The sequence below is a fragment of the Archocentrus centrarchus genome, chromosome 12, assembly GCF_007364275.1.
Source record: "Archocentrus centrarchus isolate MPI-CPG fArcCen1 chromosome 12, fArcCen1, whole genome shotgun sequence".
NCBI lineage: Eukaryota > Metazoa > Chordata > Actinopteri > Cichliformes > Cichlidae > Archocentrus > Archocentrus centrarchus.
The window spans coordinates 15,146,707-15,209,203 of NC_044357.1; the positions used below are offsets into that span (position 1 = coordinate 15,146,707).

Here is a 62,497-nt window from a genome sequence, read left to right on the forward strand (position 1 = left end):
CACTGCAGACCGCTGGGGACTTGTCTAAATAAATGCGTTAAATAAATCTGTAAATAATTAAATGTCAATTAAATAGCGTTGGAAAGATCTAATTTTATCGGACACATTTCTCTTCCTGAAACATTTATTTATTTATTGCCTACTTATTTATTTTTTCCTCTTCTTCAAAGAGGAAAACAGAAGTGACGACGGTATGGCCGGACGTGACGTTTGGATCCCACCTCAAATTAAATGGCAGCGTACACATTGGCCACGCTTTCACTGTAAAAAATAGTGCTATTTTTCATTATTCTCCATTATATACAGTACAATACAATCTTAAACCATGTCCGGGCGACAAAACAACAAACTCCCAAACAATCTGCCTCAACTTCAGAACCTCATAAAAAGAGATCCGCAGTCGTACGTAGAGGAGGTGAGTGTTGTTAGCCAACACTGCTAAACGCATTAGCCGCTAGACTTGTTATGGGGATTGGAAGCTTTTACTCATCTAATGCTCTTGTGTTCGTCCACAGTTTCTGCAGCAGTATCGACACTATCAGTCCAATGTGCAGATCTTCAAGCTTCAGCCTGACAAACCGAACAAGGAGCTGGCGGACCTCGTCATGTTTCTTGCTCAGGTATAACCAGGTGTTTTTTGGTTTTTGGTTTTTGGGGTAGTGGACAGTCCTGGCTCTTAAGAGTTGTCTCAATAAAAGTATTCTTTGCCCGTCAGGTTGGCCACTGCTACTCCCAGCAGCTCTCCACGTTTCCTAAAGAGCTGTCTGAGTTATTATTGAGTTACCACACAGTCCTGGAGCCAGACCTGCGAATGGTGAGACTATGTCACTACTAGGGTACAAAATTACACGGTTCATTTACAGATATAAAATTGTTATTTCTGGATCAAATGATATGGTTTACGTGAATAAAACAAACAAGTTATTTAGAACTTCCTTGAAAACAATAACAAAATAACTTTCAATGAACATAAAAGCCACATGTAACTAGAGAACACAAGTAAAAATAACTGATGATCAGTTGATCAGTTTACAGACAGTTGATAGGAGGTGGCTAAGCAACATTGTGCCAGCTAATTTTAGACTCAATGTCCTCAATGTCCTAAAAAAAAAATCACAATTTCCCTTTGATAAAAAGTTTCATTACATTCTTACGTCATATGAAAGTTTATTTGCTAAGTATCCGACACAACTGACACAGACACAACTTGAATTTATTTAGATCCTTTAAATTTTTGGTACCATAACCATGGCTTCTAACCGCAGTCACACCTCTAGTCACTACACCAATATCCACATTCAACCCGCCACTTTAGTTTTGCTAAATGGTTTATGTGTGTTTCTGCTGTCCTTTTCAGACCTTCTGCAAAGCGTTGATCCTTCTGAGGAATAAAGATTTGATCGATCCCTCAGGCCTCCTGGAGCTCTTCTTTGAGCTGCTACGATGTCATGACAAGCTGCTCAGGAAGGTAAGACTCAGCTCTTTCCCATGCTTACATATTTCTCAGTCTTTTGAGAGAGCAATCTGTGAAGCTGTTGTCAGCTTACATAGATAGTTTTATTTATAGTGATTAGAGAAAAATTGTGTCTGGGTGAAAATGTGGACATTTTGCCCTAGAGCTAGACTGATATTGAGTGTGCGAACCATTAGTGATGTATTCATACAGTATGCTAGAGCAGCAATAAAAAGAGAAAATGATGGGGTCATATTTTTTGCCCCTTCTCTTTACAAGGTTTCGGCTTTCCACAGACTGCTATTGTAAATATGAATGTGATTTTAATGACTTGTCTGGTTGAGTCACCACACCACCTTGTGGTACCAGTAGGAACTGAAAGAATGGCTCAGCATGTACATAGCTGTTCTGAATTTTAAAAAGTTACAGTAGCTGCTTGATTGTGTTCTGTTGATAGATTTAGTTGGTTTTAAAGGTTTTTAAACTATTTTTAAACTCAGGAATTTGAAATAAGTAACCTTATAGAAAAAGTCATGGTTAACACTCCACCACAGTTTGCTAATTTGTGATGGTACAATACTCTCTGCATGTGCTGCAATTTCCATATTAGTGTATATTGGCCAACATACACTCACCAGGCACTTTATTAGATACATCTTGCTATTGCTTCTGGTAGTTTAAACCATGTATACGTGCTTAAATGCATTTAGCTTGGCAGATTAGATTTTGTATTAACAAGCATTTCAACAGGTGTACCTAACAAAGCGGCTGGTGAGTTTCTAACTTTGATTTGTGGACTTGCCCTTCTGGTGTTAGCATTTCTGTAGACCTACTAATGGGATGTTCTTCCAGTTGCTTCTGTTTGTTTTGTTCCTTTCAGATCCACGTGTAAATGTGTGTGTTTCTCTCTCCACAGACGCTGTACACACACATTGTAGCAGATATCAAAAACATCAATGCGAAACACAAAAACAACAAGATCAACACAGTAAGCACACAGCTGCTGGGCACTTTACTATTGTTTGATAAAACATCTGTAAAATGCTATCCACTGACTATTGTGCTGTCATTTGTTACAGATGTTACAGAACTTCATGTACACCATGCTGAGAGACAGTAATCCAATAGCAGCAAAGATCTCATTAGATGTGATGGTGGAGCTGTACAAAAGGAACATATGGTGGGTTTGAAGTGAAACAAAAATGTTGAAGCTGTTATTTTATGGCTACTGATAATTACGTAATTGTTTTTATGTTGCAGGAATGATGCCAAAACAGTTAATGTTATCACAACAGCGTGCTTCTCCAAAGTGACAAAGGTATATTTTTTGGGGGTATGAAAGCAATACTTTGCTTATGATCCTGAGTAAGTGGAAACATCATAGATCATGACCAGCTGCTCTTCTTGTTTAGATCCTCGTGGCAGGCCTTAAATTCTTTCTGGGAACAGATGATGGCGAGAAAAATGACAGCGATTCAGAATCAGAGGTAAGTAGTAAAGATAAAGTTAGTAGATTTAGATGATGATTCTTTTGATGCACTCTAGAGGAGCTTTTTAAAATTTTCATTCTAAGGCAGAATGCGTTGGAAACAGACAAATGTGGTTTAGCTTCGTTGTGCAATATTGAGTAATATTTGGTCTGGTTTTCAGAATGAGGGAGTGTCGGCGAGAGATTTGATGGTGAGATTCTCCACAGGCAAGAAAACCACCAAGAACAAGAAGAAGCTGGAAAAGGCTATGAAAGTCCTCAAGGTGCCACTGTTTTCTCTTCTAAGATAAGATAAGAATACATGAGACACATATAAGGCAGTATTGAGAGAAATACTTATGTAATGCTGTGTTAGGACGAATGGTTGGTTACCTCTTTTCCCTCATGTTTTCTCTCAGAAACACAAAAAGAAGAAGAAAGCAGAAGTTTTTAATTTCTCTGCAATTCACCTAATTCACGATCCTCAAGGTAGCTCATTCTACAACATCACAACAAATGCAACACTCAGAATTTCTCTCAAGGTCTTTTGGGCTTCCATTTACAGAACTGTATCATACAAATATATTTTTGACTTAAGATTTCTCCGAGAAGCTTTTAAAGCAGCTGGAAGACTCAAAAGAACGCTTTGAGGTGAAGATCATGATGATGGAGCTCATATCCCGACTGGTTGGAATTCACGAGGTTGGTGACTCTTCTGGTTTTGTAAATGAGTTTATTCAAATCAGATTAACCTGTTTAAATGCACCATTCAGTCCTGATAAAACGTACTGGTTCTAACTAACACCACTTTTAAATAGCAGCTATTGAAGCATCAATGAGGTATCTGGTGTTTTTCTAGTGAGTAAACACTTGGTGTTCTTTTCCTTCTGCAGCTCTTCCTCTTTAATTTCTATCCCTTCATGCAGAGATTCCTTCAGCCCCATCAGAGAGGTAAAAATAACCTACAGTTAAAGGAACAGATGTTTTTTTTTTTTTCTCTCTGCCCTGGTACTGGCTTTCCATCTGGAGATACCTGCTGCCTTCTCTTGAGTAAAATGTAAATAATTGCCTCTTGTTTTATAGTGATCAAAGGGGCAAAAAAAAAAAACTCACTAGCAATGTCTCTTTGTACTGGAGTGTCTACCAGGTAGACGAGACATAAACATTGATGTCCTCTTTCAGATGAGTAAACTTAGGTTCACACTGACTTTAGTTGGGTGGTGTAATTTAGTAGAAACATTTCCTTTCATTTCTGAGGTCATGATTATTTGAGCAGAAGTTTTCAAATGCATTTCTTTAGTACGTTAAGCGGTCCAAGGTGAGTGCGATCTGCTTCCATTATTTTCAACAGAAGGCAGACATCTCTGCAGCCAATATATCCACAACTGGGCAACCCACCTCAAAACAATCTAGATCAATACATGGCACTACTAGCTAGGAAAATATTTAAATTTGAATTTTCATGTGAAACGATTTGTCCATGAGACTTTTCTAACTACCTGCTATCTTTGCAGAGGTGACAAAGATTCTCCTGTGTGCTGCTCAGGCCTCCCACCAGCTTGTTCCCCCTGAGGTACCGCTCACATTTACTCAGTAGTAAAAGCAGATTTAATATAGTAGTTTAACACTGTCCATCCTTTGACACCTGCAGATCATTGAACCTGTGATCATGACCATTGCCAACAACTTTGTGACAGATAGAAACTCTGGGGAGGTCATGACTGTGGGGTAAGTGTAGATCTTTGTAATGTTTTCAGCAGGAAATTTGTTTCCAGCAGGAAACCATTTGTTTCCTGCTGGAAACAAATGGTTTTACTGTGGTCATAAAGGGATGGACATGGCCAGCAACAATACTCACGTCGGCTGTTGCATATACGGACGCTCGGTTGGTACTAAGGGGCCCAAAGTGTTCCAAGAAAATATCCCCCACAGAATGACACCAGCACCAGCAGCCTGAACTGTTGATAAAAAGCAGGATGGATCCATGCTTTCTGTTGTGCCCAGTTCTGGCCCTACCATCAGAATGTCGCAGCAGAAATGGAGACTGGGCAACATTTTTCTGATCTTCTATTGTCCAATTTTGGTGACCTTGTGTGAACTGTACCCTCAGTTTCCTGTGCTGACAGGAGTGGCACCCAGTGTGGTCTTCTTCTGTGCTGTGCAGCCAGAGATGCTCTTCTGCATACCTTGGTTGTAACAACTGTATGTAGTGTTCATGTAGCTACCACTTCCGTATCACTCTAGAGTTTTATAATAAATTTGGCTTTTTTATGTGTGCTTCAGTCTCAATGCCATCAGGGAGGTGGCAGCACGCTGTCCACTCGCCATCAATGAAGACCTTCTGCAGGATCTGTCCCAATACAAGACCCACAAAGACAAAAGTAAGTAATTGCTCAATTTGTTTAGATGTATCATCATCAAATTATTGTGTTTTGAGCCTTTTATTTATGTTTACACAATGTGCTCTGCCTTTATTTTCAGATGTTATGATGTCTGCCAGAGGGCTGATCCAGCTGTTCAGGAGTCTTAATCCACAGATGCTGCACAAAAAGGACAGGGTGAGCTTAATATGAACGCTACATGACCTTAAAAACGTTTTCAAAAACGAGGCGTTTCCTTCCAATTTGATGTTATGTAACAAAGTGAGGAAAAATATATTTTAGATGAGTAAATCATGTCAGCATATGAACATATGAGTGAGTTATGGTTCATCATGCGTGTTTTTGTATAAAAAGTGTGAGATGGTGTGTTTTCTTGACTACCTAAGGGTCGAGTAGAATTAATATTGGTAAACTTTGCTAGTATAACATTGATCTTAATATAGTACTTTACAGAAGTACAAAGGAGAGAAACTGGTGAACAGCCAGTTCTTGCGAATAGGATGTTAAATATTCATAAATGTTTTCCAGTTCCTAGAATAGTTCAAGCGACATGTCTGTAAGTATAAACCCTACTTGTTGTCTAGGGGAGACCGACTGCGGCATCAGCAGAGGCCAAAATCAAAGACTACGGGGAGCTCGAGGCTAAAGACTACATCCCTGGAGCTGAAGTCCTGGAGGTGGAGGAGGAGAACAAAGAGGGAGAGGAGGACGAAGGTTAGCTGCTGTTGTAACATCCCCCTGCACTCGCTCTATGTATGTATGTCGCGAGAATGTATGAATAATATATTTGCCTTGTTTTATATAACTAGACGGCTGGGAGAGTGCCAGTATCAGTGATGATGATGAAGACGGGGAGTGGGTGGATGTTCATCACTCATCTGATGAAGATACAGGAGAAGTGGTGAGATTAAAGAGAAAAAAAAAGCTTGATAGAAACCTCATTATTCATAGTAGGACTGTTTTTAATTTAAAACTGCTGGGTTTTTTTTTTTGTTTTTTTTTTAAATCAGGTGGAGAAGATTCAAAGTATGACAGCTGAAGAAAGAAAAGCCAAGGCAGCGGCGGTCAGCGCCAGCAGGCTCCTGACCCAAGATGACTTCAAGAAGATCAGTCTGGTCCAGATGGCCAAAGAGGTCAATGCTGCACCAGGGAAGAAGAGGAAGAATATTGACAGTGATGATGAGAAAGAAAAGTGAGAACATGATATGAACCATGAACACGAGGAAGTGCATGATTTACATAAAAAAAGTGTATCATCATTAGATCATTCCTAAGAATATTTTTACCCTCAGGTTTGCAGTCTCTTGAATTTAGTGTGTGGCCCTTTGTGCTGATTAGTTTGTTGATAATGACAGCCATCTTATTGTGTCTTTTTTTTTCCAGAAGGGAGCTGCTGACATTGAGAGATATTGAGAGACTCCATAAGAAACCAAAAACAGACAAGGAAACACGACTGGCAACAGCAATGGTAAATAAATTGTGATTCTAAAGTGGGGGGGTGATCCGAACAGTTCTGGGAAGCAATGAGAAGGTATTTTATATATTTAAAAAATGTATAAAAAAAATGCTTTTTTTTGTTTTTTTTTTAAACAAAAAACTGTGCCAGGCAACCAGTTGACAAACGGGCCAGTCGTTTCCCCTCTGATGATGTGTTTGATTTCCTAGGCGGGACGGACAGACCGGAAGGAGTTTATCAAGAAGCGGACCAAGCTAAACCCACACGCCAGCACCAGCAACAAGGAGAAGAGGAGAAATAAGAACTTCATGATGATGAGGCACAGTCAGAACGTCAGAACTAAAGGCAAACGCTCCTTCAGAGAGAAACAGGCGAGTCACACCTATTTCATTTTTATTGACTATAAACAGGAAACAACGTTGGCATTTCAACTAAAAATATTTTGTGTGTGGTTTTAAATCTAGATTGCTCTACGAGAGGCCCTCCTAAAGAAGAGGAAGCAGCACAAGTAGGACGAAAAGGACATTGTGTTGTATTAACTGGCTGCTGCTGGCTGAACTTTGGCTGTGTAAAAAATAAAAAAATTGTACATCCTTTAAGTGGACTGTAAAACTTATATAGTATGTTGATGTATTTTTTCAGTGGATAAACAGCATAATTAACACAATTTTGAATAAATGAGCTTTGATAATTGTGTAAATGTTTTTATATGAGTTGTGTGTCATTTTTATTCACCATATATTTTTAATGTTATACATTAAATTAAAAGGTTGCTCGAAAAAATAGGATACTACAATACTACAATACTGTGACTTACCTGCTTTAGTACAAGATCTGATCTAAACCCATCCACAGTAAAGTATTAACTGCATTAAATTCAGTGTTCTTAATATTTATACTATGTGTTAGACTGGGTCTTATAAATGATTTTTTAAATGTTGTGTATATAAAATGTTTTGTGTATGAAACATTCATGACCCGTTTACAGGGTGTTGTGTAAATATGCAGACGCAACACTGGTGTATAGTAAAGAGAACTCTTCAGGGTGCAAAGGTGTTGATGCGTGATTTTATGTAAGATTTTATTGGCCCATATAGTTATATAATAATAATTACAATCTTAAATTTCCTTACTTTGCATATTGCTCCCCACTTTAGGGCCTTATTTTGAACATGTGTTAACTGCTGGAATGTGTGTTCAAGCAGACAAAGATGGTGTTTCGCTTCTTATGTTACGCTGTTATATCGATGTAACGTTTTTGTGTGCTGCTTTTTAGATGCTTTCACAACCGTTAAACTGGTACAGTAAAGCTGTAAATGATTTGACACTGATATTTTTAGCTATCAGTGTCAAATTGAATGTCTTATATATCAGACATCAAAGTTAATGTCTCAGTATCTCAGAGACAAGAGGCAGGTCTGTGTGGGAAATTTAAGGCACACAGCACTACATTAAGTCCTGCTGCTTTTGGAGTCCTCCTTTGAAACTACAATACCCATGAAGCACCTGGAATCACAACAAATGTGCCAGTGCAAAGCAGCAAAGCGTTCCCCTCAATGAAGCCGGTATATTAACTTTTGCTACGACATGAGGTATTTCTTTCAAATTTATCGTACCTTACTGTCGTTTATTTATTGTAATTAGTACCGTTCTGCATTTTTTTTTTTAAATGGCTAAATTTGTGCTTTCGTCCTGTCCGTTTCCTGTCAGGTAACATTAGCTGTCATGCTGATGCTAATCTGCCTAGTAGCTGCTTTTAGCTTTAACAAGCTAACTACTAATCTGCTGCTCGCCTTGTTTAAATTTGTCGTGTTCAGCAGAGTCGTTTCATTTTGTCTGGTTTCTAAGACGCAAATGAGCATGTGTTGTGTAACAAGTGATGCTAATACTGTGGCGACTAGCCCATAACGATGCCTGCCTCGCTTCACTAATTGTTGACCTTTGGTTGAATGTGTGGCGACAGTTCACTTTTTGTCGGCTGTTTTGCTCGAGTTTAACAGTTTAGCTGTGGTAATTTCCAAGTCCACACCTCAAAACACTTAGATGAATTCTGAAAGTCCTTCACACGGAACAGCTAGGATTATTATTTAAGTTAGTTTAGGCTTCAACCTTTATGTCAAATATTAGCTGACAAAAAAATCTTCATTACATATTGATTAATACTTTGCGTGCCCTAGTCTGTATACTTTAACGCCAGCGTTAATTCAGTGTTTCCTTTATTTGGTGCAGCAGGTTAAAGAGTGGGACTTGTACAAGATGTAATATCTGATAAATGTAGACAGTAATTTATAGGTGTTGATGAGGTGTGATAAATGATATTCATGGTTATTGAGAAGACGATAAATGCAGATTCAGTGCAGATGACACTGTACAGGGCACATGGACCCTATGACATTTATTAGGCATTTTCAAGAGCTGGTTGAGCCTCAGTCTCTTAAAATATGAACTCAGTGTGCTGCTATCAGCTTTATTAGATAGGTAATGACAAGGAGAGCACAACATTTGGCATCATTAAGGACAGTTGCAGTGTTCCCTTGGAGGTAGAATTCAAGGATCTTGTTCTTTGCCTCACATTTACAGGCAGTGGAATGAAATTCTGTCTTCAGGCCTCAGTGTTGCCCATTAAATATTTATAAAGACAGTTTATAAAGAAGAATAAAGCAGGTGAAATCATTTAAAATGACAACTTTAGGTCTTTGGAAGAGCATGACGGTCTTTTGTGTACTTCTGTACCATAACTGGGTGGGCTAGTTCCTCAGTTGGCATCTCAATTTTTCTGTTGGGACACCTGCAGTTGTGTGGAAAAATGTGGTTTGTTACTGTCCTTCAGTGTGCACTCTGAGCAGTAGTTCTGCGCTGCATCTGTTGTTAAATTATTGACTCTCACACTCCACTTCCTTTTTATAAATAATTGAGCGCAGTCTGATGATCTTAGCATCTTAAGACTTCCCAAAGTGCTTAGGCCGACCGAGCTTTTGCTCTTAAATAAAGCGGCTATTACGGAATCTCTACATGTGTTGACTCCTATTCACGAGCCTAAAAAGTAGAACAAGAAGTGGGGGATTGCCTTTGATCACCAGTGCATATGATGGGACTTGATGTTTTCTGCTCTTTTAGCTGAGAGGACTAGTGATGAGGGGGCGATACACTGAGGCTATTCAGTGTCAGAGGCATAGCTTAAAAAAAGAGAGACAGTGCATCATCTGTAAGGCGTAGGTGGAGCTTTAGGCTCCGGCTGTCTACTCTCACTTTCTGTTCTTAAATAGAGACATATCGATTGTGGAAATTGTTCATCAGATTCAGCAATAGGTAGGTTTTTTTGTGGGTTTTCTTTTTTAAAGCATGGCCTATGTGTTTTAGGAAACTGGTTTTCCTATATTTTACTGAAATAGTAAAGAAGTACCACTAAAAAGGGGGAGGAATATTGAAAACTTGCTTAGTTGGCAGGCCATGTCTCTCATCCCCAACTTCCCCTTTGCTGCCTCCATTGATGCTTGCTGAATGTTATTTGTGATGAGTTGCAGTTGTTGCCTGCTAATTGTTCTTGTATGAGTCAGTGGAATTTAAAATTTGCCCTTCTTATTATTGTTGAGTATGGGCTATAATTAGACCCAACAATACTGACACTGCAGTGCGACCGAGAAAAGATGAACACGTCCACAATGATGAAACCTTAGATTGATAAACGCTTCAAAAGACTCATTGAAAAGAGAGGAGATTCTCTGTTTTGCAGTTCTCTTAATAGTAGTGACAGCATCATTTAGCATCATTTCATTGATGTATTATTTAAACATTTGCAGTTATTTTAGAATAAAATGATCTGAAATCAAGTTAAAATGTGTGTTTTGTTAAAACACACACAAAAAAATTGGGCCAAATGGGGTGAATATGATTGTGTTTACCTGCTGCTGCTTTTACTTGTAGGTGTTGTTTCCTGTAGCCTGTTATGGCACCAGGGGATGTGGTGCCAGACCATGCCAAACAGCTGAAGTCCAAGGAGAAGCGGCCTGCAAACAGGACATCGAAAGCAGAATGTGAGCCTGACGGGTCCTTTGTCTTTGAGGCTCACGAAGCCTGGAGGGACTTCCATAACTCCCTCCGGCATTTTTATGAAGTGGGGGAGCTCTGTGATGTCACATTGAAGGTGGGCCTCTATGTCTGGATTCAAGAAAGATTCTTTTTTTTTTTTTTTTTTTTAACTTGTTTTAGCTGAGATTTTTGTGTCTCGTAATGTCAGCTCGAAGGCAGGTTTATAAAGATAACTTTTTTTAGATTGGCCTATTCTACATTTCTGAAAAAATGCCAATAACACAGCTCAAGGTAAGCATTATTGTATAGCATATTTAGGTTAGTGCTATACAATTGTTTTGATCAGTATTGAGATCATGATTTGTAACTATTATACATTGATTTTAGTGACAAAAAAGTTTTTATTGCACTTTCACATAAACATAGAACTACTTTAACATCCATGTTACATTCCTGCTAATGTACAAATCTTTGCATCAAAATAAAAGAACTTCAACTTCTGCTGTGCCAGACGCTTGATTTTTGTTGTCTGTATTTTAAAGTAGTCTCACTCATCCACACTAGTCCAGGAAATTTCAAGCTGCACAGTAAAGAGAACAACTGTGATTCTCACATGCAGGCATCGATTTAGGGAACGCTTGAGTTTTTTTTGTTTGTTTGCTTTGTGTTCAATTGGTGGAGCACAGATTTTTAGTATTTTTACTAACTGGGAAGCTAAAATCTTGATTGAGATTATAATTTTATTAGTTTTGTGGCCCTAATTTATTCAATATCAAAGTGTGCCCTATATTTTGTTTCTGACATTTTTTTTTTTCAATTTATTTATTTATTTTTTTTAGGTTGGCAGTAGGTTGATACCATGCCACAAGCTGGTGCTGGCCTGTGTTATTCCTTACTTCAGGTATGTTCACCCAAAGGAAACTTCTGGTGATTTATTGGATTGATGAAAAGAAATCTGGCTATATAGAATTTATGACAAAAGGACAATATTTCACTATTTGTGTGTGTGTGTATAAGGGATGAACCAGTGTTGTGTCTACACATAAGACAACTTGGCATTCATTCAATTTTTTTTTTAAGCGTCAAATCAAAGCAGACTCATCTCAAGGCGAATTAACCAATTTTAAATTGTATCTTTAGTCACTTTGTTATTAGCAGCCTGTTAAAAAAAATTGTTCCCAGTTCTTTAGTTGAATCTACAAAAATGCCAAAGATAACAGTTTGACAGGCTTAAAATTTTATTTTTCGACCAGCAAGGGGCTTCCCAAAGAGCTATTAGCAAAAAACTTGGTATCTCTGCATGGTGTGGTGTGTCCTTAAAAAACAAACAAACTGAGGAGTCTCAGTGAGTGGAAGGCAAATAAATATACAACAGGCCTAATAGATTATCAGCAGCACATAAACAGTATCTGAAAGTCATGTCCTTAAGAAATAGAAAAAAATTCTAGCAAATACCTGACACAGGACCTGAGAGATGCATCTAGCTCTTCAGTTGATCCATCTACTGTTCACTGAAGCCTCATCAGAAATGGTCTCAGAAGGGTGGCTGTCATGAAGCCATTCCAGGGACAAAAGGTTGAGGTTCACCAGATTACACAAGAATTGGAATGAAAGTGTACTGTTTTCAAAGTATGTTTCTGCATGGTTACATCATTGTTTTTCTTTTTGTTAAATATTACCTGGTGCTTTGTTTTCATCTAAGTGACTGTTTTATTTCTTCAGGGCCATGTTCCTGTCAGAGATGTCTGAAGCCAAGCAGGAACTGATAGAGATTAAGGACTTTGATGGAGATGCCATCCAGGACCTGGTGCATTTTGCTTACTCCTCCAAGCTCACCTTAACTGTGGACAATGTCCAGCCATTGCTTTATGCTGCTTGTATCCTTCAGGTAAACGAACACAATGAGCATTAACAGTTTATTATAACATAGACTGAGTTGTCCTGCAGTTCAAGTGTAGTTATGCCTAAACCTTGATTTAGCATATTAATGCATAATGACAATTTATAACCAGGAAGACACCGAATTGTGTAATACAAATCATAATGTGTCGCGGTGCTTTATTGCCTGCTTCTGTTAGGTTGAGTTGGTGGCGAGAGCCTGCTGTGAATACATGAAGGCTCACTTTCACCCCACCAACTGCCTGGCAGTTCGAACATTCGCTGAGAGCCACAATCGCGTGGACCTGATGGACATGGCTGACCGCTACGCCTGCGAGCATTTCACAGAGGTAGTGGAGTGTGAGGACTTCACATGTGTATCACCCCAACACTTGCGTACGTTACTATCCTCCAGCGACCTCAATATCCACTCCGAGACACAGGTGTACAATGCAGCAGTGAAATGGCTGAAAGCGAACCCACAGCATCACGAGGCCTGGCTGGACCAGATCATGTCTCAGGTTCGAGAATGCACACGGAGAGTTTTTTTTTTTGTTTTTGTTTTTTTTTTAGTATTGTATTTCATGAATATATGTCAGAGGTCAGACTTTATGACATGGTTTACTGATTACCTGAATGTTTAGCTGCATGAATGTGAGTGAAATTAGTGTTACATATATGTTCACAGCTTTATGTAATCACTTTAAAACCCGCATGTATATTTGTCTCTCCTTTAGGTGCGCCTACCCCTACTACCAGTAGAGTTTCTGACTGGAACCGTGGCAAAAGACGAGATGATCAAAGGTAACCTGAGCTGTCGTGACTTGATGGATGAAGCCAGGAACTACCACCTGCACCTCAGCAATAAGGTGGTTCCAGACTTTGAATATTCAGTCCGCACCATACCCCGGAAGCACACTGCAGGTAGTTCTTGTATGGTGGTGTTCTGCTGTGATGTAGCAAGTTTTTGTTTTATGGCATTTAGAACAATATTCAACACATTTCCTTATTATTGTAAAAGCACACTTATATAAAATCAAGTGTTTTTTGCAATTTCACATGATGTTACAGATCCAGGGTCCCATTTAAATTGCAAAGTGAAATGTCATGTGTGGCCCTCTCAAACTGCAGTTAATACTTTGGTTTATGTAAATCAAATACATATGTAATATAATTCAGAGACTTAGCCAGTTGCACAAAAGAGCTGGGCCAATCACAGTGATGCATGGTGGCATCAGCTCAACATACTGTATGGAAAGAGAATTTTTCTGGACATAGCTCCTCAAATCTGCAGTTGTAGGCAGGTGTTTTTTTTTTTGTTTGTTTTTTTTATTCAAGTCAAGATAGAAATCTTTCTATCAATTGTCCAACATCACCTCAGGTGTCCATAAATCAACTCTGTACAGTGCATCAGTGCACAAAGATGCACTGAAATCACCATCAATCCTATTCCATACGGCCAAAGATGTGTGTCTGCAAAACGATAAGTAACAAAGGCTTCAGGAAAATGACAAACCTGCTGGACAATAGATATATTATCCCCTCACCCAGTTATTTTCGTGAAGTGGCAAAACCTGAACTGTATGCAAAATGTTGTAGGGGAAATAGAGAGGAGTTTCATGGCTGCTGAGTACTTTGCTAGTCACGAGTCACAAGTTCTAGTCACGGCCATCATGCAGGTACAATGAATGGAGCAAAAAACTTTATATTTTGCTTCTAGGAGATATGCTTTGGTCAGGCAAATAAACGTCTTATTTGTCTGCAAACATGTTTTAATAACAGGAATGTAACAGTGTAAAAGTGAAAGCAGTGTTCTGTTGATGGTTTTTTTTCTTCTAAGAGGTTTCGAGAATTCTCTTGGTATAAAGTAACAAATGCCTTCTTCTGCTTCGTGTGTGTGTGTGTGTGTGTGTGTGTGTGTGTGTGTGTGTGTGTGTGTGTGTGTGTGTGTGTGTGTGTGTGTGTTACTCCTCCACACAGATGTGGATGGTAAATTTAATAGTTGCTGCCATGAAAAATAACAGCCCTGAATCTCACACTCAAATACATTTTTCAAAACTTTAACAGCTTCTCATTTATATTAAGTTTTCCATATTGGCTGAAGTGTTTTTCATCCTCTTCCTGAAGTTCTCAGAGTGCCAACCATTTGTTCTATCTAATCGTTTCCTCAGGAGTTTTGTTCTGTGTGGGTGGCCGGGGGGGTTCTGGTGACCCATTTCGCAGCATCGAGTGCTACTCCATCACCAAAAACAGCTGGTTCTTTGGCCCTGAAATGAACAGCAGACGGCGTCACGTGGGTGTAATATCTGTAGGAGGTAAGAAGGGTTTCATATAATAACACTACAGGAACACAGAGCAGTGAAATGTTGGGCATAAAAGCAGAAAGAATAGAGTACAAAATACTCACCAAACCTGGGCCATGTGAGCAAAATTTGTTCTGATTGCTCATACATGTACCAGTCTCAGACCAATATTGTGATCTGTTGGATGCTCCTGGTTAGTGGTGGTGGTGAGCTTTGGATAAAAGTGTTCTGAGGAGGAACAAACCATGAACAGATGAACCTTGAACAAGTCTGATCCAGGGCAGCGCCACCTTCCAGTTAACTGGACATTAAGGATCTGTTGCTAGTGCTTGATACTAACAGCACATTAGGCATGGCTAATCAGTGATTGGCTAATCAGTGTGCAGCATATCAGCGTAAAATTTCTCACATATACACACACACACACACACACACACACACACACAAAAAGAAGGTATCATTCCCCATTGCTGGTTTGATCACATGAACGTAACTCCCTGTCTATTTACTGTTTGTTTTTCTTAGGCAAGGTTTACGCTGTTGGGGGTCATGATGGTAATGAACACTTGGGAAACATGGAGATGTTTGACCCCCTCACCAACAAGTGGATGATGAAAGCCTCCATGAACACCAAAAGGTACAAATGGAAAAATTGCCCCAGTGCAGCTGCTGAAGAAAAGTTGGAGTGATTTAGAAATTGTCCCCTTAGAATTATAAGGTTCTATCTGCATTCTGACCAGTTTTGAGATATTAAATAATAGAACCTTATAATACCAAGTTAAAGCTTGATTTTGCAGATAAAACCTTTTTGTTTTGTGAATAAAATGGCCAAAGTTGTATATAATTGAAAAAAAATATCTTACATATTGTTGATTAGTGGTCAACGAATAAGTCAGTTTATTCAAAAATGTCAGATCTTTTGTGATTGTATAATTTTCCTGATACATGGAAAGGAATTGTTTTTTTTCTTACTGTGAACCATCTGCTGTATGGCATATTTCATGAATGCATGTTTTTCAGGAGGGGCATAGCCCTGGCAGCCCTTGGTGGTCCTATATATGCTATTGGAGGTCTGGACGACAACTCCTGTTTCAATGACGTGGAGCGCTATGACATCGAAAGTGACTGCTGGAGTGCCGTGGCTCCGATGAACACCCCCAGAGGAGGAGTTGGATCTGTGGCATTGGGGGTAAGAGAGAAGTCAATAAATGAAAATTGTCATCCTACAGAGGGCTGAATTTACAGATGCCTCAAAAATCTAAGTGAAAAAGTTATGCGTCAGGCTAGTCCGTTTTGGCGAAGTTTCATTGCAGCCCCCATGTGCTTGTACGCATGCCTGACAATATCAGGACATGCTCCTAATGAGACACTGGATGGTGTCCTGGGGGATATCCTCCCAGATCTGGACCAGGGCATCACTGAGCTCCTGGAAGTCTGAGGAGCAACCTGGCATCCTCAGATGGACTGAAACATAATGTCCCAGAGGTGTTTTATTGGATTTAGGTCAGGCGAGCATGTCAATAGCATCAATTCCTTCATCCTCCAGGAACTGCTTGCATGCTCTGGGTCTGATAATGGGTCCAAGGATTTCATCCTGATACCTAATGGCAGTCAGGGTACCGCTGATGTTACAGGCAGCATAACATTCTCCACTGCTTCTCCAGACCCTTTCATGACTGTCACATGTGCTCAGGGTGAATCTGCTCTGAAAAGCACAGACCTCTAGGACCTGACAATTCTGGTATTCTATGGCAAATGCCAGTTGGACTCAATGATGCTAGGCAGTGAGCCCAATAGAGGGTGTTGGGCCCTCAAGCTGCCCTTGTGAAAATCTGTTTCTGATTGTTTGGTCTGAGACATTCACACCAGTGGCCTGCTGGAGGAAATTTTGTAGGGCTCATCCTGTTCCTCCTTGCAGAAAAGAGCAGATATTGGTCCTGCTGATGGGTGAAGGACCTTCTACGGCCCTGTCCAGCTTACTAGAGTAACTGCCTATATCCTGAAATCTTCTCCATGCTCTTCAGAATGTGCTGGGAGACACAGCAAACCATCTGGCAGTGGCACACATTGATGTGCCATCCTGGAAGAGTTGGACTGCCTGTGCAACCTCCGTAGGGTCCAGGTATCACTTCATGCTACCAGTAGTGACACTGACCCTAGTCAAAAGCAAAACTAGTGAGGAAAAAAAAACAGTCAGGAAAAAATGTCAGTGGCTTCCTCCTGTAAAACTATTCCTGATTTTGGAGTTGTCTCATTGTTGCCCATCTAGTGGACCTGTTGCTAATTTAATTAACACCAAAGCAGCTGAAACTGAAACTGCTACTTACCTGACCAGATCGATATTCCAGAAGTTTAACTGACTTGATGCTACACTCTGATTTTAAAAGTGTCCCTTTAATCTTTTTGAGCAGTGGTATGTGATATGTACTTAGCAACCTAACTACTTTGTACTCTCTGCTTGTCAGAATTTTGTGTATGCTGTTGGGGGCAATGATGGTGTGGCGTCACTCTCCAGTGTGGAACGGTTTAATCCTCATCTCAACAAGTGGACGGAGGTCTGTGAGATGGGTCAGCGTCGGGCTGGAAATGGAGTCAGCAAACTCAATGGCTGCCTCTATGTAGTGGGTAAGAGGAATTGGATTAGATTTCTCTCCTGGATTCAAAACACCTGTAAAGAGGAATATGACAGGTTGATCCCTTGGACGTTCTGATAATGTCTGTTGGAATTTACTGCACTGACAGCAACTACACTGACTTTATATGACGCAGTTTGTCAGTGTTTTCTTCCTCTTACTTGGGCGCTTCTTTGGTGAACCCAGGTCACATGTCTGATGTACACACCCTTCAGTTTTATGCACAAAAACTGAATCAGGACAGACAAAAGTTCATGTTTTGTAAAGCTGTTTGGTAACTGATTTGCAAAGTGTAAGGAAAAGATTTGTACCTAACCACCTCAGTTTAAAGAGTTGTGTGAGGTTCATTAAAGCGTCTGCTGTGACATTTTGCCCAGTAAATAGTTTGTGAATACGTGAAATACTGTTGTATAACTGCCCAGTTAATAGCAGGTAATTATTTAAAGCAACAGTTGTTATGCCTGAGTGTGATGTTTTGAATTCTCAGCATTTCATGCAGGCTTACAGCACACATGGCACTTTGTGAGATTTTTAGGGTTTTTGTGATAAAATGTAAATTTTCTGAAGGTGGTTTTGATGACAACTCGCCCCTGAGCTCCGTAGAGCGCTTTGACCCACGAATGCACCGCTGGGAGTACGTGTCAGAGCTCACCACCCCACGTGGAGGGGTCGGGGTCGCCACTGTGATGGGAAGAGTGTTTGCAGTTGGGGGACACAATGGAAACATTTACCTGAACACAGTGGAGGCCTTTGAGCCACGAATGAACAGGTCAGTAGGAGAAGAATGAGGACTGTGTTTTAAAATGTTCTAGTAAATGCTCTTGATGTGTATCTGACCCCCCCCCCATGTGTCTATGCCTAAAAAGCAAAACATAAACAAATACAAGGTGTAAGGTCTCTTAGATAATTGCTTTTTACATACATTACAGTAGATATTCAATCCAGAACACTTCATTATTTTCTAACTGGCAGGTTTGATGCATTTAAGTCTTTCGATACAAATACACCCACCTATCCATTCATTCATTCATTCATTTAACCTATTCATTCAAACACATTAAAGTAATCAAATACAAAGTATTATCAAGAGAATATGAAGAAAGTAGTGTTAATTTAGCCTTGCAAAATTATCCAACATCATGAATCATGTCACAAGGGCACATGATGTAAATTTTTTGTTTACAATTCAAAATTTTAAAACAGTAAATTAATGAAAAAGTTTAAATACTATTGATAATTTAGGATTTTTTTCTGTTAAGGTTATAGTGAGGAAAGTGACAAACATTAATATGCTATCATATTATATATACACGCACCATATAAGCAGTTTAATAATGTTTGTACACTGATCTCTGACCAAATGACCAATACTTAAGAGAACACAAACAGCTTAAACAGCGTACAACACCAGGTGCCACACAGCGCTATTCTTGAAAAAAGAAAAAGAAAAGAAACCTTGCAAGAGTTCACACCACTGCGTTACATGTCATTCTGTGCCATTAAGAAAGATACACTACATAAATATGAGCATTTCTGAAATTTATATTGGGGCAAATCAGAGAGAACAACATCATAAATTTTGGATATAATATTAACAGAAATTTGCTCTTTAAAAAAAGCTGATTTGGTTTATAGTATCATATGGGGATATGGCCCATAATCCATTAACCTGATTTGGACTGTTTTAAAGAATATTATGTCCCTGTAAATAAAATGTCAGTCCCCTACCTGCAAAATAGTGGTTTCCACAGGCCTCCAAATCTACTGTCAGTCAATCGAAATATTTTAGGGACTTCAAGCATCCATCATTCTATATGATCCTAAACTACACTCAAGAATATCTGTATTCATACAGCAGTAGTACCAGATATTTAGCCTAAAACATTTGAATGCCCTAGCTCAAGTAGTTTTCTACGAACCAATACTACAGGCACAGTTAGGTTATCTAAAAATCGTACCTTGAATAACAGTCCACGGTGGTCTTCCAGATGTGATTTGTTTTCATAATAGTAAAGAGTGGCCAACCTGTGTCGAATTCTGCACTTGCTGTTCTACAAACTTGTCGTTTTTTTTTTTTTTTTCCTCATTGTCTTGTGATTTGTGTATCTTTGGCATTCAGATGGGAGCTGGTGGGCTCAGTGTCCCACTGCCGTGCCGGAGCTGGAGTCGCTGTCTGTTCATCTCACGTCAGCCAGATCAGAGATGTCGGACAAGGTTCCAGCAACGTGGTCAACTGCATGTGACGGTCCACTTCATGCACTATAAGGCTGGGTCACCCTCAGATCCGATCACTGCACAAGCACACAAAGCACACAGGCAGAGATATTTCACCTGATGCTGAGTTTGTTCGGTGAGATTTTAATGACTTGAAGTGCACATTTGACAAATCGGAAGTCTTCTCTGACAAAATGACACTTTGAAAAAGTTTTTTTTTTCCTTTTTTTACTTCTGCAGGTGTTCTGTACAATCATTGATGTTGTATTTTGTACTGTACTCTCTTTTGTTGGTCTGCTTTGACTGAGTTTTGACTGTTTAAGGGAAAATAGTAGCTGAGCCATGTATATAAACAAACCACATGAGAATGAGAGGGGGCTTTGATTCAGATTATAAACAAGGACTTTTTAGTTGGCCAGTATGAAAGCATTTTACATGTTACACTCTATACTCCATTATCATTATTCAGAAAGATGCAATTTAAAGCTATTCTTACTGGATTCGATACTAGCTTGTGCACCAGTTCATTTAAACCATTTCAATTAATCTGAAATGAGATGTCAGGATGCAAATACGTTTCCAACACTCTTGCCCTCGCAAGATGAGATCTAGATGAGATTTAGAATAAGTTCTAACAGCTGAAGCAAGGTGGATCTTATTTGAGTATTTCTAGCTGGTTTTTGCCATTATTGTGTTTGGATAATCATTTAGAGCTCACCAAATAAATCAATGATTTGTGATTGACTGGTGAATTACTCTGCTGCAAGTGTCAAACACAGAAAAGCTGTAAATGCTGATCCGATTTAACCACCTCCTGAAAGTCGACTCGTTTACCTCGACCTCAGAGCTGAGAAAGGTGTGACAACTATTCCTGAGAGACGAGGAGTGATCAGAGCAATAAGGTGCGCCTCTAAAGCTCTTTTTCAGTTTTACACTGTTGCGTTGAGATCTGCTCAAAACTGTCAGGCGCTAACTTTCAAAGATTTGTGTTTGACAGTAGCTGGACTGTCAGTGTTTTTAGTTGTATAAGAGATTCAGCTGAGGTTTGTGTTTGTGGATGGTTGTTCCGTTATATTTTAATATATGAACACTTTTGTATAACAGTATAGCCGTATCTTTGGCATTATTCTTTACTAACTAATCCATTTGCTGTGCACTATTTTCCTAGAATAGATGTGAAGTCTTGAGTATATTTTTGTCCGAAATTGAGAGTTTATTAAGTTTCAAGTTGTTCATCAATACGTGCTTATTTCTGCCATATGAAGAAAGAAAATATTATTTCTGATAATGTAAAATACATATTATTGCAGAGTTTGTGTCCCTCTGGTGTTACCATTTTTACACTAAAATTGAAGCTGAATTTATCAGTGAGTGTTTTGTAAACTTTGCTGTGTAAACTTTCTTGACCTTTTGACTGCTTCCATTTTGTGGTTTATTTAGATGTATCAGTTGGCACAATAAAACCGTGTGTGATGTTCTTTGGTGAGATTCCTCTTTATTTCTGGATAATCTGATGTTTATCTTCTGGCTGAAACTGTTAACTGTTAAGTTAATATAATACATTAATCTCATAAACAACACTTCTGCAAGACAATCGCTTTTGATAGATCACAACATCTGTTTTTCTGAAGATGCAAAAATATGAAAAGCTGGAGTTTATTCACTGTATTGTGCTGTTTTCATGACCATTATCCATTTTAATGACGTGTTGATTTAGTTAATCGGCTCTCTGATTTGATCTTCCCCTCTGTAAGCCATTATCCTACTGCAAGGCTCTTCTTCTGTTCACTTTACTCTTATTTGATAAGCTCTACCACAGGAAGTCATGATACTGACTTGGGTAGGATGGAGAGTGTGTTAATGGGGCTGCATGTTGGCATTTGGTAGCAGTATACCTTACAAGAGGAAGTGACACATGATGCTTGTTGTGTCCTCTTGTGTACCTTTAAATTTTGGGGTTCCCCAAGGGTCTATCTTGGGTCCCCTCTTAATTACTGTATGTAATCCTATATCAGACAAGAATGAGACAAGATTCCTCTTCCAATAAGCCATCAACAGATCTCAGAGGTTTAGGGACTGTTGTTACACAGTGATAAACATGGCCTCCCAACTTTTTTGAGACATGTCATCAAATTCAAAATCATCTATTTTTTTTTTTTGTCTTGAAATGGTGCATTTTCTCAGTTTAGACATTTGATGTTTTCTGTGTTCTGTTGTGAATAAAATATGGGTTTATGAGAGTTGCAAACCATTGCATTATGCTTTAATTTACTTTTTATACATCATCATCTATAGTCACGGCATGGATTTTCATTATTTTTCTACAAACCCTGGAACCAACATACATGCATACATGATGTCCAGCTTCACTGAATAAAAGGTGGACATCCATAAAGTTATTACAGCTGAATGAATCAAAATCAAAACAACTATACCCCCAACACAGCAGCATTAGGAGTCTCCTCTGTTGTAGGTGCTTTATCTAACAATGTTTGACATGAGGACCGCAGACATTTGCATTTGATTTTGTTGTTTCAAAATGTTCTTTGATGCTCAGGTTGGTGCAGTCATGCCTTACCTGATTGAGACAGCTACATGGGTTTCAGGTTATTTCTTTCCCCTGTTGACATAGAAAAGATTATTTATGATTTTATGTCCTCCAAACTTGTCTATTGCAATGCAGTTTATTCTGGTTTCTGATGGGCAAAATGATCAGTGGCTGCAGATCATTCATAATGTTGATGCCAGGCTTTTAACTAATAATAGAAACTAACACATTACTCTCATCGCTTATGCCCTAATTTACTGGCTACTAGTGAATGTTTGATTCATTTTAAGATCTTACTCCTTGTTTTTAAAATAAATAAGTGGCCTGGCTTCAACCTTTATTTGTTATCTCCTAACTGTGTGAGATTTTCTGGCAGAGTACTAATGTTCTAAAGATTCAATATAGCAGTGTCTTTGGTTTAAAATTCCTACCTTAAATTAACTTTAATTATGTAACTTTTCACAATTGATTTTGTATTTTTTGTGTTTACATTAGAAGTTTAGATTTATTTTTTAATTTGTTGTGGCTTTTGGGTTTCTTTAAGCACTTTGTAACACTTTGAAATATGATCCATAAATGTAGAAGTAAAAGAATAAATGTGAATTTGATTGCAAATTTGAGTTTATTGTTTTGTAACATCCCATTAAACCATGTTAAAAAGTAACAGTTCAAGGCAGAGGTTTGGGAGTACATATAAGTTTATTGACAGTTAACATGTGGTTGTTTATAACCTATGTATTCTGGACTGGTTTAAGATGTCAAATGTGAGGTGTGTTCTCTTTCCCAAAGCTCCAAATAGTTGCATGAAGCATTTTGTCTGAAATCTGGCGTGTTTTCATTTTTATATATGAGAAACCAATTTCACACCATAATTTTACCCATTTTTGGCATTTTGTGAAAATAAATGGCACAAATCAGTTTAATCAATTTAAAAGTGTATACATTTGAAATACATTTTATTCATACTGGAGTAATCGGTTATTTTTCATAAATAAAGGTTTTAGCTAATCGTCTTAACTGAAATATTAATATAGAAATTACCTTAGAAAATAATAGATTTTTAATTGTAAAAACAGTGTTTATTACTGGTAACTGTTATTTAGGATAATACTGTACCACTATTGTTTTGGTGAAATCAAATTATTGTTGATAAATAAAAGAAGATAAATAAAACCTGTGTTTTATTGACCTACAGTAGCCGACTACTGCAGTTTTTCATTGTAGAAAATGAGTGAAAAGGTGAAGTGGTTGTCAACTCTGTTTTACTGCTTTCAGTCTTTGGACCCTACGAGACTGTTGAAAAGAGGCAAACCAAAGAGAAGATGCTCAGAGATCACAACACTTGGAGCCAGAGAGCATCACTCACACATTGCCAGGCTCAGGAGAGGTTAGAGAAAAACTTTACACTTGTAGGATGTGCAGAAGCGCTCCTTAAGGCACCAAAACATTTTTAAAAAATGAACAGACAAAGAATGCTTCTGAAACTGCTGAGCTTTGCTGCTGTCCTTGCTGGGGGTAAGTCAGGCTTTTACATTTTAATAATTTTTTTTTTTTTTTTTATTGTGTGTTTGACAATTTTGTTTTTATTTTTTTCTCTTCATTAAAAAATGTGCCAATCAAAGAAAGTAATGATGTTATGTTTCTATTCATCAGAAATATGGACTGCGAAGTTTTAATCCATAAGCTCTTCTGATGTAAGGTAGCTGTAGGGCATAATAATTACGTGACATGTTTTGTGCAATTTCAGAGAAAAAAAAATTTTATGACGTGCAGGCACGAGAGGTCCTGTGACAAGTCTCATGAAGAGATTTCCAAATTCAAATTTGAACACTTATAGTGGTATATTTAACCACAAATATTGCAGAAGAAGCTGCACTTATATCTTTAATCTTCATTGTTATTCTTTATTAGTTCATGGTTAGGATTAGTTTAGCATCTGATATCTTCTTATGGTCACTAGATTTGTGCAAATCATGTGATTCAGTAGTGTCTGCATAGCTGATAAAGTGAAACATTTACTCAAAGATTTTTGTGAACTGACTGAAATGGCTGGACTGCAGCTCTGTCATGGGACTTTTATGACTGAATAGTATTCAGCTCATCAACTGGGCCAGTTATGTATTTAACAACATAGTAAAGTAATCATATAGTATCTATAGCATGAGCTCTTATAATAATTCACCTGGATTCCTGGTTTCAGCAGGGGTGAGTAGAAAAAAAGAAAAGATGAAAAGTAAAAACTGGAACATCAAAGTGTGTCTTGTGTGGAGCTGAGTTGACAGTAAGATGACAGTGATTTTTCAGTCACTGCAGTCATGCACCAAAACTTCTCTATTGTATTTTTTGCACATTAGAAAATGTGTTTCAAACCATTTTAAAACCTCACTTTATTGTGACTAGCACCTAGTGGTCTGAAAATAAAAACTGCAGCTCATTCTTCAAAGCATCCTTGATTAGCGTTCTGGCCAAGTGCAGAGATCACTGATGTCTCATAAACAGTATTACAACACGACAAAATAGGAGGATAGTGTATCGATGTTTCCATGGCTGGATATGTGCTGGATCACATTCTAACTTTCCTGTGTTGTTGTTGTGTTCTTTCATATTTTCAGCTCATAGCCAGTGCCAGTCAGGCTGGAGGGAGTATGAGAGCAAATGTTACTTCTTTTCAACTGATAAAAAGTCATGGTTGGAGGCCAACGCATTTTGTCTGGGGCAGAGCAGCAACCTGATGAGCATTCAGGACATTCATGAGCGGGTGAGAAACAAACACAGAGGATATACAAATTACAATACAGAGATTCAGTAAATGTTCTGGTATCATTTCTCACACTGTGTTTTTGCATTTTCATGTCCTATTTCCAGTTATGGGTGAGGACACAAATCAACTCAGAGATCTACTGGATTGGCCTAAATGATCGCACCGTGGAAAATGTCTGGGAATGGAGTGATGGGAGTCCTTTTATAGAATACCTATCGTATGTAATACATTTAATACTTAAATAAAGTTCAATTTATCTTATCGTGTTTCTCTTTTCAGTTAACACAACTCCTGTTTCTCATCCTGTAGGAGCAAGGCCTCCTTATGGTGCTATTCCTTATGCGAATGGAGGCTCAAGGCCCCCCTTTTTCATAGTTCCTGATAATTAAAAGGGAGGACGTATAAATAAAAAGGTTAATAATAATCTTCTCACTCCTGTTTCAGATTCTGGATGTCAGGCCAGCCTGATGACTGGAATAATGATGAGGACTGTGGTCAGGTGGTAGGATCTAACTCTGGACACTGGAATGATGAAAACTGCAATACTAAAAGGAAATACATCTGCAAGTACATCAACTGTAAGTAAGAGAGTACAATGAGGAAAATTAGTTTGAGTGTAGCACCCAAACAGGTCTTACCACAGAACTTAGTCTGTGACATCCACACTTGTCAAATTATTCTTCACTATAGCACCTTGAACATATTTTCTCTCCTGCTCCTCAGCAAATCCTACCCCACAGTGTGACTTAGCTAATGGATGGATGCAGTCTGGCTCAAACTGCTACAAGTTTAAGTCAGACACACGGAAGAGCTGGACATCAGCTAGGCACGACTGTGTGGTGGATGGAGGAGATCTAGTGTCCATTACCTCAGCAGAAGAAAACCAGTTTGTCACATCAAACCTGGGCCAAACACATCTTGACCTCTGGATTGGACTTTCTACACTGGTAAGAGAGACGAAATGTGGCATTAGTAAACAGACTTCCTTCTTTCTGAATTTATATTGACTCATGAGCTTTGTTTCTCTAGAAATGCAATAAGATTTCATGTCAAGTGGAAGAGGGAAACAGTCAGCTTGCCTGGTCTGATACTACACAAGTGGGCTACACAAACTGGGCTGATGGTCAACCTGAAATGTAAGGTGTCATAATATTGACAGCGACCTTTAAAGTCAATATTACTTGAAAGGATCTTGGTTAAAACTTGCCTTTTCCAACAGTGACTCACAGGTTGGCAGCTGTACTGCAATAATCAAGGATACATCAGAATCATTCGGAGACTGGAGGTCCCACGTGTGCAGATATGAGCGTCCTTACATGTGTAAACGTCCACTGAACAGTAAGATTGATTGCTTTGGAAATATAATCTTTATCTTTATGGAATTATTTTTATTTGCCTTCTGCTTTTCTCTCTTACCATTTCCCATTCTTTTTTCCTTTCCCACCCACAGCCATCTGCCCTCCGGGCTGGCAGAGCTTTGGTGGCAGTTGTTACTGGATTGTCAGTAACATCAATCTCTTGACCACCTGGTACGAGGCTGTTACCAAGTGCTCTGATATGGCGGGTCACCTGCTGGTTATAAACAGGTAAGGGAAAAGAAGTTCCTAATCAAAGTGAGACTATTACACTTTGGAATAAGAATAGCTAAATCATCGTCTGACCAATGAAAATATTACTAATTTCATAACCACTAATAAGTTCAGCATGCCCCTTGTGGCCACTGATGTGCATAGTTTTACCTGAAGAATTTAGTTTTCATGATTTCAGGCATTTAGTCACACAGTACTGATTCTGCCATGTTTGTCCTGTTCTTCATGCATAGTCAAGAGGAACAGTTTTTCATTAATGGGAAACTCCCAGACTTTCATCAAGTGGACATACCTGACATCTGGATTGGTTTATCAGGTACTCTATGATTTCATCATCAGCCCGGTCATGGAAATGTGATAAACAAAACCCCCCATTGTTGTCTTATAAATGATATAATTAATGAGACTATTCTCTAAGGTTTTTTTTCTGATTTGTAATATTACCAGATATGGACCAGGACGGAAACTTCAAATGGGTGGATAAAACTGAAATTACCTTCTCAAACTATGGTGATGGTTGGCCTAGAAACACTGAGAATTTCTGGGACTGTGGACAGATCTTTACAGGTAGGGATCTGCACTCATGTTAATAGAACAAGGCTACCATTGTGAGACCAACTGCCACATCAATGTAAGTTAATGTTCTCGTCCAGGAAATTATGACGGCAAATGGGAAACTACCAACTGCTTTAAGAACCTGGGTTACATCTGCGAGCTGACGGGTGGTCAGAACCCGAAACCAACTTCAGCTCCTGGTCAGTCAAACTTCCCATTCTCTCTTTCCTTACTGTCAGACCACAGATTTGTTGATAACTATTTGTTTGCTTTAGATTCCCACTGTGACCCTGGATATTTGTTGTATGGAGACTTCTGCTATCACTTTGAGACCGAGACAGTGAAAAACTGGCAGGATGCTGAAGCTCGCTGTGTCAATGAGCAGGGTCACCTGGTCAGCTTCCGCTCAGAGAAAGAACTTAGTTTCCTGATTGGTGAGCGACTAAGAAAACATATCAACCTATGCTAAAGTGTTTCATTAACACATTTTATCAATTCTGATATGTTTTTGTCTAATATTTTGATAAGATATATTGTCTTTATGCAGCTCACATGCCGGGGGATGCCTGGGTGGGTTTGAATGATATCGATAACGAAAACCAGTTTGTGTACACCGATGGAACAACTGCAGTAAGTGCTAAAGCCGGAACACCCTGTTTGTCACCAACAAATTAATTTCCAAATTATTTTGTTGTATTGTGTAAAAGTTTTAAAAAATCTATAAATAGTTATCTTGGGATGATCCTCTATCCTTATAATATTTTATGGTGCCAAAATTCTTCTTTTTGACTATGAAAATTCCCATTATGATGTGAAAATCCTCACGGTTTTACTCAATCTCAGGATTTGCTTCCATGGGCACCGCACCAGCCAGACAACTTTCAGAATGAGGACTGTGTGCACATCACAGGAACGAATCACCTCAATCCCGGAAAACTCAACGATGATTTCTGTACTACCACGAGGGATTATATCTGCAAAAAAGGTGGGAGACGCTCATTTGTCTTGCTTAATCTTTTATTTATGTACCTCTTGCTGAATCATTGTTATACTTTTAGTTATTCCTTGTCTTGTATCTCCGTAGCCAAGGGACAAGGGCCTCCTCCACAGCCTCCAACATCTGGACCAGGTCAGATGACAAGACCGACCTGATGATGAAATGCATTTATCTGCATATGCAAATATGTGAATGACTGTGTTTATTACAGGATGGAATGATAAATGTGGTTCTTGGACGGCTGATCCTTTTAACGACTACTGCTACCTGTTTAACTACCTGTCAATGAGGACATGGGCGGAGGCTCGAGCTGACTGCGTCAACCAGGGGGGAGACCTCGTCAGTATCACAGATCCCTCTGAACAGGCCTTTATACAGGGTATGACCTTTACTTCTATGTTCATATATAGATTTTTTTTTTTTCTCACTGATTTTGAGTCCAGTCCTTGTACTTGACCATCTTTAGAAGAATGATTGTTAAGGCACTTAGCACAGACATACAAATCAAGCATAAAAGGAAGGATGATGATGATGATGATGATGTGTCTACACATAAACATTTGCCAAAGATAACAGTTTGATGGGCATAAAATTGTATTTTTGCACCAAAAAGGTGATTCCCAAAGAACTATTAACTGAAAACTTGGCAGATCTCGGCATGGTGTGCAGTGTCCTTAAAAAATATGAGGAATCTCAACAAGTGGAGAACAGAAGTGTCAGGCTTGAAAGTCATGGCCTTAAGAAATAGGAACAAAGGGAGATGCCTCTGGCCCTTCACTTCGTCCATATAGTGTTCAACTAGTTAGCCTCATCAGAAATGGTCTCAGTGGAAGGATGGCTGTCAAGAAGCTATTCTTAAGAAAGGAAAACAGGGAGGAAAAGCTGAGGTATGCCATATTACACAAGAACTGGACAGAAAATCAGTGGCAACAGGTCTGTCCAAATCTGAAATTTCTGGTTCAAATTATCATTTATATATGGAGGAGGTCAAGAGAACAGTGAGTGTCTCCATCTGTACACGGTGGAGGCTCAGTGATGGTTTCAGGCAGTGATGTTGGAGATCGTGTCAAAATTGATGGAATTATGAACTCAGAAAAGAACAATTAGATTTTGATCCACCATGCAATACCATCTGGAAAGCATCTGATTGGCAGTGGCTTCATTTTGCAGCATAGCAATGATAGCAAATGCACTGTCAATGCCATGAAAGCATACCTGGACAGAAAAAGGTATTACAACAGTGTCCCTAGCAGTGTCTTTTGCGATGGTACCACTAGTGGGCACCAAATACATTTTTTTCAAATCTTGCATAACATCTTCAAAGAGTGACTGGGTATGGTACACTCCAAGACACAGTAACACCATCTGGGTGTGGCTGGTGCAACAAAACACACATAACGGCAACCAAGGAGTAAAAAAGGCTTAAAACTTTGCTTGTGCGGCTGGTGTTTTTATCTTTGCTCTCATACATTTAGAAAGAAATCTGTTATTAATCTTAACTCACTGCAATTTGTCGTTTTGTTGTGTCCTCTCAGCTTTAATCCAGCAGAGTCCCACCGGGATCTCTATGTGGATGGGGGGTCATGACTCTGTCACTGAAGGTGGCTGGGAGTGGACAGACGGTTCTCCATTCAGATACATCCGCTGGAATGCAGGTTAATTAGAGGCAGAATTTGAGGCTTTCTAAATATTTGCAGCTTGCAGATTACCGTCTTGCAAAGAAAATGAAACGTAAAGTGCAAAATATTATTGTCCGTCCTCACAGGAAACCCAGACGACTATTACGGTGAAGACTGCCTGACTATGCTTATTAACAGTGGCTACTGGAATGACGACAACTGTGAGAACAGAAGAGGATACATCTGCAAGCGCAGAGGTGAGAAATGTTGCTTCAAGCTGACACTTGGAAAATGAGGATTTGACAATTTTCAGATTGTTGATAGAGGTTTACTTTTTCAGGAAGAACACCTGAGCCTCCTCCACCTCATGATGGTAACAGTGATACCTAATTTGAAACAATAAAAAGGTAACATGTTCATTTTGCACAGCAATAATGCATCAACTTTTTATTGTAGGCTTTATGACTGGATTGGTATGCCAGGGCTACACCGCGGTCCTTCACTGTCCACATGAAAGTGTGATTAACATCCAGTCTGCTTTCTATGGACGAAAGCGTGACGACATCTGTCTACACCTGGGTGAATCAGGAGGTGATGCTGCACATTTGTCACAGCAAATACAAATGCATCATTTGATTCTGTTATTTTATTTTTTAAATTTATCTGCAGGTACTTGTAAATCAACTTATTAAGTAAATATTGATTTTACTATTCCCTAGGCAACTGCACAGTAGAGGGCATCCTTCCTTACTACAGAAAATTGTGTGACAACCATCCTTTCTGCTTTGTGTATGCTCACGTGGACGTGGACCCCTGCCCCACTGTTTCTAAATATCTTGAGATTATCTACAGCTGTGAACAAAAAGGTAACTACTTCTTCACTGGTTTATTTTACTGCTCTTGAATTAATGCAATTACAGCTTCAGGCATTATTTTGTGCTTCGAATCCTCAGTGTGCCTGCACGGCTTGGGTCTTGAACATGGGAACATTTCAGATGCCCTGCTCTCCGCTTCCTCTTCAATCGGCTCCTTCACACCCAACAGAGCTCGCCTGAATGGAAATTCCTGCTGGATGCCATCAGGAAACGGTATGCACCAACCCAGGGGATCACACATCCATGCATTCACTTATCCTGTTCAGGGTTGCGGGGGAGGCTGGAGCCTATCCCAGCTGACATAGGGCAAGAGGCAGGGTACACCCTGTACAGGTCCCCAGCCTGTCACAGGGCCAACACAGAGAGACGGACAACCATCCACACTCAATTTAGAGTGGCCAGTTAACCTAATCCCAGTAAGTGCATGTCTTTGGAAGGAAAACAGAGTACCCGGAGAAAACCCACCCAGACACAGGGAGAACATACAAACTCCACACAGAGAGAGGGAGGCCTGGGCAAAGGTGGAGTCGAACCCAGGCCTTCCAGATGGTATCCTAACTGTGAGGCAGCAGTGCTAACCACTGTGCCACCCCACTGTGATCACACATATAGAATAATATTTGAGTTGGTAGCTAAAACTTGACCCTTTACACTATATGTCATGTCTCCTCATACAGCTGCCTCAAGCTGGATTCAGGTAAACCTTGGCCAGACCAGAAAAATAACAGGGATCGTAATCCAGGGTTGCCCACAGAACGATCACTGGGTTACCAAATTTAAGATTCAGCACAGCATGGATGGATTGACCTGGACTGCCTACACAGCTGATGGGGAGGTGAGTAAAATAGAGAGGGTGAGTCCACCTTCCCGTGGTTTGCCACCTGCCAAGCATCAAACATTATGGTTTAACACAAAACTTGGGAGATCTAAGACAGGTTTGCTTGTTTAAATATTCATAACAACAATTCCCTCTCATTTCCAGTTTTTCCCAGGTTCAGTAGACAGAAACACCCCTGAAACTCAGCTGCTGGGGAAGCCTGTGTCAGCTAAATTCATCCGCATCCTTCCACTGGAGTTCAGCGGTCAGGCAGGACTTCGCTTTGAAGTCTTAGGATGCACGCCTGACTGTAAGAAAACTCTCTTACTAACGTTATCCCAGATTCAATCCTTTAAAAATACAAATATATATTTACACTGTTTTTCAATACAAATTATCTCTGGTTCAACAGATGCAGTTACATGTGACAGCAAGCCCAGCTTCAACTTTGCTAATGATAAAATGACGTAAGTAAAAACTGAAATATTTGCTACAAATATTTTGAAATAAAGTTTCATTTATAGCTTGCTGTGTTATTGTTTGTTATTCAGCATACATTTCTATATCATGACTTTTACATGTCTTCCAGTGTCCACTGTCCAGCAGGCTGTGCCAAAGCTGATTACACGGTGTATGGCACCTCAGTATATCGAGGGGTATGTAAATATATTTAAGATTTTTTTAAAGATTGTTATGTGTTGTATTTGTTGGCATTTTTGCTGCCCTCTCGGCCACATCTCTCTTGTAAAAGAGATTTTAATCTCAATGAGACTTTTACCTGGTTAAAGGATAGATAAATAAAATGTATTTATTTATTTACTGTGTGACTGAATATGTGATTCTCTCTGTCTTCTTTCTTAAACAGGACTCAAACATCTGTGCGGCAGCTATCCATGCTGGAGTGGTGCTGAATGACCTCGGAGGAGACTGCACTTTGTTGAAAGTCGAAGGACAGAACTTCTACACTGGATCCACAAGGAATGGCATCACCTCGCGGCAGTGAGTAGATGAGTTTTCTAGTTCAATCTCTTTGTCTCTTTTGTCGGGCAGTCCAGAGAGGCTAATCCAATGCCTTTACTTTCAACAGATATAATGGAAACTATGCTGTATCTTACACTTTTGCAGATGGAGGTAAGTTGCCATGCATTGATTCCTTAATTTCTTTCAGTTTCCACTTTTTTATTAAATAATAATGATTCTGTTTTTAATTCTATTCTGCATTGCTATCCTGTTGTTTCTTACTCCACTCTCTTCTATAGAGCTGAGATGTTCAGGACCCGACTGGTATGAGTTTGGAGAGTTCTGCTACAAACCTTTTGGAGACAAAAAGACATGGCACGATGCTAAGGACACCTGTAGGGCTCTAGGTGCCGAACTTGTGTCCATCCTCTCAATGACAGAGCAGAGCTGGCTGGAAAGCTACCTGTACTTGGGTATGGATTTTGACAAATAGAAAGAGGTAGATGTTGATGGTTTCAACCCTTTTGCTTTCTCATGTCATACTTTTTCTTTATAGCCACCAGTGACATGTGGATTGGTCTAAATGACCTCTTTTATTCCGGAATGTTTACATGGTCTGATCAGCAAATTGTGACCTTCACGTACTGGGCTCCAGGGGAACCCAACAGCCATGATGGTTTTAGTGAGGACTGTGTTGAGATGTTGCACCAGGTGAGAAACCTGAAAACCCTTGCTGGTAAAAGTGAGAAACATTTTGTGAGATTCTCGTTCCTTGCAGTGATTTGTGGTCATTTTGACATTAATTAAAATGTTCCTCCAGACTGGCCGATGGAACGACGTGACCTGCACAGAACTCAATACCTACATTTGCAAAATGCCCAGAGGACATTACCCAGCGCCCTCTGTACAACCCACTGTGTATGGATGTCCTCAGGTGCGACATATGTCGAGTGAATGCCAGATTTTTCTGTCTTTTCAAATTTAAAGCGAAGCTGCAGAAGTCACAATGCCAGATGTGTAATAAAGCAGGTTTTTGATGCATGTGTCAGGGCTGGGATGCGTACGGCTACTCCTGCTACTGGATGGAAGAGACGACCAGGAGCTGGTCTGATGCTAAAGCGTTCTGTGAGGGGCAGGATGCCGTCTTGCTGCACATCGGAGACATGTGAGTCACATAAAATATATCTGAATAACAGGTCAGTAGATGTCTGTCTAAGGGTGCCATGCTTATATCTCCAAACTACAGATTCTGGATCACGAGCCATAAAATTTTATACTTCATGTGCTGTAGTTAATGTCTCCCTTGTGATTCAAAGAATACCTGCTACTTTTTTCTCTGGAATTCAAATCATTACTAAATTATGAAAAAAAAATGTTATTGCTTCACTTACATAGGGGTGAATTTTTCCAGCTCAGTTAGTGTGCTCTAACACTCTTTTTGCACATCATTTTACACATTTCGAGCAATCTCTCTTCCTTTCCCTGCAGCTATGAGCAGTCACATTTTACAGTGGCTCTGTCAGGAAAGACCGGTTTGTGGTGGATTGGACTGCGTGCTCATGGGGGGGCAGGTGGAGGGGTGGACTACATTTGGGACAATGATTCACCTCTCACCTTTACTCACTGGGACAGAAACCAGCCAGGTACTGACCTTAAGCTCACCCTAATGCAAGCTGGATGGGAAAATAAATAACACAAGAAATCCAAATCTCCTTTCTGTGTTTAGATAATGGTGATGGTACTTGTGTGGCTATGACATCGGGTCGGGTTGGCGGTTTCTGGGATGACAAGCAATGCTTGGACAAATATGCCTTCATATGTGAAAAACAGAGACCCGACATCAGCCCGCCCACCAAGGCCCCGACTCCTCCTCCTTCACAGGGCTGTGCTGCTGGCTGGACAGCCAAGCCCCACTTTAGGAACTGCTATAGGGTAATAACAGCACCGAGCTAAACATCTAAAGCTGTGATTATCTGCAAGAGAAGGTCAGTGATTAATTTTCCATGGCTGATTTTCTGCAGCTCTTCCACAATGTGGACTGGTCCCTGAAGAAGAGCTGGGAAGCAGCGCTTGAGGACTGTATCGCCAGAGGTGGTAACCTGGCCAGCATCCACACTCAGGAGGAAGAAGAGTTTCTGTCTCTGTACAGCAAAGGCACAAGCAAGTGGATCGGTCTCAGGCGCAACCCAACAGAAGGAGGTGGGCAAAATATGTGTTTTAAAGACTGGAGCCTGATAAACAAAGCCAAATAAAGTCAAGAACACACACAAAAAAACAACAACTCCTCCCTCCGTTATTGCAGGATATTCTTGGACTGATGGCACACCTCTGTCCCACACCAACTGGGGTTCAGGGGAGCCAAATGACCACGAGGGCCGCGAGGATTGTGTAGAGATGGTGAGCACCACAAATGGCACCTCCTCGTGGTGGAACGATCTCAACTGTGATGCTCATCAGGATTGGATATGCAAGATTGCTAAAGGAAAGGACCCCATCCTTCCCCCTGAGCCCCCCACCCCTGTTCCAGGTAACCTCTTAGCACAATAGACCTGTCCTTCCCAGATTTTGCTTCCATTAAGGATAGAGTAATTCTGATGTTAATTCAGACACTCACAATTTTTTAGTTTTTTTTTTGCAAATTTTAGTTTTTTCTTAATACCTCAAACTTCAGCTCCCGAGTGTGGCTCCAACCCTGGCTGGAGGAAGAACAAAAACATTTGTTATTACTACAATGACACTGACATAGTCGACTTCCACACGGCTATGGCGCGGTGCTTTGCAGAAAAAGCCAGACTCGTGTCCATCCTAAACAGAGAAGAACAAGCATATGTTAACAGCATGGTACATCCTTTTTTCCTCTTTAACTTCTTTAGAGATGATTTATGGTGGAAAAATCAGTGATAAATCTGTGTGATGTTTTGCTGCTCTTTCAGGTGGGGACAGGAAAGATTACTGCAGCCTGGATTGGAATGACAATGTTAGGCGTGGTAAATGGCCAATACATGTGAGTATGTTTCTAAGAAACTGGACCCCAGAAAATAAAATGATAAAAGGGTCATTTTGTGTGTTGTGCTCAGATCAGAACATTTAGGGAGGACAGTATTTAATGCTATGAGCACAGTGCTAAACTTATGTCCTACAGCTCTTCACTGGGTGCTCACTCAAATAAAGCAGACACACATATTTCATGTCCTTAATACTGATATTTTAATTTGACAGACTGGAACTTTAATATTAAAGGTGTGAGGGAGGGAGAGATTAGTTGCCAGTACAAAATATGTACAAGCCAGACATGTAAAATAGATAGCAAAGTTAATTTTTACAGTGTTTAGTTTGCTGTGTTTTAGGTTTTTAATCATATTTCTACACACAAATCAGCTGCTCAGAGCCAAAAAGCATCTGCGTGTCTTTACTCAGCAGTGGGCATACATGGAGTGCTGCAAAATCATAAATTGCTTTTCATGTGTTTTTGCCTTTTTGTCTCTTTTATGTAATTTAAGATCTGTTCCATAACATTAAGAAATCTCTCAAAATATAGCTATTAATGGGACTCAGACACATGTAAAACATAATAAAAAGTGTTATGAATGTCTGAATCTTGCAATTCAAGATTATGCAAAAACTGTACGTTGCCCACAATTTCTGTTTTATTTGCTCAGGTGGGTCGACCACTCCCCTGTGACATACACTCACTGGGCTCCAGGTGAGCCCAACAATGACAATGGGGAGGAGCAGTGTGTGCAGATGAACAGATATCAAGGTACTGAACCTTCAGTCAACTGACAATTAAGACCATCCACACTTTTTAAATAATGCACCTTTTCCAAATGACTGAACTGTACAATATACTCTGACTTGTTAAGGTGGATGGAATGATGCCAACTGTGGTCGGGCTGGAGCAGGTTATGTATGTAAGAAATTCCCGGGAGATATTCACACTCCTCCTCCCCCGACACAGCCCTGGGAGGGAAATTGTCCTGCAGGTAACACACATTTTAAATACAAATTTAACATAAAAATCTGTGTGGCCTGACTTTTTTAAATCACACAGGCTGACTGCAAGGATTCTTGCACCTGAAAACTGCTCCCACCAAACACACCATTTCCTCCAGTTTCAGTAATAATATGATATGGGTTTTTTTTCCCTCCAGTAATAAGAAATAGGCTTATGACTGAGAGCCACAGACAGGCTGATTAAGTCAGATCAGTTTAAATATATCTGCTTATTACTCATTACTACTTTCATCCTTCCCTGTAGGTTGGCTGCGTTTTAAGAATAAGTGCTTCATGTTCAAAGGAAAAAAGCATGATATTAAAGCCAACTGGTCATATGCTCGAAGTTGGTGCAGAGACCAAGGTGGAGACCTGGCAGTCATTGATAACCAGTACGAAAATGGTAAGCTCAGCATATAACCATTAAAAGAACATCATTAGAACAGAGGTTCCCCTCCATAGAGACCGCTTTTTACATTTTGATCCTCTCCTCCAGACTTTGTTGCTAGTTACCTGAGGGACCTGGAGCTCCCCACATGGATCGGTCTGTCAGACCTCTTGTTGGAGAATCAGTACGCCTGGAGTGATGGAGCCAGCCCAGTGCTGTACACTAACTGGAATGACAAAGAGCCTAATAATGCAAATGGAGTGGTGAGGATACTTTGCTTCAGATTATCATTATTTGAGTGAAGCAGCTGGGGAGTTCTGTAAAGTTGTGGGCTCGTAGGGACACATTTAGACTTGACTTTTCTTGTTTTGCTCGACAGGAACACTGTGTGGCGGTGACTCACAGCCCTCTGTCGACAGGCAAATGGAACGATGATAACTGTAATAACAATCACAGCTTCGTCTGCTCCAGAAAGAAATGTCAGTAAACACTCCAGAGATTATTCTTCCTGCTCAGATGCAATTACATTTCACTGACTACAGACATTTCACACACACTAGCTGACACATTACTATTAAGTACTTACTGTAAGTATTCCATATCTCCCTCCACATCAGCAAGCAGTATCAAGCCTCCTCCCCCCACCAAGACTCCCTGCCCAGCAGACTATATCTCCTGGTACCTGAGCTGCTACAAACTGGTGGAGGAGCCAGCGACTTGGGATGCAGCTCAGGCAGCCTGTAAGAAAGAGGGAGGCAACCTGGCCAGCATCGACATGAGCTACGACCAGGCCTTTGTTGCTGGAGCGATCCTGCAGGGAAAAGCTGATGCCTGGATTGGACTCAGACGCAAGGTGCTGTTTAGAGAGAAACAGAAAAGGTTTATTCCCTGTAACATCCAAAAGTCCTGATTAAATATTGCTAAAAAATAGGAAAAAAAAACTTACTCTATAAAATAAAAAATGGTCACCAGAGGCTTAAAAAAAAAAAAAAAAAAAAAAAAAAAAAAAAAAACTTGACTAGTTGTTGATTTAGTCTCTCCATGTGTCTTCTGTTGCTGATGTTTCTTTGCATCTTTAAATGTATGTTTGGAGTCACTGAAATGATGCTTCTCTAATGGCACTGTGTGATGCTTAACAACCTAATTATTAAATCTTATGTTGGCTTGTAATGCAGGACGATGGTTCCTACATGTGGACGGATGGCTGGCCAGTTTTTTTCACTCAGTGGGGACCAGGAGAACCCAGTAACATTAAGGATGAGGGCTGCGTGAGTATGCACGCTTCAAGGATTTTCCACGGGACCTGGAATGACACCAAATGCGACCAAGCTAAACCGTACATCTGCAAGAAAACCTCGGGTACAATCTCGCTCAAAACTGAACTTAGTTTTAGTTCCCTTTAGATTATCAGTTTTCTGTCATTTTTGTTTTGTACCCATAATTAATTTTTAAAACTTTAAGGTTAATTATATCCCCTTCCATTATATAATTTGTCTCTCAGAGAAACTTCCACCCACTCCTGCCCCTGGTGATGGGACGTGTCTGGATTACACGATCCCCTATGGCCGCTACTGTTACTTTGTGTACAACGGTCAGATTGGCTTCTCTTGGCCAGAGTCTGAACACTATTGCCAGATGGGCAGGATGGAGCTGGTCTCCCTTCACAGCAGAGCAGAGGTGGAGTTCATCAGGAACCACAACGTCACCAAATATCACAACATCTGGATTGGCCTTACCAGGGATAGCAACTGTGAGTCCAGAAATGGAAGAAAAGAGACACTCATTGTTTTCACAAGACTACTACGATAAACATTTCAAACATCTCAGGTTTCGATTTACGTGCTGGAAGATTGTGCATGTGTTTTGTTTTTTTTCCTTCAGTTGGTTGGTCCTGGACAGATAAGACATCTGTAGGCTTCCTCAACTGGGCTCCCAATGAGCCCAATGCAGCCTTTCACCCAGGGAACATGCCTGAGAACTGCGTGGAAATGTACCCAGACGGACGCTGGAACGACAACAACTGCATGGAGAAGAGAGGTTTTGCTTGCCGCCACCGTCAATGTAAGCAGTTTATTAATTACTTTTGCTGATATTCTAATGCAACACAGATGTAAGTTAATTTCAGCAGCTTTAATGACTAGATGCGGTAATGATAAGCAGCAGAATAACACTCTGTAAAACTCTTTCAGACTATTCCACAGATGAAAACAAAAATCCCATTTATCCCAGTGATAATTCAGCTGTTGGTAAGTGACAAATAGTTTCTTTACAATGTACCTTTGGTCTGGTGGCGTTGCAGGAATATTAGACACATTTAAAAAAAAAAACAAAAAAAAAAAAAAAAACAGTATTTCAAAGTCAGCCAGTCCTTCCAGACTGAATGCGCTCATCTCCCACTTGGATTTCTGAGTCTTCTGGGACATTTGTGGTACCCAGATGATAACTCATAACTTTGGTAATTCCCCAACTTTTCCTCTGTTGCCACCTTGCAGGCCGATGTGTGGTTTTGAGATACAGAGATGTTGGATGGATGAAATTTTGAACAGTTAATAATGTCCCTGACATAATCATTAAAAAGTGTAGCAATCCAGATTTTTTTCTCTTTTGTTAGTGCCACATAGACCAAATATTTTATGTGCCCAAAATTCCCATCTACCTCAGCCTTATACTGTCTTTAGTGTCAGAGTGTAGAAGACCATTTTCTTTTGCACTGTATGAAGCCGATCAATTCTACATCTACACTGGGTTTGCAAAGAAGAAAAAAAAAAAAAAAAAAAAAAGGGACAATATCCCAGCTGACATCTGCTGTCTCTGTCCAGATGCAGCGTTGATCGCTGGTGCTGTCGTCGCAGCCATTGTGATTGTCACCCTAGTAGTTGGACTGCTGTACTACATCTTTCGCGTGCGTGGCTATAAACCAAGCTTGACGGCAAGAAGCACCAGTAAAATTGATGTGGTAAGTTTTTAAATTGGCCTATGATTGGATAAAAATAAATAATAAAGATATGTGGATGGTCAATACTAAGGTTGTCATTCTTGTGTTGCAGCCTGCCTTCACCAACCCCAACTTCTCAGGAGAATCGGACACATAAAATCAAGTTTTGTACAGCAACACTGACACTTTTATGCAAATCAATAATGCAGTTTAGAAGTATCTGGAATTTTTATACAATTAAATATCCATCCATCTTTTTGCACTTATCCAATTCGGGGGGGGGGGGGGGGCTGCAGCCCATCCCAGCTAGCATGAGTTCAGAGGGAGGGTACACCCTGGACAGGTCAGCAGCCTGTCACAAAGCTAACACAGACACCTATTCACACCTACAGTCAATTTAGAGTCACCAGTTAATCTAGCATGCATGTCTGACTGTGGGAGGACACTGGAGTATCCAGAGAGAACAGCCAAACTCCACACAGAAAGCTCCCAGCTAGCCAGTGGATTCAAACTCAGGACTTTCTTGCTGTGTGGCATCAGTGCTAACCACTGCACTGCTGTGCCACCCAATAAGATATGCTGTAATACACTAACATTAAAATGTAGTCAGATAACACTTTTCCCTTGCATTATTTTTCAAATGCAGCAATAATAATATAGTGACATATGTCCAGTTGCTGTTTTGCAACTTACAAAGCCAAATGTCAATTTTTTTTTTTTTTTTTTTTAAATAAAAGTAAACAGTATTTTCATTTCCAGTGTTTATTCATGTCTGTACACCGCAATTATTTTTAAACATATTTTACAAAATTAAAGACACACATCCTTCAAAAAACAAAAAAGAAAAAACACACAAAAAACAAACAAAAAAAAACAAAACAAAAAAAACAAACATTTTTTTTCCAGTAAATAATTATATTGCAGAGGAGTTCATAAATGAAGCACCAATATCCAAAAATAATGAGAATAAAGCCACAGATGAGAAAGGACGAGAACTCAGGAATTCAGAAAACTGATAAAGTTGCACAATTTATAAATGTTGAATGACAAATTTTGCAGTTTCCCTTCATGTAGGCATCCAAGCTAAGAAACCGCTGAGGATCTGTACATAAAAATAATCCCACATTCCATGGCACCAGTGTACACACTCCTTACTTATTATTTATTTATGAGAAAATAAAATTAGAAACACTTTGAATTTTTTTAAGCCCTTATTTAAATCATGCAACTGCACTGAAACATCAACCAATTTAAAAAGTGAAACTTTCAAAATCCAGTGGCACATATGGCACTAGTCTAAACCAAAGTTTCTTCTTCTGCTTCACTAATTACATACCGATTATTTCTGCCCCCAAGTAGAAATTAAAAATTGTATTGCTTTGAGTCAAGCAGAGTAAACAATAATGACTAGCACAGTTCTGCTGGTCTTGGAAACCGTCTTTCTGCACAATAATGTGCTGAAATTAAGTACAAAATACTCAAAACTGTATTTTTCAGTAAGCTATAGTTTGGCCATTTATTCTACTCCCACTAATTAAGTTAAAAAAACAAAAAACAAAAAGTGGGGAACACAGAGATCCAGCTTACCTTGAGGGAACACTACAGTAGAGTCACCTTAGTTAACGTCTACAACAATCTTGCTCTAGTTTAACCACTACATTCACCATTACAGACAAGGAAAGACCTCTTTTGTTGTTTACAGAAGGATTTGTTTGAAGACACGCCTTTGGTTAAAGGATAGGTTCACATTTTGCATACATGGAAAGGATTACTGGATACTGAAATGTTTCCTTCTGTTCATAAAGTGATTCAAATAAAGAGGGACAAAATCCACAGTCCTCATTCTACATAAAAATCTTTTGTAAACTGATCCTTCACGGTCATCTTTTTTTTTTGTTCAAAATTCCCTTTGTGGGTACTGTTGCATCTCAGGAAGCAGATACAATGACCTGTGCTTACATTTGACCTGCATCAGAGAAGCTTGGGAAAAATACAAGTTAAAACAGTGAAGTGTCCACTGAAGCAGACCATATTTGGAGATGGTCATGCTTGCACTGGCAGATTTCAGCCAAGTCACCCAAGTCTACCTTCCTGTTCTCTTAAGCAAGCTCAACAAAAGCTTTACACATTAGCAGAGGCATAATCATCGCATTGTGGAGCATGCAGCCGCACTGCTTTCTTTGACCTGGGGGATGTACCATGTTTGGCCAGCTGCACCTCAAATGTACATACTGAGATGAGATCAGGTTGCAAGAGAATGCATTGTCATACTTGGTTGTCAGTGGTGACCAGGTGTAAATAAAGTTTGTCTGTAGAGACACAAAGCAGGATTTTGGTTAAAGAAGGAGCACTGTGGATTTTTTGGACCTTTTCACAGCCAGAATGAACAGGAGGACTGATTACAGTGACCAGAAACTCTTTCAGTGTGAGCATGTTTTATTTGATGCTCGTACTGTATTCTTTACATGAGGAGGAGGGCACAAGTGCAATCTTCTTTAACATAATGACAGGAATAAAATGAAGTCCGCTTTGGTCTTAAAAAACTAGGCATTACAAGCAACAGTACTGTAGCCAGATCACTTCGTTCAAGATCCTGTACCAACTTCACCATTATTCAAAATGAAAAAAAAACATAATTCACCAGTCAGACACTTCCAATCATCATTCACAAACAAAACAAAACAAAAAAACAAAACAAAAAAAAAACAGCAGTCCTAACAGGCGCAAAAAAGGTAAGACATGAAGATGAAATGTTTATGCCTTGAAATCAACATCAGCACCTGACAGACAGCGGCTTCTTTCACACAGTCTGAAAATGCAAATACATCCCCTCTGAAATAAAATCTTTCCCAACTTTGCCTCTCACCTTTATTCATACATCAACTGTGACCCAAACCTGCCTTCATTTATCTGATTGTGATTATGGCACATGCTCATAATTTATTCTTATTGCACCTGAAGCCTGCCTTTATGTAACCAGAGTGCCGTCAACCTGACGATGCCAATTTGAAACAACTGAAAACACAGATTCCAAGTCAGTATTTAAAATGAATTAAATGATGATTTAATATAACCATCTGGCACTTCATTATATTTAGCTGCCGCCCCCCTCCCCAAAGGGAAAAAAAAAAATCCCAGTTCTGATCTACTTGCTATTGTCAAGACTAAACCAGGTCCCAAGTACAAATGTTTTAAGAACTCCCTTCAGCCCTGTGCCATATGAAAATCTGATTTGTCACGATCATTACTGTAAATGAGTAGCAAAAAATACCTGATCTGAAAGACTAAATTAATCTTTCAGATTGAAACAGAGAAATTAAAAATACTGGCAAAAGCTGCATAGGTATGACTCTAAAATACCATTGAAGTGCCATGTTTTCCTGACGTCAAACATAGGTTGGTATGATCAGCATTTAATAAAAAAAAAAAAAAAAAAAAAGTATCTGTGTGAGTATTACCACCACAGCCATGTTATCAGGCAAATAGAACCACAGAGCAAATTCATGTTTCACAAATATTTGATACTCTTTCATTACAAATGTAGTTAAGCCCCAATTTGAAAAGCATTTTGTGACATCATCTGAAGGTGTGGATTATACCATACATCCATGTTTTTTTAATTGCCAGGAAGACAGAGAGAAGAACAAGAGGCATGTGATGTCCTCTTCATGGGAAAAATGTAGCCTGTACAATAATAATGAGATGACAGCTTTATTGTTGATGAGATTAGTCAATGTCCATGCCAGTCTGGCACAAGCCTGAGGGTAAGCTGAGGTTGGGATCAACTGAAGTTAAGGCAGTGAAAGATAGCTTGAAGGGTTCACAGGCATTCAGTGTCATACCTTTTGGCTGTCCAGCCTCAGCCAGTAGACACCTTGTCTTGTGTAGCGGACCATAGAGCTCATACTTGAAGACAGGCTTAATGGGCCCATAATAGTGTCCAGCTCTGCCAACATACCTGAAACACATGCAAATATGCCCATCAGTGATGCTGTGACATTTGTGTCTTTTGCCTGTGGTAATAATGTTCTGTGGGTTGTGATTGTGATAAACGATTTCTTGTAAACCTAGTGGAGTTTTTAAATCAAAAGCTTAATCATTTCATGTCATATAAGTGACTCTTTGCATTATTACTAAAGCCAAATAATTCAGACACAGTTTGACCTATTCAAGTTAAAAAAAAAAAAAAAATCATAGTGACTAAAGATCAATAAAATCCTGCCCCACTAGTCACATCGCATCTCATCTTATTAATATTAAGAACCTGGTGCTTACTTCCAGCAGTTTCATGGACCTTCCTGTAACAGTAATAATAATTTAATTTATATCATCATCATCATCACTGGCTTCAGGTGTTTGATATGTAGAATGAAAGTTTGGTATAGTTGAAGTAACGAGTTACATTCATTATTTACCATCTAAGCCTCCCTTTTTAAAACAAAAATTAATTAAAATGAATAAATAAATAAAAAAGGAAAAAAAAAAAAAAAAAAAAAAAAAAAATGGACTCAAGGCCATTTCTTGTTGCTCAGGTGACTCAAGTTTCCTGTGTAGTTTAACTGACACATTTAGAAAAGCTCAACCAGAAAAGCTTTTTACTCCCTCCACACTAGAATCATCCCCTTTGCTTTCCAGGCCGTTTTAACCTTTGGTCTCTTTTCCATTTGTTCTTACCGCTGCTTTTGCGTGCCAACTCTTCCGCCTGGTCCCAAATATCATGAGCGCTCAAAAATAATGACGTGATGTTGACATAGGTGAAAGCCATTTGTTCAATGGCCTGAGGAACTGCCACAGTGCTGCCAACAGGCCCCACAACCAACCCGCTGGCACTGTGGTTGGAGCCAGGACCTGAAGTGTTGGAGGCAGTGGCTGGAGATGGCAGGTTGGTGGACAGGTTGTCTGGGACTCTGAAGGAGAAAAGTTAAAAACTAAATTATAATAATGATAATAAATAAAAGTACATCTTCTATGATGTGCTTTACACAGCTGAGAGCATTATACTCAAATATTTAATGCAACAGAGAAAGAAAATGACTTTACCTGGATGTTGGAGGATTGTGTGTTGGCTGAGCAGAGCTCTGCAAGAAAAATTTAAATCAGCAAAATACTGACCGACTCCTGTACTGATATATCAGTGCAATTTTCTACAAGTAATAAATTGGCATGAAACAGTAAATTAAAAACAACAACAAAAAAAAAACAATACTTACATTGAAGTGTTCAGTGAGGGTCTTTGAATACTTTAGTGCAGTTTTGTGTTTGTGTCGAAACATGGCCATTTGCAGGAGAGACTGGCACTTCAAACTACAGAACATAAATGTTACTCGTAAGTCACGTGACTTGTTACAAAAAAAATAAATAAATAAATAAATGGAGGTATAGCAAATCTTATCTATTCTATTAATTTTATTAGTTTACCCCTTTTTTGATAAACATATTTAGACATGTGGAAATCATTTATGATACTAGTACATGTCAATCAGTTTCCAACATCCTGATCTAATGTTACATGAGGAGGCACCAAGGCAAACCTTAACAGGTTAGCAGACATTATAATGAATGGAGAAACAGCAGATTAAGCATCATTTAAACCTTACCATAAAGCTACCAAGTCCTTTTCTGGGGGTGGAGCAGAAAGGTCCACTGAGTTTTTAAGTTTCAGCACAAACCTGTGAAATTAGAAATTGCAGAAGTCTAAGTCATGATTCAAACTCAGTCATAGAGCCAAAATATATATATCATGCAGACATGTTAAGACACTGTGACGAAAGCTTGGCTTCTTGCACAGAAATAAAACTGATCTGTTTGTGTTTTGCTGGAAAGTTGAATGTGTGATGTGATTTACAGGCATGACTCTGCCTTCACTACTAAGCCATTGGATTATTCTAAGCAATTGTTACAGTACTCAACAATGCATTCTATAAGGCTCTCCATGTATAAATCATGTATAATTTTCTTTCCATTTCACAATTGTATACCGCTTTGTGTTGATCTTTCACATTAAATTCCAGTGAAATATATTTGTTTGTGGTTGTAATGTGACAAAATATGGAAAAGTTCAAGGGGTATGAATTCTTTTGCAAGCCACTGTAGAACGCGACACAGCGTACTTCCAAAGTGCTGCCGTTCGTGGACTTCTGGCAACAAATACCATAAAACCCCTCTATGGCTGTGAAGTGCAATTTCTGAGCTTTCAGGAACCATTTGAATTTTTCCAATAAGACAACCGTTCATGGAGTTAAGTTATACGCTATATCTTAACCAGCTGTTCGCCACTAGAAAGGGCAAGTAACCGGCGCTTCAGTGGCGATCGCCTGGCGTTAAAAGTTTAAAAAATAAATAAATAAAAAATAAAAAAATCTGACATTGGAATATCAGATTTTCAAATATTTGTATCAGTTTTATTCCTATATGGAACAGGCTCTAGTTAAAATGTTAACACTTTAGAATGAGCTTTGTCATAATTTTAGCTGAACTGTAAAATATATTTAAAAGCTGGAGTCTGTAGCTTTGCCAATATACCAACAAAAGCAGCAATAGTCCAAACAAGCTCTGATACACGTGGTTTCTTACTTGAGGAGTTCCACAGTCTCTGCAAACATTGTATAGGAAGACGAAAAAGTCTGTGGATCTTTTTCCATGGCAATGCCACTCTCAACGAAGAACATGGCTGCATCAAGGTAGTTGAAAGCTTTACTGAGCTTATCTGACTACAGAGGGGGAAAAAAAAAAAAAAAAAAAAGTTAACTTTATCACTCTGTAGACTGCGTAAGATTTTATAAAATCAATTAAACATAAGAAAACCTACTTCTGCATCTGCTTTATGCTTCAGTCTTTTTGCCTCTTTTATATAATGCTTTACTGGATACTGTCTGTAAAATAAAGTGCCAGTGTGAGAGGAGCAATAGATATTACCTCACATTACATCATTCAGAACAAATAAGGAATCTTACCTCTCTTCAAATTTCAGCAAGGACCTGTTAGTCGAAGCTTCACTGGGGGGCTGTAAAGATGTTACCGCCAGGCTGCTCTTCGGGGGCTTATGCTAGGATTGCAGGGAAAATTTTTGGTAAGAATTTGAGTGATTCTGCTTACTAACTGCTTACTAACTAAGTATTTATGTAATTATGTTTAAGCCATTTACAAATCACTTAATCACTTGCAAAACCAGTCAAAGGATAAGAAAGGCTTTAAGTTAAGTTAGGTGAGTTAGATTCTTGGGTAATTACCTTTTCAGATTGAGGCTGCTCGGTGTGTTTTCCATTGTTCTTCTTGTGCTTATGAGACTCCTTACCCTTTTCTGTCTTCTTACTGGATTCTTGTGTTTTCTCCTGGATTTTGTGAAGCTTTGACTTTTTAGCAGAATCTTTAGCTGGTTCAGGGTGCTGACAAACTTTCTTGGCCTTCTTCCGCTGCTGGGCCTCTGCTGAATTACTTGAACTTCTGCAGGTGACAAGATCAGTGAGCACGTGTGATCAGACTGAAATGGTTACGTGTATACAGTTTAACGCAGATAAATGATAAAGATCTGACTGATTTAGGGTACCTACTTTAGTTTCACAGAAACATTAGTTGATGAGGGATTCTTGTTTTCCAGCTTCTCTTTCTTCCTGGGAAGAACTTTGTTGTTTACCTCAGCCTAGAAGAGGACAGACAAATCAAGATTTAAAAACAGCTTTCCCTGTGCACATGTGTGCTTACTAGAACAGCCTCAAACCTCATGCTTCTCACATTTTGGGGTTTACTCTTTCTGCTGGTTTTGGTGTGGTTGCGTGTTGCAGAAGCATCACCGCCTACTTCGTCTCGATCTGTGACCTGTGCTGATCGTTTTGCAGTGCTGGGAATCCCTTGGTGAATGCCAGAGGTCTGGGGCACTCTTAAGAGCAGATTTAGATCTATCTTCACCAGCAGGGATCTGGAAGTCTGGAGGTCTCGAGAAGCCTTGGTAGTATGCCCAGGCTTCTCTAAGTGCTTGTGGGTCGTTTTGTGAGGCATCTTGGTGCCCCTCTGGCTGATTGTCTCTACGTCAGGTTTGCTACAACCGATGCTGACTGATGGGGCAGGAGACTGCTGGTCAGGATCAACCGGGCTTTGGGTGGGGCAAGAGTTAAGGAAATGCTGTGAACCAAGTTTAGTCCTTTTAATGTCTCTTTTACTGTTACTGCTGCCCTTTCTTTTTTTGCAGTGTCCTGCTTTCGTCTTTACCTTGGGTCTGTCTGTGAAACACGGGTCTATTGTTTGAGCAGTTGCCACTTCCTCACATTTCACGCTGATTGCTGCATCAGTGCGGGTTGGACAACCTCCACTCACTGATTTTGAGGATTTCTTTGAGCTGCTACAGCTGTTCACATCAGCAGAAAGAGATTTTTGGCTACTTTGCTGACAGGTGTCCTGAGGGCTTTCACTGCTTTGCTGAGGAATGGCAGAGGTGTCTGTGAACTCTCTTTGGTGAGAAGAAAGCTGAGGTTTAGACTCCCCAGCAGGGTCCACCACCTGCACACTGGAGTGTCTGAAGCTTTGAGTGGGCTGTAGTTCTTTATGAGAGGTGCTCTCAGAAACAAGTGATGCGCCTTGAATTTCACTGCCAGAGTTTTGTTGGCTGGACCTGATCCAGTTGCCCAACTGCCAATCTTCATGGCTCACTGCTGGAGCATCAACCTACAAACAAACAGAATGACTTTAGAAAATGAGGAACAGAAAGTGAGTAACATATTCGGTTCATCAACATATAAGGAGAACAATTACTTCAGTTTTAACTGAGCTGCCAACTGGGGGTTGAGGTGGCTCTGCAGTGGAGCTTTCACTCTCCGACTCTGATCCTGAGCTACTCTCCGATTCACTTGGGCTCATAGACTCTACCCCACTGGAATGTGCTGCTTCAAATGAACTGTTGCAAAGACACACAAAACACTGTTTCAATATTTACTGAAATATTATTATTTTGATTATTATGATTATGATGATGATTATTATTATAAATTGTGAGGAACATTTCCAGGTTTCTTCTAGCACAGATAATACATCTGGCAAATACGGGCTAGGAAGAAACTGATGGAAGAAGTTCTTACTTTACAGTCTGATAACTGCTGGGGTTTTTTTTTCCAAGCTATGTCAGAGTGTGAATTACTCAATTAGATGTTAAAATTAATCATTTATCATTTTGATAGACCAATCCTTTGCCAACTGTTTTAAGTCTTTTTCAAGAATAGTTTTCTGTTTCTGTCAAACACACAACCTTTCCATTCATTAAAGAAAAGCTACCATATAGAAATGACTTTCTATATGATCAGAACTTTAGAGGCGTCTCAGTAGCTCTGCTACATATGCAGGAGCCTGTCCATGTATGGCTTTATTAATAAAATTTAAAAAGTTTTTCACTGAAAGCCAGTGAAAGGAAGCAAGAATAGGGGTGATGTGTGTACGCCAGCTAGTTCTTGTCAACAGTTTAACTGGTGCGATCTCATATTTGGGTTTTAAATTAAAGAGATACGTGAACGCATTGCTGTGGAATGTGGCAAGTTAAAGTTTTACACCATTTCTTGATATGATAGACAGTGAATAAATCAGTTAAATAGAACATGATTACTTCATACTGGAATAAAATGATCTTTACGTTGCAGCTGTGTTGATACCAGTCAACCTTGTGTTTGTCTGAGTAGCTGGTAAAGCACCCTTTAAAAACTTTTTAATGTAAAGAAGAAAAAAATATTTCATAAACTGCACAAACCAGTGATTCACTTTTAGGTTTAGCATGGTTCTCTGGCTGGAAATTCATATTTCAGCTGTTCGTCATATAGAATAGAATTGAATGCCTGTTATTTTGAAATAATGACAAAAACTGTCCATTTGAAAAGCCAAGGCACTTACGATGAGGACATCTGTTGGCTGAGATGGGATGACTCAGGAGGAGAGGACTCATGGTTTTCTGGAAAAAGTAAACAAGAATTAGTCAAACAAAAAAAACAAACAAACAGAGGTCCAAAGTGGATTTGTCAACCAAACATACTCTAAATGTAAACAAATTCTATAACCACTAGATGCAACCCTTTTTGTCAAGCACAGATTAGCCAATGTCAAACAGATTGTATCACTGAATATAAAGTATTAGGTTTAGGTTTTTGTGAACTTTGAACTGACAATTACTGGTAAAGACAGGAATTTGTGGCCAAAAATATTAAAAGACCTGGGCCGTCCCATAGCACTCTGGATTTGAATGCTTGTGTTGTGTGTACGTTTAACTTGTGTTGGTTTAAAACAAAAAAAAACAACCAAACAAAAAAAAAAAAAAAAAAAAAAAAAAAAAAAAACGTGCCCCCCTATCCGACATTTTCTGAAATGTACTTGCCAGGCACAGCTGAGTGTCTAACTGCAGCTAACTTCCATTGCCAGCTTCACCTAAAAGTTGGTGGCATTTAACCAATACATCTAGCTAAATGAAGATCACAATAAAAAACACAGAAAGGTTGTGTGAATGATACTGATCATGTCCTGGGAAACTGCTGTTCCTGCTATTCAAGGATTATGCACTGACATGCACCACCCATCCAAACATGGGTGCAAACCAGGTGTATACACGCATAGCAATTGTACTCTCCCCAGGCAGGAGCCTACTCAGGAATAGCTTTAGGAACATGATTGTATAGATCACATGATCAAGCTGCCTGCTGCCATCATCAGCCACAGACATAACAGACTAACCCTGGTTAGCATTCACTGCTGATTTTGCAAGATATCAGATAATATAGAAGACTAATGTTGCTTGATCCACGATTGAATGTTTCTTTGCTTTACTCACTCTGTCCTGGACATGAAGAGGCATGCTTTGCTTCCTGTAAAGACAGAAAAGAAAAGAAAAAAAAAAAAAAAGGACATGCTGACGTTAATTCAGGTCATACTTGTACTTGATCTGTATCTGCATATTTTTAGCTACATTTACACTGATAACTACTTTAACAACAAATACATATATTACAGTTTTTAAAAAAAATTTTTTCTGCTTTTGGAGGCAAAAGCTAGACATGATAATCCTTCTCCCTTTAAATCTGCTTTTCTTACATCATGGCAACTCATGTGATGTTGAGCTTTTCTGTACCTATCATCACATCAAAACTCAGCCATTTATTTTCTTTACTAAACTGTAATTGGCGATACTGGTGTACACAAATAATACTCACTTGACTTGTATAACCGAGAAGATGACATGCAGCTGAAACTAATGGAGTCAAAAAATATCTGTCCTTGGGGAAGCATAAAAGTAATGTCTCAGTTATCTCCTAGTGTCTAAGGCCACTGCACAGCTGCAGAGACTCATTGCCAGTGTGGGACTCCGTCACACCACAGTACTTAATGTTAAGTTGGCAAAAGTTAAGGGGAATTTTTACTGAGGCGGCTATAAATTTAAAGAGAATAACTCGATTTGGCCAATCTGGACTTCATTGAAACCTGCTAGATATAGAAAATTTACAAAATACTTGATAGCATATTATAGGATTTGGGACTTTTTTTCCTGTCCTCTCCTACAATGACTGGACTCTGCATGTTGATGGCAAGGAGTAAATACTAAGGCAACCAAGAACCCTGGACTTATATAGGCACGCAAATAAACATACAAATCCGGATAGACGTCCACAATTGTCACCCTTTAAACTCACTCACCTTGGCTACAAAAGGGGACTTGGAAGGTTCATCTGTGCTCGGTGTGCGTATAGCTGTTAGAAGAGGAGGCCAAGCGTGAGCCATTTCCTATAGACAGAAACAAGGTATGATGTTCATTGTATGTGTAGTACATACCGTTACACTCCCACTGGAGTCCCAGTTGTCAGTAAGGTTACCCCTGTCAAACTGCCCCTCTAAAGCATGCATTTTAAACACATTTCATCTTTTGCCTTTGAATTGCAAATAAGAAAGCAATCAGGTATTCTTACCCTTAAGATGTCCTCCACACACTGAGCTTCATCTGTCTTTGTCTAAACAAGAAAACATAATAGTTACTAATTTCTGAAAGCACAAAAAGAGCTTTATTTTAAACAAGATGAAGATCAGATCTGTCTTCTACATCTCACACTGCTTACACCAAAGTTTTTAAGCCAAGAACCAGCTATAATGCATGGCCTGTCCCTTATCTGAAAAACCGAGCATGTGAACTGAAGATTTGTGCAGTTTTCAAAATAAAAATGATTATTGCTATAATGAGAGAAATCCACTGTCAGCCATGTGCTAAATACAGAAAAACTTCTGCAGTTAAAGGGAGGAGAATGACATCTGACTGCATAATGTGTTGAGTTGTGTGCTTCTGATAAAACATTCAAAATCAATAACAGCCAACAAGTGAGGCAATACTCTGTATCAGGCAACTACATAACATTAGATAAATACTACGTGCAAATGAGTCCACGGGCTACATTTCTGTTTGTTTTCAGGCGTCTCGCTCAGTTTTTCCTTCTGAATGCACAGTGTTTGAGATAAGGTCAGACTGAATGGGCCCCCAGAGCAGTTATGCAAGTTGGTGACAAAGCTCATTTATTGTTCAGCTGAGCCTAGGGGTGAAATTATCAGAGACAGCTGAGGTCACACTCTCTCTCTATCACACACACTCACACACACACACACACACTCCACCTGAGGAAGACATGAGTACATTCTCAAAAGACATTATGAAATATTTATACAGTAAACTTCTAAGATGCTGTACTGTTTTCAGGAATGTCCAAACTCTTGTAATAAATAATGTATATCTTGAAATAATTATTGTTTTACTGATTTTGTTTATAAAAAGAGAACAGCTAATAGGATATCTATACAGCCTTATGTAGATGAGGTGGCAGATGAGAAACGGCAGTGAGTCACTGCATAGCTATTTTGCACTGGATTTGTCCCAGCAGAAAAACAGCAGCCTATTCGGCACCGATTTGCTGCTGCAAAAGGGTAAGGGGGAGGTGCAGCGCACTGCAGGTGCAGGGGTTGGGTGTGCATGTGTCTGTGTGTGAGAACAGATGAATAGAGTTCAACTGCCAAATTTTCAAAAAGCACAAGTTCCTGAACAATCAAGCAGAAACATCACAAACTGTGGAGACACCAACCCTAATTCAAACAGGCCTGTATTTGCAATAATGCAAATTATTAACACAGACTTGCAGATTAATGTTGTTTGCTTTTTGAAAGTCTTTCAGAAGCATACTTCTCTTCAGCTCTTGACTGTTGTGGGTTTAATGTCACAATCTTGACAGAAAGAAACACTTCAAGTGGCAGCAGCTAAACTTGAAATGGTATTAGAATGTTATACCAGTTATTGCTATTTCTACTAAAGGAATACTTTCTTGCAACATTTCCACCTGATGATGAATACGAAGTTGCAGCCAGGAACTAGTGGTATCTATCCTGAGCTAACGTCCTCCTGGCTCTATTGCTCTATCGGATTGAGATCTAGTGACTGGGGAGGTCATTTGAGTACAGTGAAACAGTCATGTTCAAGAAACCAGTTTGAGATGTTCTGAGCCTTGTGACATGGTGCATTATCTTACTGGAAGCAGCCATCAGATGATGGTTACATTGTGGCCATAAAGGAATGGACCTGGTCAGCAACCATGCTTAGGTAGGTGCTATATAAACATATTTCATCAAAATAAATCATTGTACTTGGTAATTACTTCCTTCTCTAAAAATCAATTGCATATTTCACAGTCGCAAAGTTCTAATATCTAATAAAATTAACTCACCTCCAAAAATGGTGGCATTTTCTTTGTTTTACCCAGGTCAGTCTTGCTCATCAACTCTGGCAGTGGTGCATATGGTTCTGGTGAAGGCTTTAGTTCAGGTGACTCTGTGACCAACTGGTCCTGACCGTCCATGGGCCGCACATATGCTGTTGGCTTCTGGGTCATGACTACGTTGGGCGGCTTAGACGACAAGAGGGGAGGAAAGGTCTGGGAGGGTAATGCATTAGTCTTGCTAGCCTGAGGCAGAGATGCATCCTTAGGGGACTGCTTAATTTTCAATGTGGAAACATCTCCACTGCTGGAAGACTCAGAGGCATGATCTGTGGACCCTTGATGTCTATCCACAATGTTCTTGGTGTCTGTGTCCATGTGGTTATGGTCACTGGAATGTAGGAAAGGTAGTGGCTTAACATCAGACTGAGCAGACATTTCGTGATAAAGACTGGCACAGTCCCTGAGGTCTGGGAAGACTTCACCCTTCTTCTGTTGTTGATGTGCTGAGTGGTTGAGCTGACTGCCCTGACTGTGGTTTAAAGGTGGCTTAGAGAAAGTGGATGTATGTCCATGCTGAGTCGGCGAAGTGGTAGTAGCAGATATCCTCATGGGTTGAGAGGTATTACTAGAAGGCTCCTTCTGGCTTTGGGTGGACATGGATGGGGCCTGGTTTTGAAATGGAGGTTTGGTTGATTTATCTGTGTTTAACAGACCCTGATCTGACTGTGAGAAGGCTGCATAAGTGGGAATTGGTATTGCATCAATGGAAAAGGGGGAGGGAGTATCCACATCTTCATAACTGCCCAGCATCCTCTGGATTCGATTGGAAAGCTCATCTCCTTTGTTTGTCTGCAAAAAAAAAAAAAAAAAAAAAAACAACATTATAATAATTGATATCTTGCCTTATAAAACCTCTTTCAAACATAACTACGCTGAACCAAATATCTGTTTGTTTGTGAACTGGACACGACCAAACATAATGCAGCACACTGCTGAGTGTGACAGCACATTTTTAGCAAACACAAGAACACTCAGGCACCAAGTCCTGGCTGATTACGCTCTCTAAAATTTATTGTAAGAAGAGAGTAAGCACTAACACAGCCTAAGCACAAAACAAAAAACCAAAAAAAAAAAAACCTTGTTATCCATGATCACAAGAATAAAAGCTCTTCCAGGGACACATTTTACCTTGTATGGCTCCCCAAAAAGGGGCACATTTTCAGGCTTAAGTTCTTGGGTTTGGCTGGCTTCTTGGTTCCTCTGTTGCCATGCTCGGAAGCGAAGAAGGTGCCTCTCTCCATCTCCTCTCTCCACACTAAAGAAGATTACAAAGTAAGACAGATGTTAAATGAACACTGCTTTTACAAGTATACTATTAACAGCATACCAAATAGCCAGACAATGACAGATGGCTGCCATAAATATTAAAATGGAAAACTCACCAAACTATGGCAACATGGTTAACCACTAAATGACTCAGTGAGACTGTAATGCAACCTCTATTTGCTTTAAATTTTCTGATATTATTACTCAAACTGGGTTTGGTTGAAAACACCCTCAAATTTAGTGACTACAAATCCATGTCATCATATCATAGACTTCTTTACTCCAGGGACAGAGCAGCAAGGTCTAATTATAAAGTGGCATCCGTCATATCGACAGACATTTGTAATTGGACTCGCAGGTGCCCTGAGGATTCACCAAAACATTCACATCTGTTCTTTCTAGTCCCCAAAGATGACATGCAGCCCTTCAGAAATCAAACAGATGATTACATCTAACAGTCCTGATCTTCTGCAAATGGCAGAAAGCATGTTTACAATAGTAAATTACACTGTAGAAAAGCAGTGTATTTCCATGTAATCAATGCATGCTTAATACTTTTGAGATACTCTTGTGAACTGAGCAATTAATCTACATTTGAAATTTCTGTTTTCTTCCCAAACAGTGTTGATCATCCTCACTGACAGCAGCCCCAGTGGAATGCCTCCATGGCAACAAGTGGAGCAGCAAAAAATTTGGGACCAAGCCAAATGCATAAGGCCAAACTCCTCAGAAAGTACAAAGCAGTCACACGCTCCTCCTCAAAAACACTAAGGGGTAAACAATACAGCTGATCTGTATTAAAATTACACACTAGGTGCTCAAACAATCATTAAAGCTGTTTTCTGACATTTGTACATGGTAATGATGATGCTTACAGAAAGTTATTAAAAAAAAAAAAAAAAAAAAAAAAAAAGGCATACAGAAATAGTACATACAATCAAAGACAACAGATTTGTACTGATAGCACATTCACACTAAATATTACCATTAATAACATTCTTCCCCACCAATATTTTAAAATATTCTTTCATCCATTTTCTTATCTGCTTATCTAACTTAGGTTTTGGGGAGGTGGAGACAACACACACACACACCCACACACAAAAAGCACAATATGCAAACTCCACACAGAACAATCCCAGCCAGCCAGCAGGTTTGGACACTAAAAGGTGACAGTGCCAAAGACTGGCACTGGCCAAGGACACCAAAAATGGATGAAGGGGGAGGAGGGAGAAAATAAATAAATAAATCAGTAGAAAACAATATCTGAGGTTTAATTATTGATGAGACATGGTTGAAATGGTCTTCAGAATAAGTAAAACCAACTGACAAATTCTAATAACTTCCACATTAGTTACAATGATTAACCCAATATTAAAAACACCCTATGGGCCAATGCCAACTACTTTGAGGAGTCTGGATGAATCATTTGACAGTTTGGGAGGCAGGAGAATCAGAGAGCTCTAGCATAAAAATACCACTCATATTAGACAAAACATCAGAAACTAGATGACTGTCAGACAAAACAGTATAATTACCCACAAGAAAGCAGTACTGACACTGAAATAGCCAAAGGGTGTATTTCTAACAGTTAACACTTTAATGAAAAATCTTGCAGAGTGCCAGTGGTGGCGCAAACTCAAAACAATGTGAGATGGCTGCCACAAAATCCGAGTGCCCAAATCAGATGCACCCAGACAGACAACAACCCCACCTAGAACATGACTCAGTTTTATCAAGTTATCCTGCCAAATATCAGGCATACTTCTAAATGCTCTCAAATTCAAGAAGCCATTGTTAATGCAGAACCACCTCTATAGCCAAGATATGCAAGTCATGTTTCCACAGGTAGTATTTAGGTAAAAATTAGATTTTGAAACCTTGTTGAATATAGCTTAAAGTCAATGATATGACCAGCCACATTGTTTTGGTTTTGAAGCGCTTATGTTTCTCAGAAAACATTTGGCAATTTATTATTTGTTTGACAGAAAAATTATCAGGAGAAAAAAAAAGCAGACATGTTTATCAGTTTTATACTGTATTGTCTAAAAGTGATTTTATATATAATTTATATAATTTTAAATTAAATGTTATGGCCTTTTTTTATGCTGGTCAGACAACTCAAGCAATATGATGATGACACTGACAAATCTCACCATTAAAACCATTCAGACTATCATAATTGTTTTTGCAATTTGTGACTCCTAAGGCCAGTCACATCATTTTCATAGGCATGGGGGTTGTTTTCCTGGAAGGGACCCCAGGACAGAAATATCTGTCCTGGGGTCCCTTCCAGGACAGAAATATCTGATCAAAGGTGACTCAACTCTCAGAAGAACTTTATATTGATTTGTAGTGACACTTTTCTCTAAAGTTAATGAGTGGAAAAATATAAGTCAGCAAGATTTCCCCAACAGTTTAACAGAATCAAGGAATTCCTTCACTGCAGGGAACTCTTTTTTTTAACCCCTGGTATTTATTTTTATAAATAAACCAGTTATTCTAGAAAATGAGTAGTAGCAGCCCTACTGAACAACTTTAGTTTGCCCTTTTTTAGTGATTAATGAGCTCCAAAAAGAGACTCAGTACATAGAGACAACTTGAGGTGCCAATCAGGAGCAGAGCAAAGATATTTCAAAGGAATCAACCTTCTCCTGGCTGAACTAGCTGAAAAATAAAAACCCAAACAAATAAATTATTCAATCGTTCTTTCCAGAAATGCTGGTGTATTTCCTGAACCCACATTCCTTTACGCCACAAAGAGACTGTAAATGATCACACATGAAAGTGAATGCATGAACAACCATCTCTTTAATATACTACTTTTATTTTGAAACAATAGTATGCAATTGCCCCGAAAGTTTTCCGTATGCTTTAGGCTGCACATTTATAATAGACTCCCTGCCTGATAAAAATCTTCAGTTGCCCTTTAACCATAAGTGGAAATTAGTTGAAGTTATGCTGTTGGTGACCCATTTCTTCGCAGTCACCTTGTTCCGGCTCTTTGATATGAAAGCAGTGTACTTTTTTTTTTTCCCCCCTTTTTAAAGCCATATAGACGCCCCCGTACTTCCGACTCCAGCTGTTTTCACACTAAATTCAAGTTTTACAAAAACGACGGCTGAGATTTGGTTATCCGTGACTTATTAATGTTACATTTTGTCCAAACAAAAACGTGTAAACTGCAGTTTGGAAACAAACAGCTGGTATAAACACAGAAGCCCCGAAGTTAAACCAATCGCTTAAACTCACAGCAGCCTGCAGCTTCCAGCTGATTCCACCTCTTCCTCGAACTGCTTACCGAGCTAAAAACGCTGCACCGCTGTTAGTTTGGCATCAATCGCTCAAAAAATTAAAAAAAAAATAGCAATTCATTCTGACACTTTAACAAAGTTTCCAGCTAATCCCTCACTTGGAAAAGCCTTCGGAGTGCTGTCACTTAGCAGGCTGACCTTCTCTAACTAATTAACTTACTCCGACGGGACGGACTGGGAAGCTAGCGCCCAGCTACTAGCTGCTAGCGTCGGCTGTGTCTGCCTACCTCGGCTGAGATGCCATGGTGCGCCTCTCTCAACAACCAAAGTTGGTTGTCATGCGTTTCTCACAGTCCTCCTCGAGGTCTTCGTCTTGCTTGGTCACATTGTTTACCGGTGAAGATGGTTTGTTAGTTTAAAAACTGGCAGGCCGACGTTGTTTGATAATTGTCTGCTGCCAGTACGTGTTTGGGTCGTCCACTCCGTCTGCCTGCTGGATTGTTCTACTCTTCACGGTCGTCCGGGGACCAGCCTCAGTTTTATACACTCAAATTTGTCCAAAAAGATCGCTAAAGCTGTTGAGTTGCTTTTCAAAGTGTATATCGAAAATAAATATGCCAAAAGAGTACAGTAGGGGTAACAACATTTACTGTTTTTTCTCCTTTAGAGCGGTTTACGCAAACTTTTCACAATTACCCCTGCGTGGTACACATGGTACAGCCACCTGTGTTTATATTTACATGTTATGAGCTTCATTGTGATTTAATGTGGTTGTTGACACCTGAAGAGTAGTTATAACCTAAAACAGAGAAAGATAATGAATTGATCTGAATAATTTAATTACAAACGGATATAAAGAAAGCCTATAAAGTGTCCACAAACAATAAGAATGCTTTTTAAATGTTTTAATTATTATTTACAGTAAGCTATTACGTTAGTTTTCATACTTAAAATTAATAATTTTATCTCACAGGCAGCTTATATGTAATTAAAAAAAGAGAAATTTTAAAAATGTGAGTTAGGGAAATTGACTCTTTTGTCCTGCATGGTCTGCCTTGATGAATTTGGTCAATATACATTCATTAAATAAGATGCATCACTTGAGGGGACATGTGAGTAAATAGTTCTTGCTTTGTGTGCCAATATATATGCATAAAATTTCAAGAATTCAATTCAGTTCTGTTCAATTTTACTTATATAGTGCCAAATCACAACAGTTGGCTCAAGGCGTTTAAATGATAAACAATGTGAATGTGTGATTGTGATCCAGCAGAAAGGTTTTTAATATATATACACACACAAGATATCTGTTTTTTGTTTGTTTGTTTGTTTGTTTGTTTTTTATGTCACGCTTTCTTGTGATTAGTTGGTGGTGGTGGTGGCCAAAACTGAAAGAATCCCTTTGCCTCTTAAGAAATACTGAAGTCACAATTTCCTCACTCATTCTTCACCAAAGTCACACTTTTGGTTACATTTCCATTTTAATACAAGCTGAAAAAGGTCTGCCTGGAGGCCCACTAGAGTGGTTATGCTGCCACTGGTCGCCTGCCAGCAGAGCACACCAACTAAAAACTTCCTTCATTTAAGCCTTAATAGATGGTTTAATGTTGTACATGCATTGTAAAAATGAAAGGTGTCCCTGAAACTGGTGCTTCAGATTTTCACATTTCAAAGAAGACCACCTTGGTCACAAGATGATTGTTAGTTCCATCTGCAGAAATTTATATTTGGCACTATGACTTTTTTCTTGGATTTACCCAGCCTTCTACAGTTTGTGCATACATGGAAAACTGGAGGTAGGAAACACCGCAGCAATACCTAGCCTTTTGAGATGTATAGATGTAGATTATGTAGATTATTCATTTTAGTTGAGTGTCTCACACAGTGCTATGCTGTAAGAAGCCTGCCATCCAGTGGTTGGACAGTAAACAGGACTACATTCCAGCTCTTGCATTAGTTTACCCAGGAGGTGGCACTATATTGTTTCCTTGTGTAGTAATGAAATACAAAAGGATACATTTTAAGTATTTTATGCATAAGAAGTGCACCGAATAAATGATAAGAGAACTGAGTAAACAGAGGGGGGAAAGAGCAAAAATGTGATTACAATCAAACTTTTCTTAAATTGCCAATTGCAATTAAGATATGACAGTGAAAGGAAAATAAAATCTTTTAATATGACCACAAATGCTTACAACCATCAACATCATAACACAACATTAACATCACTGAATTCTTCATTTAACAGAGAGAATGTTTACATAACTCACGTTGCCTTTGAATAAGTCAGCAGAGCACCAAGTTTGCCCTGAAAGTTTCTTGGCATTTGATATATCCCTAATGATCCCCCATCTACTCCTTTTAGCTACAGTGCCACGAAACACCATTACAACTAAAGGCACATAAACCAAAATACATTCCATGAAAATATTAATGTGGATAATAGATGTATATGATCATAATGCTCTCTAAGTATTTAATATATGTTTATGATAATCCTTAAAGAATGAAAATAAACACCAGTATATATCATAAGTGATTGTAACAAGTGCATTAAATGCATTTTGTCAGAATAGTAGATAATAAATATACTATTACTTAGATGACTACTTTGCAGAGTTTATTGTACTTGTGGACAGCACTCTCATTGTCTGTTAACTCAGGTAAAGGATTTTAATGCTCACCAAGAGCACTACACAATAAATCTAAACTCATTTAAGAATGTATAGAAATTATATTCATAAACCTTTTCTGTCCCAGCATTTCCTCTTTACTGCAATCCATGCATTACCATTCATAAGTAGCATCTTTGATACCCTATCTTATTATCCAGCCTGAGTGACCCACAGTAGGTTTCCCTAAGTGTTGTAGGCTACTTAAGTACAAAATTACAATTCTTGTATTTGAGTATTTACACTTCCAAACACAATTTTACTTGTTGCTTCACAACAAGTCATGGGGAAATAATGAATGTATTACTCCACTATGTTAATCTGAAAGGTTTACTTACTAGATGTTTTTAAAAGTAAGCTTTAAACATACAGAGTTATGAGAAGACCTGATAAAGTAAGAAATCATTGCCCAAAGAGTTTATATGAACAATAAGAATTTAAAACTTTTAGCTTCCAGATGTGATTAATTAAAACTGACTGAACAAAACAAACTCTGTGACAATTTCATTATAGCCTCTGGGTATTAGTCGCAGCTTTAAAGGAATGAAAAGGAAATGATGCCAATCCTTAAAGAAAATTATTATCAGTTATTGAGTGAGTTCCAGCTCCTGTAACTGTGACAGTAAAGTTCTGCTTATACATAATTGGTTCAGATATCAATAAGCACCAGAGAGGCAGTTTTTGTTTTCATTCTGTACTTTTACATCTAATATTTCCAATAAAATTTCTCAAAGCAGGACCTTTAGTAGTATTTAGTAGTTTTATTAGTATTTTTTCTTGATGGATCCAAATACTTCTACCACTGTTACTTTATCTACTACCTTGTTATTGGTGCTGATTTGGATTTCTCTGCCAGAAGGTGAGCGGATATGGAGTACATTTAAGAACAGTGTCCCCCAGGGCCTCTTCCTGGGTAGAAACCTGGACACAGAAGGATGTCCTGGCATTCTGTGTGCTGAAATGCTGTGTGATGTTGTAATGAAGGCCACTGTGATTGTGGTAGGGCTGCTATGTGTGTTCAGTGTGGTGGCAGTAGGACTAGTGTCCCACTGCAGATATATCCACAGGCAAAACTATGTAGGCATGCAAAAAGCTCTCTCCGATGTTGCACTTGAGCTTAGTAGGCCAACAGTATTCCCCAAGGTCTCCTAGGAAAGGAAACTGATTAGAAGAAGAAGGCCTAGGTCATTGCATGTGTAGCATAAAACAGGCCAGTCTGATGGAACAGAACTACTTTTACTAGTTATGAGATCTCCACTCTTCGCCCAGGAATATTTTTTAGAACACAGCCTGAGATTTCATTTTGCAACACCCCCACTCTAGAGTTGACAATGTCATTTCGTGGCTCCTTACCTTCTGTGGAGTCTGATAGCCGTATATTAAGATTGTCCTGAAGCTGCAATTTTTTGATGTACGTCATCACTTGGTTGTGTCACCCTACTGGGAATAGGCTTGTGTTTCTTTTTCTGAACATTCAAATGCGCCGACAGCCATCAGAGGTGGCAACAATATGCCAAAAGACACCCATACACCGATATATCCTGGCATTCTGTCTAGTACTAGTGAAAAACTGAAGCAGCTGCCAGTGTTGCGCTACAGGCCTGAATCTTCATGCACTTCAACTTGAGAACCATATGTAAAGATTTCACTGCAGCCAGGAAAGGATTGCATGCACAGCAGCTAA

General features: G+C 39.3%; 4 protein-coding genes across 7 annotated transcripts; 3 read left to right on the plus strand and 1 right to left on the minus strand.

Moving 5' to 3' along the window:
• The first annotated feature begins 201 nt into the window (after positions 1-201).
• On the plus strand, positions 202-7,455 carry sdad1 (SDA1 domain containing 1). 2 transcript variants are annotated; one of them, XM_030742549.1, is made up of 22 exons: positions 202-415; positions 516-620; positions 716-814; positions 1,358-1,468; positions 2,370-2,441; positions 2,533-2,633; positions 2,714-2,771; positions 2,866-2,940; positions 3,104-3,205; positions 3,341-3,410; positions 3,520-3,623; positions 3,815-3,872; positions 4,436-4,494; positions 4,573-4,649; positions 5,205-5,302; positions 5,403-5,479; positions 5,887-6,016; positions 6,112-6,203; positions 6,313-6,494; positions 6,686-6,770; positions 6,968-7,129; positions 7,223-7,455. In XM_030742549.1, the coding sequence occupies exons 1-22, from the start codon at positions 326-328 to the stop codon at positions 7,268-7,270; spliced, it is 2,055 nt and encodes a 684-aa protein (XP_030598409.1). In that variant the 5' UTR covers positions 202-325; the 3' UTR covers positions 7,271-7,455. The 2 variants fall into 2 exon arrangements, with proteins under 2 accessions (XP_030598409.1, XP_030598410.1); XM_030742550.1 differs by having other exon boundaries at positions 6,689-6,770.
• A 798-nt stretch (positions 7,456-8,253) lies between these two features.
• On the plus strand, positions 8,254-21,292 carry klhl8 (kelch-like family member 8). Of its 3 annotated transcripts, none has more exons than XM_030743093.1 (12): positions 8,254-8,350; positions 10,683-10,902; positions 11,627-11,688; positions 12,510-12,675; positions 12,866-13,186; positions 13,403-13,589; positions 14,837-14,980; positions 15,494-15,605; positions 15,989-16,157; positions 17,434-17,593; positions 18,169-18,370; positions 19,721-21,292. In XM_030743093.1, the coding sequence occupies exons 2-12, from the start codon at positions 10,705-10,707 to the stop codon at positions 19,842-19,844; spliced, it is 1,845 nt and encodes a 614-aa protein (XP_030598953.1). In that variant the 5' UTR covers positions 8,254-8,350; positions 10,683-10,704; the 3' UTR covers positions 19,845-21,292. The 3 variants fall into 3 exon arrangements, with proteins under 3 accessions (XP_030598953.1, XP_030598954.1, XP_030598955.1); XM_030743094.1 differs by having other exon boundaries at positions 8,260-8,323; XM_030743095.1 differs by lacking the exon at positions 8,254-8,350 and adding an exon at positions 10,009-10,067.
• A 9,161-nt stretch (positions 21,293-30,453) lies between these two features.
• LOC115789613 (macrophage mannose receptor 1) lies at positions 30,454-40,100 on the plus strand. The gene is made up of 31 exons (XM_030743096.1): positions 30,454-30,475; positions 30,604-30,750; positions 30,838-30,972; positions 31,437-31,594; positions 31,742-31,886; positions 31,989-32,043; positions 32,166-32,232; positions 32,442-32,575; positions 32,664-32,707; positions 32,836-33,009; positions 33,093-33,247; positions 33,357-33,470; positions 33,586-33,701; positions 34,025-34,179; positions 34,263-34,468; positions 34,558-34,735; positions 34,839-35,063; positions 35,208-35,377; positions 35,470-35,540; positions 36,196-36,296; positions 36,400-36,519; positions 36,795-36,932; positions 37,026-37,180; positions 37,297-37,396; positions 37,535-37,770; positions 38,093-38,276; positions 38,419-38,667; positions 38,799-38,978; positions 39,107-39,163; positions 39,737-39,873; positions 39,965-40,100. The coding sequence occupies exons 3-31, from the start codon at positions 30,957-30,959 to the stop codon at positions 40,007-40,009; spliced, it is 3,885 nt and encodes a 1,294-aa protein (XP_030598956.1). The 5' UTR covers positions 30,454-30,475; positions 30,604-30,750; positions 30,838-30,956; the 3' UTR covers positions 40,010-40,100.
• Positions 40,101-40,598: 498 nt separating this feature from the next.
• aff1 (AF4/FMR2 family, member 1) lies at positions 40,599-58,614 on the minus strand. The gene is made up of 19 exons (XM_030743392.1): positions 58,429-58,614; positions 54,750-54,876; positions 53,568-54,410; positions 51,777-51,818; positions 51,508-51,594; positions 50,648-50,681; positions 49,720-49,777; positions 48,598-48,739; positions 47,584-48,510; positions 47,403-47,491; positions 47,082-47,295; positions 46,806-46,897; positions 46,661-46,724; positions 46,426-46,562; positions 45,450-45,521; positions 45,063-45,156; positions 44,893-44,930; positions 44,527-44,759; positions 40,599-43,810 (listed from the first exon to the last, which is right to left on the minus strand). The coding sequence occupies exons 1-19, from the start codon at positions 58,443-58,445 to the stop codon at positions 43,689-43,691; spliced, it is 3,432 nt and encodes a 1,143-aa protein (XP_030599252.1). The 5' UTR covers positions 58,446-58,614; the 3' UTR covers positions 40,599-43,688.
• Positions 58,615-62,497: the final 3,883 nt, after the last annotated feature.

Coding starts and splice junctions, on each gene's coding strand:
- sdad1 (XM_030742549.1), top strand. CDS start 326: ATGTCCGGGCGACAAAACAACAAACTCCCAAACAATCTGCCTCAACTT. Junction 2,442..2,532: donor AAAACAACAAGATCAACACA/GTAAGCACACAG, acceptor CATTTGTTACAG/ATGTTACAGAACTTCATGTA. Junction 4,495..4,572: donor ACCAGCTTGTTCCCCCTGAG/GTACCGCTCACA, acceptor TGACACCTGCAG/ATCATTGAACCTGTGATCAT.
- klhl8 (XM_030743093.1), top strand. CDS start 10,705: ATGGCACCAGGGGATGTGGTGCCAGACCATGCCAAACAGCTGAAGTCC. Junction 13,187..13,402: donor TGGACCAGATCATGTCTCAG/GTTCGAGAATGC, acceptor TCTCTCCTTTAG/GTGCGCCTACCCCTACTACC. Junction 14,981..15,493: donor GGGTGTAATATCTGTAGGAG/GTAAGAAGGGTT, acceptor TGTTTTTCTTAG/GCAAGGTTTACGCTGTTGGG.
- LOC115789613 (XM_030743096.1), top strand. Junction 39,164..39,736: donor CAGTGATAATTCAGCTGTTG/GTAAGTGACAAA, acceptor GTCTCTGTCCAG/ATGCAGCGTTGATCGCTGGT. Junction 39,874..39,964: donor GCACCAGTAAAATTGATGTG/GTAAGTTTTTAA, acceptor CTTGTGTTGCAG/CCTGCCTTCACCAACCCCAA.
- aff1 (XM_030743392.1), bottom strand. Junction 46,898..47,081: donor AGCAGCCTCAATCTGAAAAG/GTAATTACCCAA, acceptor CTGCAATCCTAG/CATAAGCCCCCGAAGAGCAG. Junction 44,760..44,892: donor CACAATCCTCCAACATCCAG/GTAAAGTCATTT, acceptor TTTCTCCTTCAG/AGTCCCAGACAACCTGTCCA.